At 40.9% G+C, this 72,089-nt stretch overlaps 4 protein-coding genes and 2 pseudogenes across 5 annotated transcripts in view; 3 read left to right on the top strand and 3 right to left on the bottom strand.

Moving 5' to 3' along the window:
* Nucleotides 1-212, top strand: part of LOC130135963 (uncharacterized) — a 1,848-nt gene extending 1,636 nt beyond the window's left edge. Inside the window, exon 5 of the mRNA XM_056305879.1 lies at nucleotides 1-212. This exon is cut by the window's left edge and continues 54 nt beyond it. The gene's annotated coding sequence lies outside the window, so the exon portion shown is untranslated.
* A 461-nt stretch (nucleotides 213-673) lies between these two features.
* Nucleotides 674-1,956, bottom strand: LOC130135995 (clathrin interactor EPSIN 1-like). The gene is made up of 2 exons (XM_056305937.1): nucleotides 1,797-1,956; nucleotides 674-1,236 (listed from the first exon to the last, which is right to left on the bottom strand). The coding sequence occupies exons 1-2, from the start codon at nucleotides 1,924-1,926 to the stop codon at nucleotides 1,016-1,018; spliced, it is 351 nt and encodes a 116-aa protein (XP_056161912.1). The 5' UTR covers nucleotides 1,927-1,956; the 3' UTR covers nucleotides 674-1,015.
* Nucleotides 1,957-18,703: 16,747 nt separating this feature from the next.
* On the top strand, nucleotides 18,704-20,814 carry LOC115684161 (pentatricopeptide repeat-containing protein At4g21065). The gene has a single exon (XM_030608860.2). The coding sequence runs from the start codon at nucleotides 18,867-18,869 to the stop codon at nucleotides 20,739-20,741; it is 1,875 nt and encodes a 624-aa protein (XP_030464720.2). The 5' UTR covers nucleotides 18,704-18,866; the 3' UTR covers nucleotides 20,742-20,814.
* A 4,481-nt stretch (nucleotides 20,815-25,295) lies between these two features.
* LOC130135946 (tyrosine/DOPA decarboxylase 2-like) lies at nucleotides 25,296-27,048 on the bottom strand (annotated as a pseudogene).
* A 9,976-nt stretch (nucleotides 27,049-37,024) lies between these two features.
* On the bottom strand, nucleotides 37,025-37,743 carry LOC130135962 (tyrosine/DOPA decarboxylase 5-like; annotated as a pseudogene).
* Nucleotides 37,744-40,349: 2,606 nt separating this feature from the next.
* LOC115668003 (zinc finger CCCH domain-containing protein 48-like) lies at nucleotides 40,350-56,134 on the top strand. 2 transcript variants are annotated; one of them, XM_056305859.1, is made up of 7 exons: nucleotides 40,350-41,366; nucleotides 53,921-54,106; nucleotides 54,215-54,316; nucleotides 54,571-54,717; nucleotides 54,919-55,101; nucleotides 55,524-55,621; nucleotides 55,721-56,134. In XM_056305859.1, exons 1-7 carry the CDS (start codon nucleotides 40,926-40,928, stop codon nucleotides 55,887-55,889), a joined length of 1,326 nt encoding a protein of 441 aa, XP_056161834.1. In that variant the 5' UTR covers nucleotides 40,350-40,925; the 3' UTR covers nucleotides 55,890-56,134. The 2 variants fall into 2 exon arrangements, with proteins under 2 accessions (XP_056161834.1, XP_056161833.1); XM_056305858.1 differs by lacking the exons at nucleotides 53,921-54,106; nucleotides 54,215-54,316; nucleotides 54,571-54,717; ... (1 more) ...; nucleotides 55,524-55,621; nucleotides 55,721-56,134 and adding exons at nucleotides 41,562-41,747; nucleotides 41,863-41,964; nucleotides 42,244-42,390; ... (1 more) ...; nucleotides 43,187-43,284; nucleotides 43,384-43,872 and having other exon boundaries at nucleotides 40,362-41,366.
* The last annotated feature ends 15,955 nt before the right edge of the window (nucleotides 56,135-72,089 follow it).

Here is a 72,089-nt window from a genome sequence, read left to right as displayed (position 1 = left end):
GGGAGAATGATGGATCTGTAACGAGAGACGGCAGTTGCATCGCTTCTCTCATGCATCATCTTCACTATTCATGACAATCATGGCTTTCGCGGATATTGGAATTGGCTGTTGAAAAAATTGTGCTTGTTCTCACTAACTGTATAGTGAAACGCTTCGGTTGCTTTTCTCTTAACACCTTCTCAATCAATATGCATACACAGATTGATTCCAAACTGCACTTCATTTGGCAGTTGCTCCACAATGAGCTAGCTTGTTAATAGAATTTGCCCTTCTATCCAGTTTTAAATCCTGTTGGCATTTTTATTGCTTCTCGAGGTAGTAAAACGACGCTATTCAACGCTACTCATAGATTCGTGACTCCATGCTTTAAAATACGGACACTTTCAGCTGTTTAAATGATGAAGGGCTGTTTTCGATCCGATGCCCTATACATCTAGACTGCCATCACTAGTTTCTTCTTGCTCGGTTGTCTTCTTGCATCTCTTGTTACGATTACAAAAACATGATGGACTCAACAATTGTCCATGGGATTACTACCTTGTCGATCAATGCCACTTTGCGACAGAGTATGGATATGTTTTTAGATTGCCATAGTGGCACTCGCGATTTTCCAAACTAAATATACTGAGAGAGAGAGAGAGAGAGAGAGAGAGAGAGAGAATTCTAACTCCGATATGAAATGTCCAGGCTTATATTCTCATTTTATTGCAAACCTCTAATTCGCTATCACATTCCTCTACTGGGTTGAAACTGAGCAGAGCATCATTAAACTCGGACACTATAGCTGCTCCATAAAACTAATGGCCCACAGAACTCAACAACCATCCAATTCACACAAGTTACCTTTCCACGGCATTCATCGACTCTTAATACTTACAACATCATACCAGAAATGCTGTTCGGTGTCCGCACAGAAGAAACCCCAAACCGTTTCTCTTGAGACAATATACTTTTGGTGAATACTCTCAAGACAAAAAATGAGAAGTCAAACAAGAAAAGGGAAAGAGTGGACGAATTATTTCTTGAAGCTACCATGCTGAGATTGGCTAGCAAAGCTTGAGAAGAAGTCGTCTCCACCGGTCGCTTGTGATGATGTAAAACATGACATACCAAGACCAGTCCCTGTACCCATGGCTCTTCCCATGTAAAATGAAGTTGGGGGACCCTTTTCCCTTTCATCCGAACCATCACTTAGCCCACCAACTACACCCACATCTGCAAGTGAAACCTTCTTGGCTGCAATTTTTTATGAGCAAACAGAACATAGCCATAGTAGTAGGCTTGCAGACACTTCCCAACCACAGTGTGAGTTTGTGTTATAGTACAATAGGCATAAGTTGCGATGTGCCATGGGTGCACGTGTGCGAGCACAAGAGAGGGAAACATCCATTCTACATTCCAAAAACCAAGTACATCATCATTTGGCTGAGCCAAGAAGGTACAACGAGCGAGACATATTTAAAGGAAAAACGTGTGAGGTGACACAAACAATCACAATATGAGAATGAGCCAGGTGACTAATTTTGCTAGAAACAACTTCAAGGTGTTCTTGCTCCCCCAACAGGACACAATGACTTGAAAGAATTCACAGAACTTCAGCATTTGCACAATTTGTATTCCATGACACATAAATTGCTTCTGTAAACGAACCCTGATAATTCGAAGAGATTGCTAATTAGACCAGATACATCTATACCACACATTTATTTTTGTATTTAAGTTGAACGCGGAAGAGTTATAAGATATAAGGCCAGGGAACAACTACAATGCCACAAGACAAGCTTAGATATACTTACGAGCAGATATATTAAGATCAATCAGTCCACGGCTGAGGGAATCTTCCCAAATTCCAGACTTGACATGGAATGCATCCTTCTTTGGTTGTGGATTCGAGATAGCTGAAGCCTTCTTACTTGAGTCACTCATGTTGGAATCATCGACGGGGTTTTGGGAAGGTCCCGCGATGTTGAATCGAACCGAAAGTGAATGAGCCAAAAGGATCGGAGCTGTCAAAATTGTTCGATGGAACAATGACAAATGGATCCACTATAGGGTTAGTGGGACAGATTGTATGGGCTTGGTTTCGGGTTGAGTAACCTGAGGTGGCGCGCAAAGAAGAGGTCAACTGGTGCGAACCGCGAAGAGACGGGTGCGAAGCAAATAGATCCACCTCGATCCGCAAAAGAATTCATATAATCAACACATGCGCAAAATCATCGATGTTAGCTTGTGACCGAAAAAAAAGAGTAGCTGCCCCTAAGAGATCAAATTCTTCCTTGCAGTGAAAGGATAGCAAGAGTGAGTTACAGAGCCAGTAGTAAGCAGCATCAGATAGTCCACAATTTAAAAACTCAAGAGTATTTCACCTTCTTCTCAGATGATTCTACCGAAGGAGGTGCCGAAACAAAACTCGCATCAGAAAAAGGTCAACCTCAGATGAATTTTTATGGAACGAAGAAGCATTAGTCGAAACAGATATTGGTGCATCCAACACATCTCCAATCAAGTCCTGCCCAAAAAGATTCACTTGGTTTGCATTTCCAGCACTGGACTCTGCAAAAATTTAAGCTGACTGTTAGAAGATAGCAAACAGCCTCCAGTAAATTTGGTATAATGTTTCATTCTTTGATGCCATATGCAAAAGATGTCTTACCTTCACAATATTGTTTGCGTACTTCATCACCATAGACACAGCGATGCCACTGTTTACACCCAAAAACAGATTGTTCTATTGATCAATGGTAGTGGTCGAATTCACCAAAAATAATTCCTACTCTCTAAATCACAAATAAATTGTACTTAGGGTGAGCAGAGTCAATCCACAAAGACTGACAAATTGTTAATCCATTGAAAACCAAGTAAACAATAAAAGCGAAATTAAAAAGGGAGGTTTATGCAGAATATACTTAAATAAAATAAGTAAACAGAAATTAAAGAAAATTAGATTATGCAACATCTAGCAAAGGTAATCTCATTCAAGTTCGGAAGTTGATCATTAAGTCAAACGAATAATCTCAAACACTGCAATAGACTGGTTATGGTCGTTGAAACGCTTCTAACAACCTAATCTTTCCTTAATATTAGATTAACCGGACACGCGCCTATGATTAATCCCTTATTAACGAATAATTCTGACATGCGCAAAGGATTCAATTCGCTAATAGCATGAAAAACGAGAAAAACCTAACCCTAGCCAATAAATCACACACGTAACTTATTCAAGCTAGACCATATATTCTCATAATACAACCTGAAAATCTGGTTTTAATCAAGTCATACTATTTGCCATTATTATTAAAACACCTAAACAATTACGGGTTTGGGTATTTCAATTGGCAAACTATCACCCTGTTAATTGCACAACGAGTTCTTATTGTAACAACCAACAAAGCAATGGTAAATAATAAAATAGAGAACATATAAATACTGCAGAAATTAAGAAAGAGAATTAAGTTTAGATCTCACAACTTGAATGAACTTGAACTTTGATAATCCTTTGCTAGATTAAAGAGGAGTTAGCCACACATGGCTACAAAATGCGCAAAAGAGAAAAAAAATATGTTTCTGAATTTTTTGGAGTCCAGTCTCCCCTCCCCTCTTGCATTCAACCTCTTAAATAAAAAAAAAGAAAGTCTAGAAAAAGAAATTCAATCCAACATGGAAAGAGAAAAAAAAAGGTAAAAACTTCTCCATAATGTCCCTAATTAAGAGTCCTATTTAAGTACAAAAATCCTCCGCAATCAGATCTATAAAAAAAAGGAAATTAATGGCCAAATTGTCACGCCCCGAACCCCATCGAGCGCGCGACACACTTCCCTGGTTGATTAATGCGACATCCCAAGGTATCGCCGACCTCACTTATCATTATCAGAGACTTAAAACGACCAGCGGAAACCACAAATACCCGGACAATTAAAACTGGGGTAATCAGGGAGAATACACATATTCCTTTCTCATTATCAACTTATATAATATTCACAATTTACAACCGCCATATACATATGCACACCGTACTATAAACCACCGATATTCAAAAGGATCGATGACCTGGATATCCTATCCTCAAAAATGGTACTCCTCAAAAAGTCTCTTATCAACCCCTAAACCTAACTCCTACGCCCTCTGCTAGGTGTCCACTCTGAGTCTGATTCTTCGTCCTCTGAATCTGAATCCCCCTGGACTGTCTGCTCCTCCGAGGACTCCGGTTCGGCTCCGATCTCAATCGGGTTATTGATGTCACCCGACTCCGCTGGGACTTCTATCTGCTCCTCTGAGTCGGACTCCTCATCAGACCCGTACTCTGGCACGAAATCGGGGTCAATCCACTGCTCATAAGAGGGAATGTACACCAGTTCTTCTTCAGGCACAGCAGGCTCATTCTCAGGTTCTGCCTCGGGTTCCTCCTCTTCTGGTTCTTCCTCTGGGATCGGCTCAAGATCCACATCCATTGGATCGTACCCCGCTTGCGATCCTTCGGGCTCTGGTTCTTGCTCGGCCCCCGAAGACTCCGGCGCTGCTGACGCAAGATGAAGTCCTGACTACGTTAGACTAGTCTCCAAGCTAGTCAACTCGCCGGAGGAGGTATAGCAGACGGGTCCCAGTCCCCAAATCCATCAAAGGGGACGTCAAACCCACGGACGGGTCCAAACTCGTCTACTCCGTCTCGGAAGAACCACGCAGTATATGTGTGGGCCTGCAAAAGGGGTAATCCTATATCTACCCAAACTACAGAGGTATGCTTTATCCAGGTCATATTTTCATCGATCGGAAACTCTACGACGTTGTGGTCGGTGTGCACTGGTACTCCAAAATGCTCTGGTGGCAACGGCGGCGACGGATTCATTGCTCGGGCCGAGGTTCTGAAATTGTTAGTTGAGACAACCATGAGAATACATCTCGGCAAGCACACACCCTAAACCACACCTAGGCTATCACGTACCTCCGGACAATCACGACAAACAACCACACTCAGCTATTACATCGCAGGCACACAATCAATACTTACCTGGGCCTTTCCAGCGTGCAACCTGCACGTTAGCCATAATAACACCATTCCACTCACATGCATGTTCTAGTTTCGTTTCATGCATTCATTCCGATCTCATCATATCTTTTCCACACCACTCGCCAGTGACCCGCGTAATGATACCGCCTCAGGTTCACTGCGACCAACTCATCACAACACTCCAGGGCCCGCGTAATGGTACCGCCTCAGGCCATGTATCTTGCCCGCGTAGTGGTACCGCCTCAGGCTCAACACCTACCACCTATGACACAACCTGCGTAATGGTACCGCCTCAGGTTGGCCGTCCTCCAGTAATACCGGGCATCGTCCCGCGTATTCATACCGCCTCAGGATGGATCAACATCCCCGCGTAATGGTACCGCCTCAGGGATTTCCCTTTTCACACGTATTGCACCACACGCACTTTCTCACTCGTTCACATGCTCAACAATTGGCCATTCACACTTGGCCCGTGCACGCATCAAACCACACATTTCTCATGCTCAATCGATACTCAAACACAGCCAATTGACAATCAATTCAATTCGGCCCATGCGTGCACATAATCAAGCATATTTCAGTCAATCAATTGCACATCAATGCACCCAATTTCATCACCACAATTCAGCCACATCACAAACACACAATTGACATACAGATTCTCATTTTTCCACCTCCAAACTACGGCGAATCAATTCCAGCCCTTCACGACATTTTCTCACAATTAATCGCCGAATCCAAATATCCAATTTACGTATCGATCGACACATCACAGCACACCTATCAGCCAATCACAGCCCACCTTTGGTCTCCAATTTTCCACCAAAATTTCCCAAATTCATTTCTAAGGCCCGCTAATATAATTCTCCCCTAAAACTGTACTAATCCGCGACTAAATAAACCCGATTACACCTCAAATTGTCCGTCGATACCCGACGTCCTAAATAACGTTTAGGGCGCGACTTACCAAAGTCTAGACTAACGCGGCTAGAGTGGAAAGCGGCGGCGATCGGCGGGGACGGCGGCGAGCGGCGGCGCGACTCGGCGGTGGCGCGGCTCGGCGGTGGCGCGGACGGCGACGGCCTCCTTGCCGTGAGTCACGGCCACGGGAGAGGGAAGAGAGAGAGTGAGCTGAGAGGGTGAAAGGGGGACGGCAGTGGTACGGCGGTGGCGCGGTGACGGCACGGCGGACGGGCGGTGGCCGACAACGGTGCGGCAAGCGGCCAAGGGGGAGAGCTCACGGTGAGGGAGGGGGAGAGAGATATGGCCGAGAATTTGAGAGAGAGAGAGTGAGGAGAAAGAGAGGAATTTTGGACTAAAATAGTCTAATTTTGACCAACTTGGCAAATTACCATCTTGCCCCTCTCTAATCTTTTTAATTAACGGTCGAGATTTGATCTTATCTTGGAATCGACGGCCCGGATCGAATCTTTTCCAAAATATCCAAGGGCAATTTGGGGATTTCTCAAAAAGTCCAAGGGTAAAATTGTCATTTTCCAAAGCTAGGGCAAAATGACCAAAATGCCCTTCCCTCTTAAAACTTGCCCTTAACAAATTCCTAGGGGTAAAACGGTCACTTTCCTCATTTCTTGCCGAAATTGAATTTTTCTGAAGGATTCGAGAAAATCCAAAGCTGCACGGTCCAACTACAACGTCGTCCTAACGTCCCGTTGTGACTTCCTAATTTTCCGATGTCCAATTTGGGCTCTAATTAATAATCAAATTTTATTTAACGTAACTCGAGCGTTTCTCAAACTAACGGGCGGCTTTTGGGGAAATTCGTATATTCGACTCGTGACTGATAATAAATCGAGTCACGTACAAGCTCATTCGGTTCGTGACGACCTCGATTGTCACTTGATTGCGAGGATCGATCGCTAGATTCGAGAGGCACGATCGTTTGGTATAGGTTCAGGATCATTCGTCAATTCATTTCGTGGTCTAGTGGAATCACCCGCGATCCACTACTATGACAGTGGCGAACTGACCCTTGGCTATCCTTGGATCGGCCTACAGTGGCTCAAAATGTCACCTCGACGATTTTATGGTCGAAAATCAATTCATGATCGAATTTTCTTTAGTCGCATGAATTTAAATCCCTAATTAACCTTTCCCTAATGGTTAGTATCCCAGGAATGATCAGTTCCGGGCGAGAACTGACCATGAGTATGTTCATAAAATCAAGCATTTCATCAATCCCAAATGTGCAAATTTCAGGATGTCACACAAATCACGTCCCCAAATTCTGCACCAGCTTTGCATCCGAGTGACCTTAAGCCGTGAGCACAGCTCTCTGGAAAATGGATCTTTTACATGCAGAATCCCAACCATCAGCTCAAAAAACACATCAAAAACGTCCAAAATCTTCACGATTATATCATTCACCATCACCTAACCACAATGCATAAAAACAAATAAATTCCACTCTATTTATTCGAATATTTGCCCAAAATACCACCAAATATAATCAAAATATAAGTCAAATATACACATCATCAAACTCCCCCACACTTATCCAATGCTTGTCCTCAAGCATAACCCAAATCTGTCAACCAACAACATCCAGCCATCACTCGCACAAATCCCAACATAATAAACTCAACATAACCAACAAGTTTCAATTTCTCAAGCAATAAATAACTGATTTTAATAATTCTTATCATCATAAAACACAAGGCTTGAACATTTTTAGAATATTCACACAAATGAGTTCCATATAAGTTAAGTTAATGCATAAAGAATCATCCCTCAACTTGCCAAGTCACAAATCTCACATAAATTCAAGCAATAAACAAGAAATTGAGGTGCTTTTAAATTATTGCAACACTTTTAGGCTTGCCTAGGGTGTCATAGACCTTTTTGACGCGAAAGTAGACCAGTTATGGTGGTTACCCCCAGTTACTCAACCCATCACAACCCTAAGTGGCTACTAGCACTGCTCATATTTTGCTAGCTTTTTTTTCTTTTTTGGCCTGAGTGTCAACATGGGGCGCATGAAGACCCCTGGTTACTTAAATAGAGCAGAATAGCGGAGCAAACATAATCAAACATAATACTTTTCTACTTTTTTTTTTTGCAGCAACCTCATTTCCATCACACATTCACATGTGAATAATTATGTGACTAGGCAAGTTTAGTGAAAATTCCATATGCATATGACGTAGATTTAAATCAAGCAAGTTAAGCATATTTCACCTCATTAATTCAAGCCTCATATTTTATGATAAGAAGAACGACCAAAATCAACCATTTATTCCACGAAAAATTAAGAATAAATCTGGTTATATTAAGTTTATTACATAATCTAGCATATTTTATCAATTCAAGACAAGAAGAGTTGCACAAATTCAAACTAGAAGTTAATGATTTAACTAGATAAAAGCTACGGTCAAGGACAAACAAAGTGATAAGCAAGTTCCTCCCCCACACTTAATAGACACATTGTCCTCGACGTGTGGGAAAAAGAAAAGCACAAATGGAAAAGAAAGAGGAGTTTAACTTCCCTGAATGGTGGAAGATATAGAATCACGACAGTCTAAGATGGGCAGCTGAAGTGGATGAGGAAACTGTGCCCGCGTCGGGAGCTCGAGTAGTGCACTGTTCCTGTGGGAAAATCGGACAAGACACGATGGGCTATTTTTGAAGAGCTTTATACCTGGCCTGGTGGGCTGCATCTTCAAATCGCAGGGTACTTTGAGGCGCTTCTGCTTGTTGAGACAGGCTCTGGTTTTGCGTTGGGGGGGCAGTAGGTGGTGGTGTTGATGGAGAAACATGAGTAGACATGTATGAGGGTAAATAAAAGAATAGAAAATTAGGGTAAATTATTGGAGAAGATGACGGTAAATAAAATGAACTGAAAATGAACTAGAAATAAGGCGTGGGCACACCTTAAACTTGGGTTGCCTCCCCAAAGCGCCCATGTTTAATGTCTTAGGCTAGACGACCTGCATTTTCATTCTCCCTCATTAACCCTATCCAGGGTTATTTCCTTTTTCCTATAAGCCTGAAACCCTTCATAAAATGCTTGAGACGATGTCCATTCACTTTAAAAACCTTATTTGTCTCTAGGCTCTGTATCTCCACTGCACCATGAGAAAATACATTAGTAACAATAAAAGGACCAATCCACTTGGACCTTAGTTTTCTAGGAAATAGTTTTAAATGGGAATGATAAAGTAGAACTTTTTGTCCAATTGAAAATTGTTTCCTAGAAATTATTTGGTCATGCAAATTCTTTATCTTTTCCTTGTAAATTCTGGAGCTCTCATATGCATCAATTCTAATCTCCTCCAGCTCCTGCAATTGTAATTTCCTATGTTCACCAGCCTGATCTATCTTCATGTTCCATTGCTTGATAACCCAATAAGCGCGGTGCTCTAACTCCACAGGGAGGTGGCAAGGCTTACCAAAAACAAGACGATATGGAGACATGCCTATAAGGGTCTTGTAGGCTGTATGATAAGCCCAGAGTGCGTCATCCAACCATAAACTCCAGTCTTTTCTATTTGGATTGATTGTCTTTTCAAGTATAGGCTTAATTTCTCTGTTCGACACTTCGGCTTGTCCATTTGTCTGTGGATGGTAGGCAGTGGAGGTGTGATGAGTTATGGCATATTTAGTGAAGAGCGCTTCCATGATGTGATTGCAGAAATGAGTCCCTCTATCACTGATAATTGCCCTTGGCATTCCGAACCTAGCAAAGATGTGAGTTTTGACCAAATCTGCTACAGTCTTAGCATTGTCGGTTCGTGTAGTCTTGGCTTCCACCCATTTAGAAACATAATCTACAGCAAGCAGAATATACGTATGACCAAATGAAGGTGGAAAAGGACCCATAAAATCAATAACCCATACATCAAATATTTCCCAAACAAGTACATGAGTGAGTGGCATTTGATCTCCGTGTCCTAAATTACCAATTCTTTGACAATTAGCACAAGACTTACAGAATATATAAGCATCACGAAATAAAGAAGGCCAATACAGCCCACCCTCTAATACTTTACGTGTTGTTCTCTTGGGTCCAAAATGACCTCCACAAGCATAAGAATGACAAAATTTCAGAATTGACTTGACCTCTACCTCATAAACACATCTCCTAATAACTTGGTCAGAACAATGTTTCCACAAATAAGGATCATCCCATACATAATACTTGGCATCCCTTTTTATCCTATCTTTTCAGACCTAGTTAATTCATTAGGGAAGGTACCAGCTACTAGGTAATTTACAATATCAGCATACCAGGGAGCTGTACTTTGCATAGAAAATAAATACTCATCGGGAAAGTCATCTTGCAAAGGCTGTGCTTCTTCAGCGATAGGTAATCGACAAAGATGGTTAGTAATCAGATTTTCGGATCCCTTTTTGTCTCTTATCTCCAAATCGAATTCTTGTAACAAGAGAATCCATCTAATCAGCCTCGGTTTTGCCTCCTTCTTCTTGAGTAAGAATTTCAACGCTGCATGATCAGAATAAACAATCACTTTAGTGCCCAATAAATAAGAACGGAATTTTTCTAAAGCAAATACAATAGCTAAAAGTTCTTTTTCTGTCATGGAGTAATTGTACTGAGCACTATCCAGGGTCCTTGAGGCATAGTATATGACATGTGGATTCTTCTCAATTCATTGTCCTAGAATCGCGCCCACGGCTCTGTTGCTTGCGTCACACATGATCTCGAAAGGGTAATTCCAGTTTGGCGGCTGGATAATTGGTTCAGAATGTCTTTGATTTAACCGCATGATGAGAGCTTTGTGCAACATCTTCACAATAAGTCCCTTGTTTTGCTACTTTTTTCCACCTCTTCGAAATGTATTGTGATGGATGCTTGTAACATTTACAACACGGGTCAAGATGCATAAAGTATGCCTACACAACCATCCTCGCATTTCAAATAACTTGCAGCTACATGTAATGGTAGAATCACTTGGACTAAAATGGACAATATGCTTCCGTTCACTACTTCTGGTTCCCACGATGTAAGTGTGCAACGGCCCATCAGTTTCTGATCTAAGAACATGTACAGACAAAACATGCATGAACTCGGCTTGGAAATTCCTATAAATGACATGAGTATATATGCTTGTAGCATGTTCCAAAATTGCATTGTCAACCATAATTCGTGGCTTTCCTCGAGCACACTCAAAATCATCAACAACTTCAGCATTGCACATTTTTTCAGCTTGCTTTTCATAATGTTTGACAAATTCAGTCAAAGTCATGGTCTTACATGCCATATCTTGAAAGACACTATTTGTGCTATCACTTCTTTGTGTAGATCTAATTCCTACAGAAAAGAAATCACGGCCAAATGCAGGACACCATTTATGACGCAGTTGATACAAACTATCCAACCGTTTGTTGTCACCCAAGCCCCACTCCTGACACATTGCTTTCCAAATGTTCTCCATTTCTAGTTCAGATTCAGAATCATATAGAAGCTTTTGCCAATATTTATCACAAATACCCGGCTTTCCAAGAAGATGTGTAATATGATGCATAGCATTTTTCGCAATATGCCATACACATGAGCGATGATCAAAATTCGGAAAAACAGTTCTAATAGCATTTGCCATGGCATGATCTTGATCGGTGAAAATAGTCTTGGGTGCTTTATTACCCATCACCTCTAAAAAAGATCGAAATGCCCAAACAAAAGAACCGATAGTTTCATTTGACAGAAAAGCACAACCAAATATCACATTTTTCCAATGATGATTCAAGCCAACAAATGGTGCACATATCATATTGTACTTATTTATATGGTAAGTGGTATCAAATACCAACACATCTCCAAAACTTTCATAGTCCAACTTGGATACACCATCGGACCAAAGGAAATTGGTCAGTCTCTTTTCCTTATCCAATTGAAATGTATAAGAAAAATTGCTTCCATTTGATTGTAAGGAATTAAAATGGTTAATAAGACTTTGACAATCCCCCGCACTAATCAAGTTCCTTCTTTTGGATTGTAAGAAATTTTGACAATCACGTAATGTGAAGCCAACATTTTCCGGTCCCCCCGCTTCACCACTAAGGTAGGTATATGCTTTCATAGCCCTTATACCAGCCCCTGCCATGGAAGTCAATATACCCTTACTAGTATCCGCGATGCGTCGATATGATCGTATAAGATGTTTTTGTTTGTCTTCAATGAAGGGATGATTATGGACATCCTCAAACTTGGAAACTACCCAAACTCCATCTTCAATTACGAATTTAATGCAAGCTTGACATCCAGTTCTCTTCATTGTCCTATAACATCTCTTTGTTCATGAGGTGGGATTGGTGGAGACTGTCCTTCACAATTACAAACAAATTTGCATCGTTGCAATATTCCTTTGCTATTACTTGCTTTTTGTCCTTTTCGCACTCCAAATCTCTTGCAAATTGCATATGCGTAGTATGTATTATAAGCTTCGTCCTCATTAGCAAACAACATGCCAATTCTAAATTCAAATTCTTCATCAACATTATGCACTATGATATTATCTTTTGGAGCCTCCACAATTTAAAAAAATATCTAATTATTTAGAGAAGAAAGATAAAGCGGAAACAAATTTAATTCTAAAAAGATGAAGTCATACCCATTTATCCTGAGAACAAGTCAATTTAGCTACGGGGGATTGGAATATGCTTCCACTTCTTCAAATCAACATCTACCGCAAAACAGACATTTACAACTTAAAAGAAGAGAAGAGAAAATGTCTGATGTTGCAAACCAAAAAAGAAATAGCAGCACACCATGACATAAAAATCACCCTGTCGACCCTTGTAGTGTACTCTTAGTACACCATGACTACCACCGAGAGTGCTGTGTATAAATTGTAGAAAAAAAATGTGTTAATGACATAATGTGACAAAAAGGAGTAATAATATAATAGGACAAGAATACTTACTTGGTTGTGCTCAGGATTCGGTGTGGTGATTTCTTTTAATTTATGTTCCTACTGCAAATTGAACAAGCAAATGTTCTATCTAAACCAACCCTTAGAGATAAGGGCAGTGCAAAGTCATAATCATGCCTCCCCTTCTTATGCAGCATATGTATACCACCAAAAGCAGAACATGGAACACAACAAGACACGATATGGCTATGGCAAGTTTACCACCAATGGACAAGCCATCATTTTATACAAAATAGAGGACAGGCGAAGAAGGTACACCACACAAGCCTTTGTTATGAAACAAAATGCTCATGAAAATGCTTCAAGGTGGAAAAACATATCAAGCACACTACTATAATGCAACCTAACCTAAAAAGAAAGTGACAGGCAAGTTATCAGACAAACTCAAAGACCCTTCTTTTTGCGCTAAAAAAAAGAATTGAAATGACCAACATGTCATTAGTTTGTATGATGCTAGCAAGAATTGACGTAAAGCTTCAAGCATGATGATGAGAAGCGAAGATGACTGACTCGAGCCTAATAGGACATAGATCCGGAAGCCAATTTCAGGGTAGGAATCAATATGAGATCAATGAACCAAACGACTTGTTAGCAAAACATTTAGAAAATTTCAGCAAACTATCCACGACTTGATGATTGAGCAACTTGCACAGACGTTACTTTCATGAAGCAGTCTGTATCAAGATATTGAATTAATTACCAAAGAAAACACACAGAACACTGCTGCTAGCAGATTTGGCATTTCCAAAAATGAGGACTGGGATGTTCCAACTTGAAAAGATCTTATCTTTCTTATGTACATATCTCTAATCAGAACAGGTAGCATATTCATGGATATCAACCACACGAAAAGACTTGTAGCATTAAGGAGGATTAAAAAGTTAAAAGACATCTTATTGGACAACGTACATATGCCAAGTCGCGTAATGTCCGCCACGTATCCCAAGCAAGACTTTCTTCTTAGCAACATCCCTGATACAGTATCAGAGGCAAATATATAATTCCATGGTCTTGAGCAATAAAGGACTAATATTTACAGTCATGAGCACATGTGCTGTCTCAGTTTCTTGTACTCAGCATTTCACATCTACGACGAAGGTAAATATCTTTTGTAAAGAAACATAGAAGTTATATTGCTTCCCCAATAGTCTTTCAAATGGGAGAAAACACATCTACAAAGTGTTGAATTCAATCACAAAGTCATACAAATAGCCTAGAAATGATATTGCCAAAGAAAGGCTAATTTCTTATAATATCAGTTAAAGCATGAGTGAATACTTGCTCCAGCTCCCAACTGCAAGCTCTCCTCCAAGCCGAAGACCTTCCCAAACCAACTTCATCGGAACAAGTCATATGTCAAACTAAGGAATTAAAAAAATCTAAAAAAAGGATTAGATTCAAGAGTAAGAAGATCAGTACTTTTACACAACTACAGAAGGAATTAATAATAACACCCCCTGAAATGCCGTTGTACACTTATTCATCCTAAAGTTTGAAATGATGCACCAATTGTTTTTCCAGTGTTATAGGATCAACACAGAATTTTGCCTCACCAAGAAGAACTGATTTTGTGTAAGAGTTACAAAAGGAGGGGTTGTCGTAGGATTTGTTCATACAAATCCACAAACAATATATGAGTTAGTATAATATCAGTATGATGAAGGCAGTTGTCGTCGTGATTTACTCTAGAATTGCATATAGTCAAACCACTATTGCACCATATCCACCATGATAACTGCAAATGACATATCGGAATGCGCAAACTAATCACTACAAGAGGCAAATTAAAAGCAGGGACATGCCACTAAATAGTACTCTATATATAAAAAGCTGTGAACAAAACTTGAGCAATGACTTTAGCAGCATCCAGCCTCATCCAGTATTGTTCGGTACTCCCTAAATCAAGCACAAGAATGCCACTGTATGGATAATTACTATGTATTGATAATTTCTCCACCTTCATACATCTATGGAAATGCAGACTCCTAGTGGCCCAAAGTATTATGGAACGAGTTGCTTTTACACAGACAAGTGAAAATGAATTAAATTCCACTTGCTTGCTTAAAAGATAATCGAAACAAGATGAAGATTTACTTTCTATTACAAATACCTCACTTCGAGACAATCTACAATCTGTATATTCACATAATTTCTTTTTTTTTTCTTTTACATCAAGCAGCCTTCAAGGTAGTGTAAATTTAGTTGAAATCCTTTCGCGATGCATTGACAGAACAATACATAGTTAGAATAATGGCAAATCCCAATGCACCGCCACCTTAGCCGACTTCTTGAATAACTTTTCCCATCCCCCGTCTACAAGCACAGTTCCACAAGACTCAACACAAAACCACCAAGCCAAAGGCAGTGAGAATTAGCCAACCGGATTAAAAGCAAGCAGCTTCAGCGCTCAACAAATTAGGTTTTTCACACACTCAAGAGCTCCGTCACGAGCAAATTTTCTCCCAATCTGACACTATTACGTCACATCATGTCACGTCACATCGCATCACATTTTCCTTCCGTCCGGCATTTCACTGGAATCAACACAGGCGAGGAAGATGAAGAAACATCAACCTTGCCACCCTACAAATGAAGGGCTCGACTCGAGAGAACGATCGACTCTCGAAATTGACAAGGAGTGTTCAGCCAGACAGACACTTTCGCGAGAACGGCGGAATTCGAAGGATGATCAGAAGGCAGGCTTATCGGGGTCCGGCGACAGAGGGACCTGTGTTTGGGCCGACGAAGGAGGAGGAGGTGCGGAAGACCCTAGCTCTCTCTCTCTCTCTCTCTCTCTCTCTCTCTCTCTCTCTCTCTCTCTCTCTCTCTCTCTCTCTCAGCTGATCAAATCTCTTGCTTCAAAGTGAGAAATGAGTTGGTGACAGCGCAACTGTTTTGGAAGCTCGTTTTCGAAGCTCGGCTGGCTACTTGCTCCAGTTGGGCGACGGGTCCTAAAGGGGCAAGTAGCCAGCCCTGAAGGTGTAAAGCAGGTTGGGTCTGGGTCTTGGCAAGGGCCAGCCGAGGCGTCAAGGATGGCGACGACGTCGACAGGGAGTTCGACTTCACCTCTCTTCTGGGTCATTCGGCTAAAACCACGACTCGCGTCTGTCTCTCTCTCCGACGACCTTTTCTTCAAAGGGAAGCTCGTGCCATCAGCCCTCCCACCCCGACTCTGCTCCACCAAGCCTCCGTCGTTTACTAGCGGCGCGTTCGGCGATGGTCATCCAGAGATGATCCTTAGATTTTGCGAGACGGAGAGAGGGAGGTGTGAAGCGTGAGGCCTGAAATTTTGAAATAAAGAAAGAGAGAGGGTGGGGGAGAAGACGCTGGAAAGGAAAAGAGAAAGAGAGCGCACGCATATGAAAACTTCCAAGTTTTCATTTTTTTTCCGCGTCACTTGACATGTGTTACTTTTTTAATGGAACAGATACACCACGTAAGACAATGACGTGGCAGTATGATACTAGTGAATATTTTTTCCACAGGATGGGTGATCCTTTGGTTTGTAATTTCTTCTTTTCTATTCTATGTTGAAATTTAGCCTAGTTAGCATTGATGGAATGCCACATTAACATTTCTCACCCAACTGTTTGACAAAATCACCGATTTGAACAAAAAAGCTTATAAATTCGATAGCTAATAAATGACGAGCCAAATACCAAAATAGAAAGAAACAAGAAAATCAAAATAGATTGGTAAGGAAGAAGACATATCTTTTAAGACAAAATAGAGCCCAATTGTAAGATCCACATCGACTGATGGGAGTTTCATATAGTTTGTGGGTTATTATAGCATATTCGGGGGTGTTTGTTAAAAAAGAGAAAAATTAAAGTGTTGAACAATACCGGTTTGGTGTAGTTCCACCTTAGAATCATGAACCGGACCAAATAATGTCGGTTCCCTAAACTTTGGAACTAGGAGTTAGACCGGTTCTTACGGGAGCTGCCCAAAACCAGACCGAACCTAACTGGACATGGCAAGAGACAACAAATAAAATAATAAATTCTAACATCTCTATAATGCACGTAATATATAGATATATATATATATATATATAAACACGTGTGAATATATGTTTATATAATGGATAAACAATGAAGGACCATATTGTTTTTTCTTGTTAAGCTCAGCATTAGTTATTTTACTCAATACAATATCACTCTGAAATAATTTGAAAATCAACCAAAATAAAGCAATTGTAAATGGATATGCTTGGACCACTTGAACACATCTTCATCACTTGTATCATTTCACAATTGAGAGAATTAGGTATACAATTGATTGAATTTTTCCTTATCAACTGTTTTTTTTAGGGATTTTTAAGATATGAGTATTGGAGAGCAATGGCGTTTCATGAACTCCCGTCATTCAAATTATCAAAGATAATTCTAATATTTTACTAGGTAAGATTAGATATATCCAGAAGAGTCCACATCTTTAATCTACAATAGATTCACTGACTATAAGCGTAGATAAGGATTAAATTGGTCGTTACTTGATTGACCACGATGCTCGTAGTAAGGGAGTAATTCCTTTTCTTTCAGAATAATGAATGATTTATCAAACCTTTAATTTCGAACTTCCTATCCAAAAAATAAAATTTCCCGTGAAATGTTTTTCTTTTATTTTTGAATGACAAAACTTTACATCGATTTAAAAGAATCATTTTTTTTGTATTATAATCATATATCACGTATATACTGTCATTTTTGGTTAAATTAAATCAATTCTAAGATGTCATACATGAATTTATCCAAATAAGAAATGAGAGTGCCACACAATTATGTTTTTCAAATTATGTTGAAAACAAATCACGACCAATTATTTGAGCATTTGGGTGCAAAGACATTCAAGGATACATTAGTCTTGAAGAATGTTTGTTAGAATCAACTTTTGATCGAAATTGACAAAAGAAAAAAGCTTCAAAAATCACTCACTATCTCTCATATCAAAAAGAAAAGACTAGACTGAAACTATAAAAAGAACTCACCTACGAGCTCTCAACCAAAATATAAAAAAAAAAAACATGAAAAAAATAGCGTACTAAGCCACATCACCCAAACAATATTGCTCGCCTATTTACTTTAATATATATAGATATAGGATATTCATTTAAAATTACACATAAATCTAGAGTTACCATCTTATGTTCTACAAAATAAATTTTAAAATAATCTTGGAATGCACTCAAGATGTCATGGAAACTTTGGAATGACAGAAATATAACAATCATTTATTTTATGAGAAATTTAACAAGAAATGTATATTTGGATTCAGTGAATCGCTTTTGTCATAACCTCCGAGGAAAATGTCTCAAATGGTCCTGAACTTTGACATAATGTGCAATATTATTCATAAACTTTTAATTTTTTCAACGTATTCTCTAAACTTTAACCAAATGTGCAATATTGTCCCTCAACTGTTAATTTGTTTGATGTGGCCTATGAACTTTTAGTACATGTTCAATCTAGTTCTTGAGCTATATGAAAATGGTCAATATTGTCCAATTCTATTAATTCAAGTTCAAAGACAACATTGAACATTTTCATTTAGTTAAGAGATTAGATTGAAAATATACCAAAAATTCAGGGACCATATTGAACAAATTAAAAATTTAAAGACGATATAGTTTAGGGACCATATTGAACAAATTCAAAGTTCATGGACAACATTATACATTAAGTCAAAGTTCATGGACCATTTTTATAACTATCCCTAATTATTAATCATGGGCCGTGAAAACTTATATGGAGTTGCACATAACCATCGGTTGTGATGGATCGGTCATGCATTCGGGCAAGAATTTCCCATGATAAAGAGCTTGCAACAAAACGGAAGATCCCGTGCATGCCACGGGCCTTTGGCAAGTCATCGACGAGAGCTCAGACAGAAACTAAAGAGCGTACAGTAGCAACTTGCTCGGTCGTCGCCGATGCGACGAGCATGATCTCATGCTCTCTAAGCGTCCCTCGTCCTCGAGCCTCTTCTCTTCTGCATTCTCTTCATCGCCAGCGGCACGTTCCCACCCACCAACCAGGCCCCACTGTTCCTCGACGACCACCTCGCCGCCGTGTCCGGAGACTCCCAAGCCTTCCATCACGGACCAATGCATCGCGCTGTTTCAGTCCCGCGCCCCCTCCCTACGCGAGGTGAAGCAGATACACGCGTTCTGCGTCCGACAGGGTGCTCCGCTCGCCGACCCAGACCTCGGGAAGCACCTCGTCCTCAAGATCGTGTGCGCCTCTGGGCCCATGGGCTATGCCCACCAGGTGTTTGATCAAATTCGGTGCCCAAGTATCTTCGCTTGGAACACCATGATCAGAGGCTTCGCTGAGAGCGAGGATCCGAGGCCGGCGACCCAGTTGTACCGCAGGATGCGCGCGTCTGGTGTCCAACCAGACACGCACACTTACCCGTTTCTTCTGAAAGCCATTGCTAAGTCAACGGACGTGAAGGAAGGCGAGCAGGTACATTCTCATTGCATAAAAGATGGGTTCCAGTCGTTGATCTATGTCCAGAACACTTTGGTTCATATGTATGCTTCGTGTGGTGATTCGGAGAGCGCGTACAGGCTGTTTGTATTAATGCCTGAAAGAGATCTTGTGGCTTGGAATACTGTGATTAAAGGGTTTGCGCTAAATGGGAGACCTAATGAGGCTTTGACACTTTTCAGAGATATGGAGCTGGAGTTCATTGAGCCGGATGGTTTTACCATGGTTGGCTTGATCACTGCTTGTGCTGAGCTTGGGGCTTTGGCATTGGGCCAGAGGATACATGTGTATATGACAAAGGTAGGTCTGACTAAGAATTTGCATGTTAATAACACCCTTTTGGACCTCTATGCAAAGTGTGGCAGCATAAGGGAGGCCCAGAGATTGTTCAATGAGATGTGCGAGAAGAATGTGGTATCATGGACATGTTTAATTGTTGGGTTGGCAGTTAATGGATTTGGTAAAGAAGCACTTGAGCTTTTCAGTGAAGTGGAAAGAGAGGGATTGGTTCCGACAGAGATTACTTTTGTCGGAGTTTTGTATGCTTGTAGCCACTGTGGGTTGGTTGACAAGGGTTTTCAATACTTCCGTCGGATGAAAGAGGAGTTCCATATTGTGCCTCGGATTGAACACTATGGTTGCATGGTTGATTTATTGGGTCGGGCAGGTTTGGTGGAGCGAGCACGCAAATTCATACGGGATATGGAGTTGCGACCCAATGCAGTAATTTGGAGGATCTTATTGGCTGCATGCACAATACATGGGCATTTGGCTTTGGCAGAGGCTGCAAGAGCCGAAATCTTGCAGTTAGAGCCTAAACATAGTGGGGACTATGTGCTGCTCTCAAACCTTTATGCTTTGGAGCGTCGTTGGTCGGATGTGCAAAAAGTGAGGAAGGAAATGTCAAATGAAGGAGTTAGGAAAGCTCCTGGGCATAGCCTTGTTGAGTTGGGCAATAACGTTCATGAATTTACTATGGGCGATAAATCTCATCCTCAGAGTGAGGCAATATATTTGAAGCTAGCAGAAATCACAAAGTTGTTAAAATTGGAAGGTTACGTCCCTCACACTGTAAACGTGTTTGCAGATATAGAGGAGGAGGAAAAGGAGAATGCTTTGTCTTATCACAGCGAGAAGATTGCAGTGGCATTCATGCTCATCAACACTGGACCAGGTACTCCTATTAGGGTTGTGAAGAATTTGAGGATATGTGCAGATTGTCATTTGGCAATCAAACTGGTTTCGAAGATTTACGATAGGGAGATTGTTGTGAGGGATCGTAGTCGATTTCATCATTTTAGGGGTGGGGCTTGTTCTTGTAAGGAGTATTGGTAAATTTCAGAATCATCATTTGGACAAGTCTTACCTATTCAACAAAACTAATATGATCCTCACTTGATGAACTAAATTTGATGCACAAAAAGCAAGTTGCAGTTAGCTTTATCTTATCTCCCTTTTTACTCATTTAACAAGTTGTGGTAAAGAAACACTGCAGCAAATCTGAAATAAACTCGGTACATAGCTTCTGTAGTACCAGCAGGGTTATATTGAGGAAATGATGCTTGACCTGGCAATATACATTCCATAATTGAGTTTTTGATTGGTTAATATACAACAGAGCTGTTCACGCTCTTTTCTGTCCCAATCAAATTGATACTTATCGTATTTGGCTAGAACATTTTTTCTCTGAATATGTTCTAGGTTCATTATGTTGGTCATTCATAAGACTTCTGACTTTTTCTTTTTAGTGAAACTTGAGGGGATTATATTTCTTTCTATTTCTTGTTTGATATTTGGTGTTACAAATGTTTTGTTCTTTCACATAGTTGTTGCTTAGTCTTAGAGTTAATAGGTGTAAATTTAGAACCGAAATGTTTTGTTTAGGTCTTCAAAATATCTTTGTTTTCATAAGAATGCCTCAACATTTCTTTAATAACAGCGATAGTGGATTATATTTTCCCCTGCCAAGGATAAATGACTAGGTTACAATGCTAAAAAGAGACGCAAACATCACACAGACAAAATGGAATAATGGGATCTAAGCAATATTTCTCATACCTTCGCATGCTTCACCGACGCTAGCACAGAGTTTGCATGTTCTTGCAGCACCTTCCACACCATGACTACGTGCCTCTCTCTAGCCAGCGCACCCCCGACACATCGCATAGACGCCTCCGACCACTGCATGAGTCACGAAGGCCCAACCTGAAGCATTAATAGCTTGAAGCAACAGTGCATCAATCCTGTTCACCTCTTCTGCTTTCCACACTTCACCGTGTCCATTTTCGAGTGCATGACCATTTGTCATGTCATGGATTACTGCAGAAGGACGAATCCTGAAACAGATCATTGCGAAATATATTGGGAAAGCAATTTCAAATCGGCCATCTTCCTCCACGAGCTCCCCGAAAGACTTTGCCAATCCACAGTGGTTCCTTATGTGATTTCTCAGGTAGTGTTCTCCATGGCTTCTTAGCACAACCCCACAACTTCAATGCCCCGAACCTCCTGCTGCGAGAAAGTTGCCAATCTTTGTAGTCCACCACTTGTTTATTGAGAGAATAACACAAATAGTCCCTAAACTTTAGCCAAATATGCAATGTGATCTTTGAACTTTCAATTTGTTCAATGTGATCCCTAAACTTTAGTCCAATGTGCAATGTGATCCTTGAACTTTTAATTTGTTTAATGTGGTCCATAAACTTTTAGTACATATTCAATTTAGTCTCTGAACAATATGAAAAAATTTCAATATTGTCCTTCCATTAATTCAAGTTCAACGACCATATTGAACTTAATCATATAGAACAAAATTAAAAGTTTAGGGACGACATTGAACATTGGGTTAAAATTTAGGGATCATATTGAATAAATTAAAAGTTCATGGACCACGTCGCACATTAAGCCATAATTTAGAGACCATTTGTGTCATTTTCCCCTTAAAATTGGGCATCCTCCATTAGGCCTTATACCTTGTGGGCTCTGTATAGCACAATAATCATGAGATACAATAATAATTCGTGAAATAGACTTAGTTTGAAGTTGGGTCGTGGAGGTTGATCGGCCATAGCTTGGTGAATTCATCATCGATGACGATGGGACAATAGGCAATGTAGATTGTTTATACGATAGTGATAAGGAAGAGACCATTCAAACAAGATTTGATTGATAGAACGGGCTTTCCCAATAAAAGGCATCTAGATAATTATAGTCCAAACTTTCGCGAGGGACAAAGAACGCACCGCCTTTGTCGTTGGGACAAATATGACCATCTTTTTTTTTAACCTTTTTACCCTTCGCAGCCTCAAGCATTTGTAGGAATCCCATCAGGGTAGTATCTTCTTTAAAAAACCTAATTCATCCTTCCTTCTTATAAAAAAATAAAATAGAGAATTCTAATAAATAACCTCATATATCATCAACTTAATCTGAATTCTTACAATTGATAATGCATCTACTATTTATAGACTTACTAGGAAGCATTAAAGTAGACAACCTCTCTGAGGAAACCAACTCAAACTAAAAACCTTCTCAAATTAAGAAATTTACTGAAACTAAGAACATATTCAAATTAGGAAATCTGCTTAAACTAGGAAACAAACATCTTTCATTGACCGAGTCGAATCAATCATTATTCTTTAACTTCTAGAAATTCCATCTTGGACCGCTTCTCCTCATTGGACCCATTGGAACAAATTATGGCCGAAATCTCCCTTTGTTTGCACAAATATCAAATGGACTTGTTGATTGAGGTTTGAGGTGAGCTTGTGAGTTGATTATCTTTAATGAAATTTAATGTTCTCGTATTATTGTAATAGGAATCCAAAGGACTTTAATAGGCCTAAAGTCTATTGCTAATGGCTTTCTAAATAAATATTTTTACGTTTTGTCAATTGAATTCATCCGGCTAATTTTGGCTGAAGATTGGCGAGAGCCTCGACGCCTTTGCCCGGGGCCGGTGAAGGCATCGTAGCCCACTCTAGATCTAGGCGAGGGGTTGCGCACCCTCCCTTTGGCCGGTGAGGGAGTAAAGAAAAAAAAATTCAAAAAATTGAAAAAATTATTATTAAAAAATGTTCATGTCAGCACAGGCCGTGCAACGTAAGACAGTCGATGTCCATGTTAGCGATTTCTGGCCAAAATTAGCCAAATAGACTCAATTGGCAAAACGTGAATAAGTTTAAGACTCAATTGGTACAATTAAAATATTTATGACTGAATTGACATAAGTGCAATAGGTTTAGATCTTAATTCTCCCATTGGTTGGGTGTATGTCCAATTAATCATCTCCAACCTAGCTAGGGGCTTTCAATTTTGGTTAATGAGCGCAACTCATGATAACAACCTACTAATAGAGATAACAAATAAAATATTGTGCCATCCTTAAATCATTTAAACCGATTCTATCTAGACCGTTAGTACCTGAATCCTATGGTGGCACTCACATGGCTTGTTTTTCAAACAAGCCATGGATCCTCTGTCTCGTACGGTATTCCTCATGGTGTCTTGTCACAACCCTCTTGAGGCGAATTTTGAGAGAGTTTAACAGAGTGCTAAGGGAGCCCATGTAATCCTCTTGCAAGGCAGCGATTACACTTAGCACAAACTCCCTCAACCCTACCAACTGCGACTTGATTTCTCATTCATTATGTATCGAGTTTAAATTTTAATCGCCACTAACACATTATAGGCCAGTCGAGAGCCGAGTAAGGTGTGAGAGCCCACCTTACTTATGCAAGCAAAAGATTTTGAGTTTGGTGATTTTTAGTTTTGCTTAATGCCTACTACTAGTGCCTTTTCTCTTTTAATAGAATGTTATTTCATCTAATCTTTTTCTAGCTTTATTCCTAAACATGTAATTATATATTGCCATGCTTAAGAGCTCAAACAATAAATGAAACAATCAATAATAAAAATAGATAAAGAAAACACACACAAAAAATAAATAAATAGCCCAAGCCATATTGGACCAAGTTAATCCAAGGCCTTGTTGTTATAATGGTATGACATGAACCCCGTGAGCTATACATAAAAATTAACGTTCACTAGTCTAATAAATGACAATCTCCTAATCTATATGGTCAAAGATGCAATATAAATTAAACTAATCTTATCATGAAATGGGAGAAAACACCTAATCGCATTGAAATGATTTTTTTTACTTTTTGATTTATTTGTTTATGCAATATGATAATCTAATTACGTATAAGATAAATAAAGCTGAACTTAAATGTTGGAAGAATATAAAAAAATGTAATAAGAAAAAGACGACGTCTAAACTCTGCATAGGAAAAATGTATCAACGGTCGATGTCTCCGTTTGAAGCATTTTATAATGACTTTGGGCATAATTTTTTTGAAAGCGTTATTTCTAGATTGATTTTTGGCAAGTGACAAAAATATTGTTTTATAGCCTGTAACAAAAGAAAAGAAGAACATGTGAATAAAATTGTTTCGAAAAAAGATTCAAATCATTAATTTGTTAATGCTAAGTGCCCTGTGTCTTTCTGTTTTTACATACAAATTAATAACTGTAAGACTAGATAAAAATAAAAATAAAAGGAACGGCATTGTGGTAAGTCGTGCTTAGTTGTTCCTTCTCCAGTTGATTGAAGGCCATAAACTTTTGGCAATGGACGATACCATGCCACACTAAAATTTGTTACATGTGTTGCTTATTATAATGATGAAAAGTGGTGAAAGAAAGTGACAAATGCCACCCATGCTGTTTTAGTGATCAATATTGCATGTCCAACTTTTTAGATAGTAGTTAACACAGTTGCATGCTTTAATGAAATAATATTATAGTGGTGTCTCATCAAGATCGGTTCATTGGATAATTATGTGTGACAATCTAACTTGCCAACAACAAACAAGCTTAAAGCTCATCTTAACCAACTTACATTTTCTTGGACTTTTCATCCTCAACAACAATACAAAGCAATTTATTCATTTAGTTGCCGACCATGACATCTTGGAAAGGCCACACTTCTCGACGGCCGCATAATCCCTTGAGAAGTGTTGCCTAAAGTTTTGAGCGACACACTTGTAAAGGATTGTGCAGCTTATTTTGGGCGTTGCAGGGGATCAATCATGAGGAGTGTTGCACCCCGACATGCTTAAGAGAGAATTCGCATGTTCTTGCACCACCTTCCAAGCCATGATCACGTGCCTCTCTCTCACCAAAGTCGCCCCGCCGGCGAACCGTAAGACATAAACTCCTCCGACCACGGCATGAGTCACGAAGACCCGACCTGAAGCATTAATGGAGCGAAGCAACTGTGCATTGAGTTTGTTTACCTCGTTTAATTTCCATGCTTCACCATGTTCGCTTTTTAGTGCATGGCCATTTGCCATGCCGGCGATTACCGACGGACCAATCCTGAAACAAACGAAGGCAAAATTTCTCGGGAAAACGACTTCAAATCGACCATCCTCCTCCACGTGCTCCTCGAAGAGGTTGGCCAATCTGCAATCGTTCCTTATGTGACTCCTCAGATTCTGCACGCCATAGCTCCTGAGTACAAGCCACAACTTCAAGGCCCTGAACCTCCTGCTGAGAGAAAGTTGCCAATCTTTGTAGTCAACAACTTGTTTTGACTCTGTTGCCTCGTTCTTGAGGTACTCGGGGACTGTCGATAAGGACTTGACGAGGGCATTTGGGTCTTTTACCCAGAGGCAGCAGCAATCTAGAGAGGTCAAGAGCTACTTGTGGGTATTGAAGCTGAATGAATCTGCAAACTCGACCCTATTCAGGAATTTCCTGTACTCTGGGCATAAACACGATGATCCTGCGTACGCGGCATCGACATGAACCCACATGCCGAACTCGCTCTCCACTTCGCATAAAGGCGATAGCAGGTCAACAGCTGTGATTGAAGTTGTCTCGGCCGAGGCGCATAAGTACAAAGGAATTAGCCCCGCATCGATGTCCGAACGGATTGCCTTCCTTAGCAAGTCCAGGGACAAACCGAACAAGGTCGACTTCATCGTCTTTACGGCCCGGATGTTCCGCGGGTCTATTCCCACGGCCCGGGCAGCTTTCTGGAACGAGCAATGCGTTTCGTCTGACCCGTAGACAACAAGCTTTGCAATGGAATCATGTCCCGACCTCCTCAGGACCCTATCTCTCGCAGCAGTGAGAGTGCAAATGATGGCCTCGGTGGTATTCCCTTCAATGACTCCCCCACCATTCCCTGAGAAGAGGAATGGCGTCGGCAAGTCCAGCTTCTTCCTGAGCCAGTCCATGACTAGGCTCTCAACCTCAGTTGCAGCGGGGGACAAGACCCAGTTAAATCCTGCCACGCTGAAGCCCGCACAAAGCATCTCACCGAGGATTGCTGCAGTGCTAGTGTTGGTCTGGAAGTAGGCGAAGAAATTCGGGCTCTGCCAATGAGTCAAGCCCGGGACTATGTCCCGGTGCACGTCGTCAAGTATGGCCTCCAGGGGTTCTTCATGCTGTGGGGCAGAACTCGGGAGGCATTTGGAAAGATACCCGGGCTCAACTTGGCTTAGAACTGGGTATTTCTCATTGTTCTTGTAGTAATCAGCTAGGAAGTCGATGACCATGTGTCCTTGACGCCTGAACTCTCCAAGATCGAGAGGGTTCATCGCGATCTCATTGCCAATGGCATTATCGAGCAGGTGCCCGCAATCACATTGAAGGCTTCCCAAATGTAGTTGCAGTTGCAGGCTGGAGATGGGAACGCGATGAAAGGGGTCTTTGCCAATGCTTTTATTTTAGCTAGGTTTGAGATGATACTTTTTAGAGTTGGGGGTATTTATAGATTTTACAAGATGCATGCACAATCAATAGGGCATGTTCACAGTAAGAGAGATATATGCATGCAAAATCGTGAGACAAGAATAATTAAAAGAAGGGTTAATACCATGAAAAATCCTAAATTGGTACTTACCCCAAACTAATTTTTTGATCACAAAAAACTCTAAACTAGTACAACTATGACAAATTTATCCTAAATTAATATTTTAATCACTAAAAACCCCAAACTGGTACATTTGTGACAAATTTACCCTCCGTTAGTTTCCATTAAATTAGATTAATATCACAAAAAATCACAAACTAGTACACCTATGACAAACGGATAGTAAAACATAAAATTGGCACATCAGTCAACTGTCGCGTGTCAGTTAACAAAGCAATTTGACAATAAAATTTAACGGAAACAAACTAAAGGTAAATTTATCACAGGCGTACCAATTTGGGGTTTTTTGTGGTCAAAAAATTAGTTTGAAATAAAATTATCACAGGTGCACCGGTTTAGGGTTTTTCGTTGTATTAACCCTTAAAAGAAATATGGAGAATCAAGGATATATGAAACTAATGCAGATCAGAAGACAGCAAGGAGACGTCTTCAACAAAAGTAATGCAGATCAGAAGACAGCGAGGAGCCGTCTCTAACAAAAGTAATGCAGATCAGAAGACAGCAAGGAGGAGTGGGCGTCATCAGAAAAGTGATGTCCACCTCCAAGAGAGCAACTTGACGGGAAGAATGCCTCAGAAAGATGATCATACTGCACAGACCATTTAGATTCATAAATATCGTGCACCTTCTATGTCACATACCGGCAAGTTGGTCCATATGTACCGATGAAGAAAATAGAAAAACGGGGAAAAGTGTCAAAGAAGTCATAAACCTTTAGTATTTATGTCAATTTAGTCATAAACCTTTTTTTGGTGCCAATTTAGTCCTAAATATTTGGCATTGGTGCCAATTTAATCATAAACCTTTTTTTGGTATCAATTCAATCTTAAACTTTTTGCAGTAGTGTCAATTCAGTCCTAAATCTTTTGTCTTTGTGCCAATTAAGTACTTCGGGTCAATTTTGGCCGGATTTTGCTGACGTAGACGCCGGCCGGCCGGCGGTCAGTCACCGGCACTAACATGAAAAACTTTTAATAATATTTTAATATTTTTTTGAATTTTTATTTATTTCTATTTTTTCCCCTCCCCTCCCTCCTTTCTCCGGCCAGTTGCCGGACTGACGACTGGCCAGAGGCCTCGTCAGGCGAGGCCCGACCTCGCCGAATCTGGCGAGGTTGGGCCTCGCCCCAGCTACTGGGGAGGCTCGAGCCTCGCCCACCCAGCGCGAGGCCGCCCTCGCGGCCATCCGGCGAGGGCGAGCCTCGCCAGTGGCCGGCGAGGCGACCTGGCCGGCCTCTGAACCGGCGACCGGTCAGAGGAAGGAGGGAGGGGAGGAAAAAAAAGAGAAAAAGAAATAAATAAATAAAAATTTAGAAAATATTAAAATATTATTAAAGTTGTCCACGTCAACGCCGGTGGCCGATCGACATCCACGTCAACAAAATCTCGCCAAAATTGGCCGGAATGACTAAAATGGTATAAAAACAAAATGTTTAGGACTGAATTGGCACCAATACAAAAGGTTTAAGACTGAATTGTCATCAAAAAAAGGTTTATGACTAAATTGGCACAAATTCAAAAGGTTTAGAACTGAATTGGCACAAAAAAAAGATTTAGGACTAAATTGGCACCAATGCAAAATGTTTATGGCTTTTTTGAGGCTTTTCCCTAGAAAAACGTATCTGAATTTTTACTTCACTGGCATACCTACCTCTATTTTTTAATGCAAATTTGCACCCTCATGCACCCATTCACAATTTTGCCATTTTCTTTTCCGAACATAACTCATCACGCCTACCAAAACATAACCCGAAACACCACAAAACATAAAGTGGAACGACCCGAATCCGAAATTTGCTACACCAAACCCAGGGAAGCAAGTATAAGTAAATGTTTAAACATAGCAAGCAATCTTCCAGGTGCAATTGCTGTGTGTGTCTATATCGATATAAAGCTCGGGTAACACATAGACCTTGTAATGTGATGCACTCAAAATTCGATGCGATTAAATTTGTAAAGACCATCTATTCTTAAGCAAACATGAGGCTAACTTTTTTTTTTCATAATGGAATATCCTAAGAAATTACAGCAGAAGACAAAAATAGGGAAAATTACCAAAAAAAGTCATAAACCTATTACAATTATGTCAATTTGATTCTCAACCTTTTTTGCCAATTCAGTCATAAACTTTTTGTATTTGTATCAATTCAGTCTATCCGGCCAATTTTAGCCGGCCATCGCTGACGTGAATACCAACGGACACGGACGTGGACAATTTCAAATAATATTTTATTTCAAGTTATTTATTTATTTATTCGTTTTCTTTTTCATTTTTCTTTTCTTCCTTCATTTCTTTTTTTTTTTTGTTCCCCCAAAGTGGCCAGCGAATTGGGCGAGGCTAGCCTTGCTATGGCCTTGCCTGCCGCAGGCAAGGCCAACTTCGCCTGCAACCAGCAAGGCAATGGCGAGGCCGCCTCGTACGCGGCCCTCAAGGCTCACGCCCAAATTGCAAGGCGCGGTCGCGAGCAAGGCCAACCTCGCTAGGCCTAGGGGCTACCTGCGAGGCGGCTTGGGGGTTGCGTGCGAGGCAACCTTGCCAGCTGCAAGTGTAGCGAGGCCTTGGTGACACGGGCGAAGGTGGCCATGGCCTCGCCAGCGACGGGCGAGGCCGGCCGGTGTCCACGTTATTCCCGGCTAGCCAAAATTGGCTGGATGTACTTAGTTGACCAAAATGAAAAAAGTTTAGGACTGATTTATAAAATAAAAAAAGGCTTATGATTAAATTGACACAATTGCAATAAATTTATGACTTTTTTGGTAATTTTTCCAACAAAAATAAGGAATGGAATAGAAATGATTTGTAAATCATATCCCAGTCAAAACAACCCCTAACAACTTTACTCAGAGAAATCCTTGGTAGTAGCAAACATGTCAAACATTAAGAGAAAAATTAAATAAGCAACTACCAAAAGCTTTATGTCCCAAAGAAGAATCTACGAAAGATCCACTTGAGCCTAATAGGACTCAAAATCTATTTGAACTCCGCCCATTGTTTCAACTTCGATTTCCGCTTCCAATTGGAAAGACAAGCCACTATAATAATATCCATAAGAATCTCGTAACCCAGTATAGTTTGAGACTCCGGTAATTGCCACCTAAGAATCATCAACTTGAAATGGTTTATGCCAAAAGAAACGATAGTGTGAATGATTCATTCAGTAAATTAATCATTACCCCTTAGGGATTGGGAATCCCTCCTAATATTAAGCCGAGTTGAAGTCAAAATTCAATATTATTGTATCTAATCCCCAACATATATCTAAAAGATCCTTGAAGGGATAGTTCTTTATTAGTATACAAAGAAATCCGATGCCTCAAAGATCAAGAACATGTTAGTTCAATATAGAAACCAATGACCAAATGAGAGTTACAAACTTTCAATGAACAGTTGAAAGTATGAGATCGTCAATTTCTTAGTTTCAATTATGTGGATATCCATGCTCACTTTTCAAAAGATTCACCGATCAAAGTTCACAATCACAAGTTCATAACTTTACTAACTCGGAGGTGTAGTAAGCCCCCGTAAGTACTTGGCCAAGAATTAGACCCATAAAAAGTAACACCGCTGCAGAGCGTCTGGTGATACCCATGTGACAAGTCGATAGTCCACATAATACGGTTGTGCACAAGAAACCGGGCTCACATGGGGGACTATGATTCCTGCATGAAAGTTCAATAGGTGTTGCCCCTTCAAGAACATTATCTCGGGCCCCAACCTCATGTCTCGGTCGTCTATAGAGTTCTTGCACATAAACATTGGGGAACTAAAAACTCAAATTCCCCAATGTATAAACAACGAGGAAATCTCAACTCATATAAGTTAAATTAAAGAAAGTTGTTCAAGTCGATACGCCTGATGATTCAAGTAATCACAAGTGTTTAGGGCTTATAGTGATGCAGCCCATATTCAAGACCAACTCATTCAAGGGAAAAAACCACCAAAAACCCCAAACTTTGCCATCTGTGACACATTTACCCCGAACTTTTTTTTGTGACACCAAAAACTTCGAACTTTACTTTTTGTGACACATTTACCCAATGTATTTAGTCCATGGGCATTTTCGTCTTTTTTGCTTTTTCTTTTTTTTTCTTTTTTTTTCCTTTCCGGCGAGAGGGGCCCTCGCCGGCGTCGAGCGAGGGCGGCCCTCGCCAGATCCGGCGAGGGCGGCCCTCGCCGGCGTCGGGCGAGGTTCGCCCTCGCACAGGCGAGCGAGGGCGGCCCTCGCCCGACTCGAGCGAGGTCGACCCTCGCCGCGTCGGGCGAGGTCGACCTCGCTGAGCCGGGCGAGGGCCGCCCTCGCTCGCCCAGCGAGCGACCACTCAGGTGTAGGGCGAGTCCGCCCTCGCTGGGCGAGCGAGGGCGGCCCTCGCCCCGTCTTAGGCGAGGTCGACTCACGCCGGCGTCGAGCGAGGCCGCTGGGCGAGGGTCGACCTCGCTCGAGTCGGGCGAGGGCGGTCCTCGCTCGCCCGGGCGAGGGCGGCCCTCGCCCGATCTGCGAGGTCGACCCTCGCCGGCGTCGGCGAGGTCGCCCTCGCCCGGGCGAGCGAGGGCGGTCCTCTCCCGACGCCGGCGAGGGCGACCCTCGCTCGACGCCGGCGAGGGTCGACCTCGCCAGATCGGGCGAGGGCCGCCTCGCTCGCCCGGGCGAGGGCGGACCTCGCCGACGCCGGCGAGGGTCGCCTCGCTCGGGCGAGCGAGGCGGCCCTCGCCGGCGCCGGCGAGGCGGCCCTCGCCGGATCGGGCGAGGGCGACCCTCGCTTGACGCCAACGAGGGTCGCCCTCGCCCGACTCAGGCGAGGTCGACCCTCGCCCGACGCCGGCGAGGGTCGACCTCGCCCGAGTCGGGCGAGGGCCGCCTCGCTCGCCCAGGCAATGGCGAACCTCGCCGACGCCGGCGAGGGCCGCCCTCGCCGGATCTGGGCGAGGGCCGCCCTCGCTCGGCGCCGGCGATGGGCAGCCCTCACCCGGCCCGGCGAGGCCCCCTCGCCGAAAAGGAAAAAAAAAGAAAAAAAAAAGAAAAAGCAAAAAAGACGAAAATGCCCATGGACTAAATACATTAGGGTAAATGTGTCACAAAAAGTAAAGTTCGGGGTTTTTGGTGTCACAAAAAAAAGTTTGGGGTAAATGTGTCACAAATGATAAAATTTGGGGTTTTTGGTGGTTTTTTCCCCTCATTCAAACAAGAAGGTTAACTACACATTCGAGCTTGACAACACTCTCATCGATAAGCTTAGCATTGATAAGCAAGTGAAGAGTCTTATCGATAAGTCAAGGGCCTCATCTTTGACTTTGTCATAAAGATTTTGTCATTCCCATGCATTGAAGCTTGAATCAAGACACTTTGGGATGGCCACAATCATTGTAATAGTGTATATTTAATAGCTCCTAGTTTCTAAGTGCTTCTAGTTTCTATGCGCTTTAATAGCTTATGGTTTATAGGTTTGACTTTAGTCTTTTGCTCTTCTTAAACTAGTATAATTTGAGTATAGTGTACATTTAATAGCTCCTAGTTTCTAAGGGCTTCTAGTTTTTATATGCTTTAATAGCTTATAGTTTATAGGTTTGACTTTAGTCTTTTGCTCTTCTTAACCTAGTATAGTTTGAGACTCCAGTAACCTCAGAATCATCAACTTGAAATGGTTTATGCCTTCAGTAAATTAATCATGCCCCTTAGGGATTGGGAATCCCTCCTAATATTAAGCCGAGTTGAAGTTAAGACTAACATATATCTAAAAGATCCTTGAAGGGATAGTTCTTTATTAGTAAACCAAGAAATCCGATGCCTCAAAGATCAATAACATGTTGGCTCAAAATAGAAACTAACGACCAAATGAGAGTTACAAACTTTCAATGAACAGTTGATAGTTTGAGAGAGTCAATTTCTTAGTTTCGATTACGTGGATATCCATGCTCACTTTTCAAAAGATTCACAGATCAAAGTTCACAATCACAAGTTCATAACTTTACTAACTCGGAGGTGTAGTAAGTCCACATAAGTACTTCGTCAAGAATTAGACCCACAAAAAGTAACACCATTACAGAGCGTCTAGTGATACCCATGTGACGAGTCGATAGTCCACATGATACGGTTGTGCACACTGCACAAGAGACCGGGCTCACATAGGGGATCACCCTGCATGAAAGTTCAATGGGTATCGCCCCTTCAAGAACATTATCTCGGGCCCCTACCTTATGCCGCGGTCGCCTATAGAGTTCTTGCAAATAAACGTTAGGGAATTTAAATTTATTTAAAAACCCAATGTATAATCAACGAGGAAATCTTAACTCATATAAATCAAATTAAAGAGAGTTGTTCAAGTCGATACCTCTAACGATTCAAGTAATCGCAAGTGTTTAGGGCTTATAGGTTCACATGAATTCAGTTAATCACAATCTAGATAAGTGTTGGGTGGTCTTGAGCCTCTCTCACTCCTAAAGCTAGCTCAAAGGGTGAGGGTTTTCCTCATATTTATAAACTGACCACCAACCCCTTCTACAACTAATGTGGGACAACCTTAACAATCTCCCTATCACACATCGGGCCTGGGTCGAAGATGCAACAGCCCGTAACTCTCCCGTGTGACTATTGGGTCTAGACTTGTTGGCAACCTGAGCTCTCATACCAGTGTTGGGTGGTCTTTGACCTCTCTTACCCCAAAAGTTAGCTCAAAGGGTGAGGTTTTTCCTCACACTTATAAACTGACCACCAGCTTCTTCCACAACCGATGTGGGACAACTTCAACAATTTCCCCCTCACACATCGGGCCTATGTCAAAGACGCAACAACCCGTAACTCTCCCGTATGACTATTGGGTCTAGACTTGTTGGCAACATGAGCTTTGATAATAGTGTTGGGTGGTCTTAGGCTTCTCTCACCCCAAAAGCTAACTCAAAGGGTGAGGCTTTCCCTCACACTTATAAACTGACCACCAGTCCCTTCTACAACCAATGTGGGACAACCTCAACAATAAGGCCCTAAATGGTTATAATCCAGAGCTGTCCAAATTTTTTTTTCCATTCGAAAGTCAATCTCATTGAATATCCGAATAGGCCAAATTCACTTAAAACCTATCAAAGGCTCTTGATGATCAAAAGAGATAATTAAAACAAGATAAAGCCCCTTTAAAATCTCGAACTCACACAAGGGAATGCTGAGTTGCTGAAATCACATTAAGGAATGCCGAGTTGTGCATGAATCACAGTTGCTAACGGAGGTTTCTAGTCCTAGATATGCCAAGTTTAATCCCAAACCCAATTAGGCCCTAACCGAGCCTATTGTTATGAGTGGCCCACTCACTAATCTTTGGAACAAAAGATGTACGCTGAGATATATATATTCAAATTTCATTGGTTTTAATTGGGGTTAATTCCAAAAAAAAGCACCAACTTTAGGTCGAGGGACAATTCTGGCCCGAACTTTTTTTTGTTCCATAAAAAAGCACCAACTTTAGGTCGAGGGACAATTCTGGCCCGAACTTTTTTTTGTCCCATAAAAAAACACCAACTTTAGGTCGAGGGACAATTCTGGCCCGAACTTTTTTTTGTCTCGTAAAAAAGCACCAACTTTCATTTAAATCCCAAATTTGGCCCCCCATTGACTTTCTGTCTGAAGTTACCCTTGTTTGAGAAAAAAAGTTATGGTGGTGAGCCTGGCGAATCTCTTCCATGGCGTCTATCGACGGGCGGTGGTCTATAGCTTTAGATTACGACAAAACGACGAAGTTTGGCTAGAAAGATTCAATCTGGAGATATTTTTGACTTGCCGGTGAAGTGAAGGAGACGAACAGTTTCACCGTTATTCTTCAAGTTGTGGTTCAGAGAATAAGACAATGAATAATACTTTAAATCCAGTCAGCAAGTCACATGGATTTATTGCTAAGGTGGAATAGTCAAGTTGGAAAATCAATTGTTTTAAGTCAATAAGGGCCAGATTTGGGATTTAAGTGAAAGTTGATGCTTTTTTACGAGACAAAAAAAAGTTCGGGCCAGAATTGTCCCTCGACCTAAAGTTGGTGCTTTTTTACGGGACAAAAAAAAGTTCGGGCCATAATTGTCCCTCGACCTAAAGTTGATGCTTTTTTATGGAACAAAAAAAAGTTCGGGCCAAAATTGTCCCTTGACCTAAAGTTGGTGTTTTTTTTTGGAATTAACCCGTTTTAATTGTTGTAAAAGGTTTTTGAATTCAACCTGAATTTTTAGCTTGTTTTGGGAAAGTTGTGATTAAAAGAACCTTTTTTGAGTCCATATCATTCTATAAAGAATATAATGGACATGTACCAACACCCACCAAATGGCTTGAAGGGTATAGAATTGCTTTTGAAATTATTATTTTTTCTATCAAGAGTGAAGTGGATTAAACAAATACTCGATTATGTTGCATGGATACATGAAGAGGAGAGAAAATCTCTCGGTGCAGATTTTCCACTTACTATAATGCATGTCTAAATAAACAGTCACCACGTGAATTTACTCTTTTCAGGTCTATTTGAATTGATTATCATTTCTTCGGGTACCCTCCTTCATACATTATGATTCTTTACGTAAGTTTAATTAGGCTCCGTTTGTTTCGCGAAAAGTATGACATTTCTAAAAAACATTTTCCAAAAAGTCATTTTTCCAGGATAATGACAATATTTTGTAATGTCTAGTTGAAACCTAAAAATGAATTGGAAAATATTATACGTCGTTTGATATGAGAGATTAGTTTGATTTTTCAAAATAGACATACACTATACGAGCGTTAGTAATATGGGTATGGGCAGCCAGGGAACTGGGTATGGGCACTAGAGTCCTAGGTCTGGCCACAATAGACCTCGACCCAAGTGCCGAGGATCGAGGCATGGGCACCTAGGTCTTGGGCCCAACTTCAGTGGACTCGGGCACGGCCTTTATGGACCCACGTCTGAGTGTTGGGGATCCGAGCTCAAACATTGGGATCCTGTGCTTGGCCTCTGTGGACCCAGGCCTTGGTGCTGGGGCATTGGCATGGACACTGGGGCTTCGGACTCAGCCTTAATGGACCCGAATGCGAGTGCTCGGGGCCTGAGCACGGGTATGAGCACCAAGGTCTCGGGATTGGCCTCGATGGACCCAAGCAAGGATGCAAGGGATCTAGACACGAACATCGGGGTCTCGGGCACGGGCACCAAGGTCATAGGCCCAGCCTCGATGGCTTGGGCGTCAAAGACCTAGTCCTGGACGCCGAGGGCCTAGGAACTAGCGCTGGGGTTCCTTCCTTAGACCTGATGAAATAGCAACTGTTTCTGTGCCATAGTGTAAAGTTTCAGGTCCAAGCGTCAATATCTAATTATATTTTGGAAAATGATTTTCGATTTTTTTAAAAACAAATCATTTTCTTGAATTTAATATAGGTTTTCCGTTTACTCATTTTTCTAAGCGAACAAAACGCTAGAAAATGAGGAAACTATTTTCCTGAAAAAACATTTTTCATGAAACAAACAGAGCCTTAATTAAAACCGATGTAGTTGTGGTCTAAACACGAAATTACAATGATTATCCACCAACGAAGCTAGTGGATACATATTTTGGGAAGTGGTTAATAATTTGACATATTTTGGGAAGTACTTAATAATTTTGACTCAGTGGTCACATAAAATTTTATAGATAATTACTAATTCAGTCCAAAACATTTTTTATACAAAACCAATTCAATCATAAATTCAGATTCTGCACGCCATAGCTCCTGACTACAAGCCACAGCTTCAATGCCCTGCTGAGAGAGTTGCCAATCAGCGGAGTCAATAACTTGTTTTGACTGAGTTGCCTCATTCTTGAGGTACTCAGGGTCTGTGGATAAGGACTTCACGAGGGCGTTTGCCAGAGGCAGCAACAATCGAGAGGGGTCAAGAACCACTTGAGTGCATTGAAGCTGAATGAATCTGCAAACTCGACCCCATTGATGAATTTCCTGTACTCCGGGCATGTACAGGCATACGCAGCATCAACATGGACCCGACATGCCAAGCTCACCCGCGACTTTGCATAGAGGTTCCAGCGGGTGGACCGCTGCAATCAAAGTTGTCCCAACTGTGGTGCATAAGTACAGCGGGATGAGCCCCGCATTGATGTCCGAATGGATTGCCTTCACTAGTGAGTCGGGGGACAAACCCAACAAGGTCGACCTCGTCGTCTTTAAGGCCCGGAAGTCCAGTCCGTGGGTTGATTCCCGCGTTCCGGGCATCTTTCTGGATGGAGCAATTCGTTTGGTCTGACTCGTGGATAACGAGTTTCGTCTTGGAATCATGTCCCGACCTTCTCAGCACCCTATCTCTCGCAGCATTGAGAGTGCAAATGATGGCCTCGATGGTATTCCCTTCAATGAATCCCCCACCATTCCCCGAAAAGAGAAATGGCCTCGGCAAGTCCAGCATCTTTTTGCACGAAGGCCTTAAATTCTCGAGTTAATGATGATGAATGCGTCGTTTATTTGAACTTCTAGCATCTGAAACGGCACATGTACTGTGTTCCTGGACACTTTTATTCAATCTTTCTACAGGTTTTTGAGGAAGAAAAACATTATAGAATCTCCCTCCTATTTGCATGTGGACTAACTTTAGAATGCGTGAGGCAAAAGGAGAGGAGTACCAGGAAACTATGGAAGTGGTACCTCGAAACCCATCTCTTCCACGGATACCAAAAATGGCAATTTGAATTACATGCCAAGGTTTCTTATCCTCATACTTAACATAGTTCGTAACCTTATCGGTCAATGTCGTGAACTACCAACGTCTCAGAAAACTGCGACGTAGATGCATGAAATGGTTTTGCAAAATAGATCGTAAAATGATGCTTCTTGACCTTAGTCTGCAATGTGATTTCTTAGTAATTTGTGAATTGAGTTACGGATAGACACCGTTGTCGGCTCGGAAGACCGATCATAACAAATGCGGGCTTCGACAATATTAAAGGGTTTTTTGGTAGGTAGATGCGTTTAAATAAACAGAATCACAAAATAACAAGTTTTATTTGTAATGGATAACTTTTCACTACATTTAGTACTTTACATAGACAACTAAGTTAAACCATTTCATGAAATCAATGACCTCCCATTATGGTTCGTACTTTTTAATCGCATCCAAAAGTTGTTTCAACTTCCAAATTTCACAACCCAAATTCCATAGCAATGCAAATATATTAAGACAATCAAATGTCACAATATCCCAATCCAAAAGTAGTCAAGATAAGAACAAAGAAAACCTAAAAGAAAGATTTTTCATCTCCTTGTTTGGGAAGCCATGAAGCATGATGGGTTGGGGATTGAGAAATCAGGGGAAAAGATCTCTATGAGCCCCCCACTCATTCATCTTGTTCTTCACCAAATGATGGAGAAAACCTAAGATATTGGAGTGGAGCAACTCGGTTTACTAACCATTTTGAAAATGGATGCAACGCATGACTTGAAGGTCCATAATTTGCAGAGTGAAAGGCGAGAAAGTTGGTTTCGCGAAAAATCAATAATTTGAAAAAAAAATGTTTGCCGACTTTGATCTTTATGTTGTTCAGAAAATTGATTTAACGGAAAATATTTTGATTACCAACAAAAATTGCTTGGCATAGGTTTTATTGATAATGAAAATAATTTTCATCTAACTTATTTTTCTAAGCGAAGCGATGAGATCAATCAAAATTAGGAAAGCATTTCCTGAATTGTTCATTTTTCGCGATTCTGATTAATTTACGAAAAATAAACAATACTCGAAAATATTTTTGAGGGAAAATGATTCATTTTCCTATGTTGATTTCAAACATGTTTTGTTTTGTTTTTTTTTTTTTTTCATGAAGGGATCTATCGTTTATTCATTTTCCTTAAATGACGGCCGAAAATAATTCCCTCCTTCCTTCCTCTATCAGCCTATCAAATTTGCTTTCTCCTTCACTCTCTGCAACGAAAGATTTAAAACATGGTGGTGCGTTCTAAGGAAATTAATATGAGTTTAGCATTTTGACGATCGCGGTCACACGCTTTTGATTTTTCACCATTTTCGAGAAAAATTCCAATTTTCGTTTTAATTACTTACAAAAATGTCATGAATAATTAACTCATCCATGATTGTACTGATTTTTTGGTCTCTTATCAAAATGTTTGCTCGTGTCTGAATATTTCCCATCATAATGCAATTTATTATTAGTTTGTTTTTCCCAAATTTTGCATCGTTACTTTTGGACTTTTTCATTATCGACCTGATATGATAGAGCCCCGTCTCGCCCAAGACATATAACATTGTAAAACAAGCATGACAAAAACATCATTCTGTATTAGCACAATGTTTACGAGAAATATACAAGCAAAAGTAATCTCCACCCTTTACATATTTTCCACCTCGTACTCTTACATTTGCATTTTAATTACGAGAAATATACAAGTAAAAAGTAATTTCCACCTTTTTTAAATAAGGATTTAAATATGAATAACGAAGATAATTTTTCTCTCTTGCTCTTTTTCTACCTTGCTTTTCTCGACATTTATATTTTCTCCGCCCTCCACAGCTTTTCCAAAAAGACATATCGTAAAATCTCACAAACACCTTCGAATTGAAATTTAATAAACGTTTCTGATGTACATCGGTATTTTTCCCTAAATCGAATAAATCTTCGAGAAATTTATCTTTGTATACCTTATTTAATAAACGTTTCTGATGTATATCGGTTTCTTTTTTTAACATTCACCCCGCGTGAGGTGAACGCGCTTTGGCTTTCCTCATATATTCTTTAGAAGAAGAAGAAGGAGGCCAGGCAAACTTCCCTTCCAAGTAACAAAGCAAAGCTTCGTCTCCTTCGATCGATCATCGCTTCGGTTCTTCTCGGTCGCCGCCGCCGACGATCTTCGCAACTTCGATTCGGGAGGCGTTCGTCGGTTCGTCGCTTTGCGGGTTTCCTCAGGTTTGCTTTGCTTCTCTCTCTTCGACGCCTCTCTCCGTTGCAGTTTCTACCCAAGCATATAGCGATGAAGTTACCGCTAGGGTTTTGTCTTCTTCTTTCGACGACGACGACGATCTCCCGCTTGCCTTCGGAGGGTTTTCTAGAAGGTGGGTGTCCGCCGGTGACGACGACGATGGCCGTTGGGCCCGCGTTTGGTAGTCGTTTGCCGGGATTGTCAGGTTTCTTAATCCCGAGGGAATCGAGGGTTTTCTTTCGCCTGAAAGGATCTGGGGTTTGTTGCCTTGATTTGAGTTTGGACTTTAGGTTTGATGACTGGAATTTTTGGTGAAGAGGCTCGGACGATGCGACATTGCTATCCAAATTTAGTGTCTAGTTCGTGTTCTGGGTTTTCGGTTATTCTGCTTCCGGGTGCGTTTGATTTGGTTGGAACCGAAAGAGATGGGAATCATGGTGGATCGAGATGGTTATGCATTCTCTTATAGGTCGTGGATTGTTCTTTATTCCCTCCGTATTGTTGGTTGGTGCTAAGAGGAACTGAAAGTCTTGGGATTGCTCAGTGGACCTTGGTTTTCTGCAAAGGATCTTCTTGCAAGAACAAGTTCTGATGCTTTGAGTTAACTTTGGATAGGATATTCAGTTCAGTGATTGATTGTCCGTCTTTCTGTATAATAGAATGGGTATTAAGACAGCAAGGACTACTGCGGGTTGGCCACAAAAATCAGGTGCTCGATATAATCAGCTTCCAACAGCATCGACAAGCCGCAAAGTTTGCATTTACTGGTTAGAAGGGAGGTGCAACCGGAATCCCTGCCGGTTTTTGCACGACGCATCTCTTCCACGCAATGTTTACCATCGAGCTGCAAAGCAGTCGAGTTATATGCCTGAGGATCGCCCTGGGAAGGGCCCGGAATCTAGCCCAGTGAATTCAGCGAGTTCAACTTCTGGAGAGAGAGGTGATTCGTCAAAAGATAAAAACCCTCAAAAGCCCCAGGGAAAAGTATGCCACTACTGGATGTCGGGCAACTGTGTGAAAGGCGATGCATGTCCTTTCTTGCATTCGTGGTTTCACAGTGTTGATTTTGCCCTCTTGGCAAAGCTCGACGGGCATAAAAAGGTACTATTTAGAGATTAGTTTTTGCCTTTTGTGTTCTCTCTCGTATCCAAGACTATAGCTGGATAAAATTTAGTTGCATCGCTTGATTTATTAAACTCCAATTTGTTTCCGTCCTGTAATAATTAAGATGTGGAAATATCATCGCCTTTATGGCATAAAAGTAGGTCTGGACTCACCTGATGCTTTTTATGATAGGGTGTTTTTGGAATAGCACTTCCTTCTGGATCTACTAAGCTCTACTCTGGAAGCAAAGATGGAACAGCACGAATCTGGGACTGTCACACTGGTAAATGTGATCAAGTGATCAACCTTGGAGGAGAAGTTGGGTGTTTTACTTGTGAAGGTCCTTGGGTGTTTATTGGCATGCCTAATACTATTAAGGTGAGCGGTTGGCTGGGTCTCCTTTGTCCTTTGTTATTATTATTATTATTATTATTTTGGCAATTCTTGAATTAGGGAGTTGCTGATTCATTGCTTTCTCTTGTATCTCTTTTAGGCATGGAATATCCAGAATGGTGCTAGCTACGATATCAATGGACCAGTTGGACAGGTCCATGCTATGGAAGTTGCTAAGAACATGCTTTTTGCCGGAGCCCAGGTAATTTATTATTAGAAGGAATAATATGTCGATTTAGGTGATTTGTCTGCTGGAATTTTGTCTAGTCTGTTTCTTTAGAATCTCGTTCCTTCGTGAATTAGCAGAATAAGTGATATAAAAGTTTATGCTGAGTGTGAGAGTGGATTTTTGGTTTAGACCTGAAATTCTTCTCTGCTTCTTTAAGTGTGGCCTGCCTAAGTCAACATTCATATGATCACTGATACTTGTGATGAATTATATTGGCTTTCGATGATTAGACTAAACGACCTTTGCTTCTAGGATGGCGCTATCTTGGTGTGGAAAGGAGGTAGTGAGGCTGAGCCTTTTCAGATGGCTGCGCCTCTCATGGGTCACACTCAGGGCATTGTATCATTAACTATTGGGCGAAACCGGTTGTATTCAGGTTCCATCGACCGGACCATAAGGGTAAGCTGGTTTATCTTAGATGTCTCTCCTGCTGATTATATCTAGTCGTGTGTTCTTGGGAAGGCATGACCTGGCCCTTGTGGTTTATGTTTTCTTTTGCATCACTGCTATCGGTTTGCTATGTTTCTGACCCGCTCCACTGTAGTATCGTCCTGACCCCTGACATCTTTCTTTTTCTCTCCTCCGCAGGTGTGGGACTTGCACACTCTGGAGTGTGTTCAGGAACTTGTTGGACACACTGATGTGGTGATGTCACTTCTTTGCTGGGACGAATACTTGATATCCTGTTCACTGGATCAGACAGTTAAGGTCTGGGGGGTTGCCACTGAAGAAGGCAGCTTGGAAGTTGCCTATACACATCATGAGGATCATGTATGTTGCTTGCTAAATTTTTTTTTTCGCACTTGTGTGGATTATGTTATTTTGTGGTCGATGATGGTACTATAGGAAAAAGTATAGACAATAAGGGTGAAATTGTGTTTTCTTTTATTGACTTCGTATGTGCAAAAGTGCATGGACGACCTGTTTTGCAATCTTAGATCTTAAAAGATGCTGTCTTAATTCTTTTTGGTTTCATTTCCGTGGCTAAAAATAACAATATGAATAATGTGGATTGAAACTTTGTAATATAGCCATATGGTCAAGTACCTTCCATGTGCTTGCTCTATTTGGAGAAGACATGAATTTTCATCTTTCACCCGTCAGTGCTTTGTCAGTTTCTTACCATGCTCCTAGTCTCACGGAAGTGACGTAATATCATATGTTGATGTTGCAAATATCATTTTGTCCTGCACAGGGTATTCTTGCACTGTCAGGGCTGATGGATGCATGTGGTAAGCCGGTCCTTCTCTGTGCATGCAATGACAACACCGTTCGCTTGTATGAGCTCCCATCGTAAGTCCCAATAATTTCTCTAATTGGTTTTACATCCTTGTCTCTCAGTGAAGACTGTTCTCTTCTTCTGCTTGGCTAACTTTGTGCATCGTACTCTAGGTTCACTGAAAGGGGCAACATATTCTCAAGACGAGAAGTGAGGACTCTTCAGACAGCTCCCGGTGGCCTATTCTTCACGGGAGACGCTGCGGGGATGCTGACCATTTGGAAATGGCTGGATTCTCCGAAGAGCCAAAAAGAGCAGCTTCCTCATTCGATGGAGTCATGCTAAGTAGAAGTGAGAATCAATCTATTGACATTGGAGTTCAAATTTCGCAAGGAAGACGATGTCATCTATGCACCGACACAACTGGGAATTGTGACTTGGAGCAAGAAACGGGATGGCTGTAACTACTACTGTCTGTGCCGCAATCCCAAGTTTTGGGCTCTATCGTTTTTGTACAGACATTATTTTTTTGACAGCAACGGTTGGACTTGTATATGATTCATCATTAGTAATTGATATGCCTTTTGCTATTCAAGTTGGGCAAATCCATCTGCTTAGTAGTAGACCATAGAAGTTGTCGAATGGAAACCTTTCTTCTTTTTTGAGAGATTTAACAGTGGGATTCTGATCATCATTTTCTCTGTACGATTTGTTTAAGTTTTATTACACTGAAAAAGCAAAATAAAATAGAAGCGCTGATAATAAATGATGAATAAATGGCACTTCAAAAGTGTTGCATATTCTTCTCACTCTGATGAAAACAAATCCACATTGCATTGGCTGACCACTGTATGGATAAAAACTGTTCAATGTGAAATTGATTGATGAACTTCATAAGCTTATGACACTCCATGTACTTTTAAACGTGCAATAAAAACTGATACATTACATACTACAATTCAAATGAATAGATCTTATAAATCAAAACTGATATGAAACTAATAAGAAGCTCCATCTTCAAAGGTATAAATCCAAACTAGGTTTGAGAGTCTCCCTATCCTGCTCACTGAGCAATTATGAGAGTAGATAAGCTCTGCAAAGTGATTTCAAAGGAATGCAGAAATGTGAAAATTTTGTAGAATTTACATAAGGAAAATAACTAGTCAACATATATCGATAGCATACTTATACATGCAATTTCGTGTATGTATTGGTATTATTTGGGCTTGTAACCCATTGAAGATAGAACAAATCAGACAAAAAAGATTATAAATTGGACACAAGCGGCTTGAAAGTTTAATTTCAAAAATTTGCTAAACGTATGTATCGGGAAAAAAATAGAAAACAAAATTTTAATCATTAATTTCTTCTTCACAAATTTAATTGTTTTATAGTTTAGAGTATGTCGATTTCTTTATTTAAGTGTCGTATTGTTTAAATGTCATTTTTGTTCAGTCTTTTGAATTGTTAAATTAAAACTTGAGATCATCTCTTGTGCATTACGGAAATTTTGCTTGAGTTGTTGTATTTAAAGTATATCTCGAACAACAAACTAATACAAATTAAACCTTATTAAGTTCTCTCTTATTTTGTTGAATAAATTTCAAATTACGTGGACTTTATATGAACTTACATACACTTTTATTTTTTACTGTATAGATTTGATTTAAAGGATGTTAAATATATTTAAATCAAGTGGATTTCAAGAGGACCTAAAATCGAATGAAATGTCAATATGCGTGTTTCAAGTTAAAATTTTGAACTTCTTTGTCTGATAAATTATTATTATTTTAATTTTTATAGTTAGAGAATATTCAATAAAATTTTCACAACATAAGCTATCCTTTAAATTACATCAATATTATTTTAAATTGTGTATTTATACACATGTTAAAATATGTTATACTTCGAAATATGCATCTTATTTATCCAACAAGATATACTTCTCCTTCTAACTTAATCTATGATTACTAGAACAAATTATGTATGATAATATACTTATATGCCATATTGTCAAATTTAAAATTGATTAGAGATTAAAAAAATTGAAAAAGATAAACCTCTCGAAAGGATAATGACAGTAATTTTCAAAATACCTTGTCTCTTTCTCTCTCTTTTTTCAAGTTTAAAAACAATGAGAGAAAAAAGTTGAAAGAGATAAATATGGGAGAATATATTTTAGATGCTTACTTTTAACAATTTTGTTATTTGAAAATCAAACTCAATCAAAGAAAAAAGTCAAGAGAAAACGAATCAATAAACCAAAGTTTATTAGTCAAGCTTGAGACACTTGGCAAAACTATGCTCTTTGCTCTTGCCACGCGATAATCATAGAAGTCAAGTGAAGTATCAACAAACTATTTTATTGATAGAGATAGGTATTGGAGAATACATATGAAATACTTTCTCTTTATTCGTTTTATCCTTCGAAATTCAACTCAATAAGAAGATAAAAGCATGGAGATAATAATCAATAAACCAATGTTTATTGGATGGCAAGGCACAGAGACAAAGTAAATTGCCGCATGGCGAGCACAGGAGCAAATACTTTTCCAGCTTTAACCTAATGTTTATTAGAGACCTTATGAAGGATGAAAATATGAGAAGATGAGCGAACTCATGAATTCTTCCTCCTATTGTGCCTTCATGCAAGTGGATGACTTCTGCAAACAAATTGCTATTTAGCGTCTTACTTCTCATTTTATAAATGTTACCGAATTCATATTTTGGTTTTTTATTTAATACGAAACACTTGGAACCTTTCAAAATAAAAAAATATTGATATTTGAAAATTTTATATGATATTTTTACTCTTAAATAATTGTTTTCATTTTCAAAATTTGATGAATAATTCGTAATAAAAATTATAAGTAGCCTTTTTATATGCTTTGTGTTGCAAGTCAACTAGAAAAATCATTTTGGATTTTAATTGTCAAAATATGAATATCATTTCAAATTAAAAACCTATTGAAATTTGAGATAAACTCCCATGTTACAAAACAGTTTAATCGTCAAAATAAACAAGTGCCCCTTCAAACTCATCAACAAATTTTAAATATAAATCAATAATTCAAATAGAAATCAATGATGAGTAAACAATACTTCAAAATTCTATTTGTATCCCATTAAAAGAAATGCGATTGGATATTCTTCATACTCGCTATGATGAAAACAGGTTCACGTTGCATAGCCCGACTAATGTCAAATCCATTACATAAATAAAGGATGAAAAGGAAAAGGAAAAGGAAACTGCCCAACCACGAGCATTTCAACAGAATGAGGCCATAACACACCATAGAAAATCCAAAAACTGGTCATCTTCATGTATGGAAATGAGCTAGCAAGAAGAAACGGAGACATGGACTTCATATCATTTAATGTTAAATAATGCCAATGAAAAAAGTTATAAATTGGGCATATATCACTTGAAAGTGTTGCTATATAGATGTATCGAGAAAAAATTTGAAAAGAAGGCGATTCTGAATGTTACTAGCTTCTTCACAAATTTAATTTTGTTTTATTTTAGAGTATGTGGAAATTCCATATTTTTGTGTCATATTCTTCAAATGTCACTTTCGTATCTTTGAGTGGCTAAGTTAAGCTAGAGATTATCTCTTTTTCATTGATTAAATCTTTGAACAGTTGATGCCGTCTCCGATCATCATGAGATATTTCTTGTTCTCAACAATTAACACATACTCATAAACACCGGTGGTCACATGTATCTAGAAGTTTTGACCCGAACAAAAAACCTATAGCATGAAGTACCCCTTCGTGCTGTTAGTATTGTTCAGAGCCTCCACTACCGCGTTGGCTCATGTCTTGGCTCACCACTAGGGGTAATCAGTTCTAGGGTGAGCGGTTCCCATCTTGGAATTGAGAACCGCTCACTAACTGGCGGTCTGATTCACGGGTAGGTCCACAGAACTGGTCCCTCCAAGCTTCACACGATCAGTGGCTTGTTTTCCAAAAAGCCCTAAACCGGTCCCACCAAGCTTCTTCTTTTTCCAGCAAAAAAGATTGCCTTGTTGTTTGTAAAAAAAACTTCCCTGTTTTTTATTGCCCTGCCTTCAAACCAAACACAAGTACATGGAACACACTCATCCAGCACGGTATATTAGACAACTTTTTTTCATATCAATTAGACAACTTTATAATTATAAGATTCTAGTATCCATTCAGCCCGAAGAGTTTCCTCTCAAACACATGCAAAGAATACTTCACTTTCCTCTCAGTATTTCGAATAGTGAGTAGATTAAAGAAACTAAAAAAGGGCAAATGGCAGCAATTAGGGTTTCCAACTTACGCAAATGGAGGCGATCGAGAGCAAGAGAGGGATGTGAGGCCGTGAGTTGTATCTACAAGGAACGACCGGAGGCGCGGCTATGAGTCAATGGAATTAAAAGTCAAGGCTGTCAGTCGATGGGAGTTGAGAGTCTAAAGATGAAGAGACTAAGAGAGTTGAGACGAGAGAGACCTAGATGAGACAAGATGACTGGCGAGCGAGATTAGGGATTTAGGGTTTTAATTTTTCTTAAAAATTAAAATGTTATTATCGATCCGAATCGGGTGGGCAGGTGGGCACACATGAAATCGGGAACCGGACTGATACCTACTGGTTCCAATTTAAAGAGTAACATAGAGCCATTTTTCTTCTTGTACTTAAAGGCCACAAATCCCAAACAAAGAAAAAAGGAAATTGAAATCAGTACAAATATCAAATTGGTCCAAGAAGTAGTCTCTTCACCTAAAATTTTTATGGGCTGGTAATGCAGTAAATCATAGATCATACAAGGTTGCATGGCAAGTAGTCTGTTCACCTAAATGGGAAGGTGGATTGGGTTTATCTAATCTGAACAAAACAAAGTGTTGTTAGGCCGCATGCCGTGGAACCTCATCAATCGTCCGTCGTCTTCCCTTTGAAGTATATGGATCCACAACACCAAATGTAGAGATACTCCAATTATGCAACTCGGTATTAGAGGCCGAATGGCGTGGAGTTGGTGATGCATCCTAGAACTACGACCTATTCTAACCCCGTTTATTCATAGCTCGAGTTACTGCTGTCGTGATATATATGATGAACTCAGATATGTGGGACTGATTGTGGAGTGGTATAACCTAATTTGATCCAGCGGCATTACCAAACACAACTTTATTGGCTGGCTAGTTTGCAGAGACAAATTACCGATAGCAACGATTATCGCCCAATAGATAACTGCAGTTGACACCCAATGTAATTTCTGTAGAACATGAATCGAAGATAGAACACATATGTTCTTCCAGTGTGAGTGGATAGGCAGTATATGGCGTAGTATCTTTACACAATTTGGGATTGGGCATCCTATAGGAGGATAGCATGAGGAGCTTTAATGGATGATTAGAGCAACAAAAGGCAAAAACTTAGCGGCAAGACTCATTAAAGTGGCTTTCCTAGCAACCATATGTTGTATTTGGATGGAGCACAATAGAAGACGGTTCCTGAACAAGTCCAATGCCGTCCATATTATTTTGGCAAAAGTGCGTAAAAAATGTAAGAGGTCAAAAAACTAGACCTTCCCAAACCAATGGTGTATTGGCTACTACATGGAGGCTTCCTAAGTCCATATTTTCGAACCATTAGCTCTATTTGTTTAGCTTTATTTGTAATGCTAGGGAATGCTCCTATGTTGTTGTACTTCATTTGATTTATAATACTTACATTTACACCAAAAAAAAAATTGGTCCAAGAAGTAAGTCCCCATTTATCACTACATTGGGGTGAATTGATATTCATAACTCTCGTTAGAGACGATCTATATCACAAATATTATTTGATCAAAGTTGGAACAAGAGAAATAAGAGTGTTCGCTCCTTTTTTAGAGGCTAAACAAGTAAAAAACACGAGAAGAATTGATTTCTGGTGAATATAAAGAGTATTTAAGACTTGTTGTCAAGTGATGTAGGACAATATTTCAATATCTCTCTCACATGCAAGTCGCGTATAAGCGCATAAGGTTTTAGATACCTCACAAGCTTGTATATTATAGATGTAATATTTTTACGTTGACTAAACATGGGTGTCCAAAAAATTTATTTATCACATGAATTAAGCATTTTGGTGAATAAATTAATCTTTTATTTAGAAACAATGGAAGTATAATTAATCCTCCACAAAGCAGTCTCAAAATGAAAATTCTTGATATCACTAAAACGAATGTGAATGCAATCCCAAAATGAATATGAATGCTTAAAAAATAAAATCATTTTTTTGCAAGCTAACCCGTGAAAGATCTAGATAAATGACATTGACTAAGGATGAAGGCTTTCTCTCTCTTTCTGTTTCAAATTTGAGCTTGATGGTCTTGAATGATTCCGTTCAACATTTCTGACTAAGTACAAGACCAGTTGTCTGTGTGCTTTACAATGACAAGTGCCGTTTCTTTACCTCCTCATGCTCTATATATCCGATTTACTTGAAAAAAGACCCATAATCGTTGCTTAGCGTCTCTATATTCTTTACCATTTCAATAAATCAATCACCATTTCTAATTTATAGGCTAGGAAATGAACCAAATCTAGCAAAACGTTTTAATATCTATTATCATAGTCATCTTAAAAGGAATGCAAGCGAGTTAGGTCATTACAGTGTATCTTTTATTGCCAGAAGACTTGATCTTCTTCGCATATGCTTCTGTACCATGGATTTCAAGCCTCATTGCATGGGGGCATCTTTAAAGGCAGGACATGTTAACGTTTTAATATGCATTATCATGTTCATCTTTAAAGGGATGCAATGCAATCCCAAAATGAATAGCATGCATTAAAAGTAAAGTTGAACTTGTATTATCATGGTCATATTTGTATAGATTGATAATTATGATAAATTAGAACGTGCCTCTTTTTTTGTCCTGCCATTTATTAAACACAAAAGAATCTTTTATATTCATATCGTCAGGTTCGCATTGCATCAACATAACCAACACATTCTAAAGCAATATAGGCATTTATCGCATCCCTCAATTGAGAAAAACACCTGCGTAAGGGGAAGTTCGGGTAAGGAGCTGATACATTTTTTCTTTTCAAATTCTTGTTTATTTGATTTTCCACGTTAGGGATCAGCTTCCGATTCATCTATCAAAGTTTTTCTTTGAACCACCAATCTCATATGAAGATCATTATGGACGTGCTCTGATAGAGCGTCTGTCCCAAGTCACGTAACACTGTAACAAGCATGATAAAAACATCGTTTAGTATTAGCACGATATTGACGAGAAATATATAATCAAAAGTAATCTCCACTCTTTACAAATAACAATGACGGAAAATAATTTCCCTTGCCTCCTTCTTTTTATACCTCGTTTTCCTACATTTATATGTAATGCGCCATGATATATACAAGAAATATACAAGTAAAAGTAATTTCCACCCCCTTTTTAGTTAACGATAACGTAAAATAATTTTTCTCGCCTTCTTTTTTTCTACCTCGTTTTCTCCACGCTTTAAATTTTCTCTACCCTCTAAAGCTTTTCCAAAAAAACATATTGTAAAATCTCTCTAACACCTTCGAATTGAAATTTAATATTTTTTTTTTTAAATTATTGCATGTCTGATTTGAAGAATTGATCATTCCATGGAATAATGATATATTATGAATTAGGTTTAAAAAGTGCCGATTAGCATACTATTCAATTATAAATAACATTATTTGGTTTGTACATGTTTTAATATCGTAGAATTATAATAAATACAACTTCAATGTAAATTAAATCTATTAGAAATTTCTTATTCAATTCCATTCCGACAACATTTTTTTTACTAGCAAACAAAGTAATTTCCATTCCATTTCATTCCCATGGATTCACCAAACAAATATATTAGAACCATCATTCCATTTTATTGCATTCCATCGTACCAAACACGACATCACTCCGAGGCTTGAGTTTCCTTTTTGGTCATACCAGGATGTCATTCATATCTTAAAGCTTAGCATGTTCTATGGCATTTCCATTCATCATATATAAAAAAATATGTATACAATTTGTAGAAAAGTGCCCTATACACCAATTAAGCAATCATATAAGAAAATAATTTATGGTCTTCAATGCCCTGGCTATTCTCGTGATATGCATAATCAACGGTTGAAAATCGAATTTTTTCCTATAAGGTATATTAAAAGAGCTAACTTGTTGATGACTCATATACACGCATAATCAATCAAAGTTGAGTCCGATTAAGAAACATAGGGCTAAAAGGAGAAGGGGCCAAAACTATAGGGGCAAAATGAACAATTACTCGAAAAATAATTTTCATCCCATTTTAAATAAGGATAACGAATATAATTTCCCTCTCTTCTTCTTTTTTCACCTCATTTTTCTCAACGCTTATATTTTCTCTGCCCTCGAAAGCTTTTCTAAAAAAGTATTGTAAAACCTCTCTAAAACATTTGAATTGAAATTTTAATAAACATCTCTGATATTTATCGCTTTTTTCTTAAATCGACTAAAATCTTCGAGAAATTTATGTTTATACCATAATTAATGTTCCCTTTTTCTTTTTCTTTTTCTTTTTTTAATTTAATGAAATTTCTGATATTTATCGGATGTTCACTTTTTTTTTTCCTCTCTTTTCCACCCCGCGTGAGGTGAACACGCTTTGGCTTTCCTTATATATACTCTTAGGGTACGCATGAATACCATTCTGTGCCCGGGCGCTATTTCTGAACAGAAATGATTTTTTTTTATTCTGTGCCCGAAAACAATTTCTGAGTATTTGAAGGCATTTGATAAACTATCCAAAATTTCTATTCCTAGAGTAGAAAAGAACAGAAATGCGTTTGGTAACTACACAAAATTTCTGTTCCCAAATAATATTTTAATAATATTTTGAATTGTTTAATTTTTTTTTTCTACTTTCTTCTTTGGCCATGGCCGGTCGCCGGCGACCGGCCCAGCCGAGGGAAGAACAACACAAAAATAAGAAAAGAAAAAGAAAAAAAAAACTGATTCTCAAAATTGTGCCGAGAAACAAGAAGCAACTTTTTTTTACTTCTTGTTTCTCTTCCAAAACTGTTTCTCGGCACAAATTTTTGCAAAAATGTGCCAAGGAACAAAAAATTTACCAAATGCATTTCTGTTTCCAAATTATTTCTGAGAATAAAAGAACAGAAATTTTTACTATTTGACACGTTACCAAACATGCCCTTAGAAGAAGAAGAAGAAGAAGGCCAGGCAAACTTCCCTTCCAAGTAACAAAGACAAAAAGCTTCGTCTCCTTCGACATCTCTCTCGATCAGCGATCATCGCTTCCGTTCTTCTCGATAGCCGACGCCGACGATCTTCGTAACTTCGATTCGAGGGCGATCGTCGGTTTGCGGGTTTCCTCAGGTTTGCTTTGCTTTGTTTCTCTTCTCGACGCCCTCTCTCCGTTGCAGTTTCTACCCAAGTATATAGCGATGAAGTTTCCGTTAGGGTTTTCTCTTCTTCTTTCGACGATGACGATCTCCCGCTCGCCTTCGGGGGGTTTTCTAGAAGTTGGGTGTCCGCCTTTGACGACGAGGGACGTCGGGCCTACGTTTGGTAGTCATTCGCCGGGGATTGTCAGGTTTCTTCATCCCGAAGGAATCGAGGGTTTTCCTTCGCCTGAAAGGATCTGCGGTTTGTTGCCTTGATTTGAGGGGGTGTCATTACGGTGATGGCGAGTTTGGAAATTAGGTTTGATGACTGGAATCATTTTCGTGAAGGAGCTCGGACAATGCGATATCAATGTTGTTCGAATTTAGTCTCCAGTTCGTGTTGTAGGTTGTGGGTTATTCTGCTTCTGGGTGCGTTTGATTTGGTTGGAACCCAAAGGGATGGGAATCATGAAGGATCGAGATGGTTATGCATTCTCTTATATGTCGTGGATTGTTCTTTATCCTGTCCGTATCGTTGGTTGGTGCTAAGAGGAACTGAAACCCTTGGGATTGCTTTACTACAGTGGACCTTTGGTTTTTCTGCAACGGATCTTCTTGCAAGAACGAATTCTGATGCTTTGAGTTAACTTTGGATAGGTTATTCAGTTCAGTGATTGATTGTCCATATTTCTGTATAATAGCATGGGTATTAAGACAGCAAGGAGTACTGTGGGTTGGCCACAAAAATCAGCTGCTCACTATAATCAGCGTCCGACAGCACCAACAAGCCGCAAAGTTTGCAGTTACTGGTTAGAAGGGAGGTGCAACCGGAATCCCTGCCGGTTTTTGCACGATGCATCTCTTCCACGCAATGTTTACCATCGAGCTGCAAAGCAGTCGAGTTATATGCCTGAGGATCACCCTGGGAAGGGCCCTGAATCTAGCCCGGTGAATTCAGCGAGTTCAACTTCTAGAGAGAGAGGTGATTCGTCAAAAGATAAAAACCCTCAAAAGCCTCACGGAAAAGTATGCCACTACTGGATGTCGGGCAACTGTGTGAAAGGCAATGCATGTCCTTTCTTGCATTCGTGGTTTCACGGTGTTGATTTTGCCCTCTTGGCTAAGCTTGAGGGCATAAAAAGGTACTATTTACAGATTAGTTTTTTCCTTTTGTGTTCTCTCTCATATCCAAGACTATAGCTGGATAAAATTTAGTTGCATGACTTATTTTTTTAAACTCCAATTTGTTTCCATGCTATAATAATTAAGATGTCGAAATATCATTGCCTGTCTGGCATAAAAATAGGTCTGGACTCACCTGATGCTTTTTATGACAGGGTGTTTCTGGAATAGCACTTCCTTCTGGATCTACTAAGCTCTACTCTGGAAGCAAAGATGGAACAGCACGAATCTGGGACTGTCACACTGGTAAATGCGATCAAGTGATCAACCTTGGAGGAGAAGTTGGGTGTTTTACTTGTGAAGGTCCTTGGGTGTTTATTGGCATGCCTAATACTATTAAGGTGAGCGGTTGGCTGGGTCTCCTTGGTACTTCGTTATTATTTCTTTTTGGCAATTCTTGAACTAGTGAGCTGGCAAGCAATCATTACTTTCTCTTGTATCTCTTTTAGGCATGGCATATCCAGAATGGTGCTAGCTATGATATCAGTGGACCAGTTGGACAGGTGCATGCTTTGGAAGTTGCTAAGAACATGCTTTTTGCCGGAGCCCTGGTAATTTATTTTTAGAAAGAATTTAATGTCAATTTAGGTGATTTATCTGCTGGAATTTTGTCTAGTCTGTTTGTTTTGAATCTCATTCCTCCATGAATTAGCAGCACAAGTGACTGAAATTCTTCACTTCTTCTTCTTTAAGCATGGCCCACCTAAGTTAACATTCATTTCATCACTGACTGCCTCATTCTGTTGATACTTGTGATGAATAGCATTGGCTTTTGATGATTAGACTGAACAAATCTTGCTTCTAGGATGGTGCTATCTTGGTGTGGAAAGGAGGTAGTGAGGCTGACCCTTTTCAGATGGCTGCGCCTCTCATGGGTCACACTCGGGGCGTGGTATCATTAACTATTGGGCGCGACCGGTTGTATTCAGGTTCCATTGACCGGACCATAAGGGTAAGCTGGTTTATCTTAGATGTCTCTCTCCCTGATTATATCTAGTCGTGTGTCCTTGGAAGGCATGACTTGGCCCCTGTAGTTTATGTTTTCTTATGCATCACTTATATTGGTTTGCTATGTCCTCTCTGTATTTTTCTGCCCTGCTCCACTGTGGTATCGTCCTGACCCGTCACATCTTTCTTTTTTTCTCCTCCGCAGGTGTGGGACTTGAACACTCTGGAGTGTGTTCAGGAACTTGTTGGACACACTGATGTGGTGATGTCGCTTCTTTGCTGGGACCAGTACTCGATATCCTGTTCGTTGGATCAGACAGTTAAGGTCTGGGGGGTTGCCACTGAAGGAGGCAGCTTGGAAGTCGCCTATACACATCATGAGGACCATGTATGTTGCTCGCTAAATTTTTTTTTTCGCACTTGTGTGGATTATGTTATTTTGTGGTCGATGATGGTACTATAGGAAAAAGTATAGACAACATGGGTGAAATTGTGTTTTCTTTTATTGACTTCGTTTGTGCGAAGTGCATGGACGACCTGTTTTCAAATCTTAGATCTTAAAAATGCTGTCTTGATTCTTTTCGGTTTTATTTCCATGGCTAAAAATAACAATATGAATAATGTGGATTGAAACTTTGTAGTATAGCCATATGGTCAAGTACTTTCCATGTGCTTGCTCTACGTGGAGAAGACATGAATTTTCATCTTTCACCTGTCGGTGCTTTGTCAGTTTCTTACCATGCTCCTAGTCTCATGGAAGTGACGTAATATCTTATGTTGATGTTGCAAATATCATTTTGTCCTGCACAGGGTATTCTTGCACTGTCAGGGCTGATGGATGCATGTGGTAAGCCGGTCCTTCTCTGTGCATGCAATGACAACACCGTTCGCTTGTATGAGCCCCCATCGTAAGTCCAAATAATTTCTCTAATTGGTTTGACATCCTTGTCTCTCAGTGAAGACTGTTCTCTTCTTCTGCTTGGCTGACTTCGTGCATTGTACTCCAGGTTCACTGAAAGGGGCAAGATATTCTCAAGACGAGAAGTGAGGACTCTTCAGACGGCTCCCGGAGGCCTATTCTTCACTGGAGACGCCGTGGGGATGCTGACCGTCTGGAAATGGTTGGATTTTCCGAAGAGCCAGAGAGAGCAGCTTCCTCATTCGATGGAGTCATGATAAGTAGAAGAGAGAATCAGAGCTATTCACCAATTTTTGCGAGGAAGACGATGTCATTTATGCCCCGACCGCAACTGGGATTGTGATTTAGAGCAAGAAACAGGATGGCTGTAACTACTAATGTCTGTACCGCAATCCCGGTTTTTGGGCTGTTTCATTTTTGCATAGACATGAATTTTTTGATAGCAACGGTTGGACTTGTATATGATTCATCATTAGTAAATGATAAGCCTTTTGCTATTCAACTTGGGCAAATCCATCTTCCTAGTAGTAGACCATGGAAGTTGTCGAATGGAAACCCTTCTTTTTGACAGATTTTACAGTGGAATTATGTTCATTATTTTCTCTGTACGTTTGTTTAAGTCTTATTACTGAAAAAGTGAAATAAAATGGAAGCGCTAATAATAATTCATGAATTAACGGCACTTCAAAATTGTCGCATATTCCTCTCACACTGATGAAAGCAAATTCACATTGCACAGGCTGACCACTGTATGGATAAAAATTGTTCAATGAGAGATTGATAAATGGACTTCATAAGCTTATGACACTCCATGTTGTTGACACCTATTTTTAATTTGCCCAAAATTAATTGCACAAAATTTAGGAGTTAATTTTCTTTAATTCCTAAAACAAAAATATTTCAATCTAAATGCATTGCATATAGGCATTAGGGATATTTGCATTAATAGGGTCTATTAGAATTTTAAAATTTTTTTTTTTTTAAAAAAAAAAGAAATCGAGTCGGGCCGGGCCGACCCGGCCCGTTTCTCTTTTCCCCCCGCGCGGGCCCCCGGCCCGCTCCCTTTCCTTTTCTTTTCTTTCTTTTTCTCCCCCACGCGGGCCCAGCCCACTTCCTTTTCTTTTTTTCTCTCCCCGCGCGGACTGGGCCTGGCCCGGCCCAGCCCCTTCCTTTCTTCTTCCCCCTCGCCGGTCGCTCTCTCGCCCCTGTTCTCCCCTGTTCGCGACGTCACGCCGACGCACGGCGGCGCCGCTCCTCATCGTCGCTATCCGGCCAGAGTAGGGCCGGATGAGCACGCCAACGGGACTGGCATTAATGGCCAGTCCCGTCTTCCCCGTCTTCCCGGCTCGCCCTTATCCCCTCCTCTCTCCCGGTTCTCTGTTCTCTCCTCCTGCATCCCGGGCCCGGCACCCCCTGCACATCGGCCTATGGCCGCAGGGTCGCGAGTCTAGGCCGGTGCAGGCCATCGTCACGCGGACGCCACTGAGAGGGAAGCCATCGTCCGTCGTCCGGCTATAAATAGCCAGAGAGAGAGAGAAGCCCCGGTCGGCCGTTTGACGAAAGAAACAGAGCAGAGAGAAGCCGAGAGAGAAAGAGAGAGACTGAGCGAGACAGAGAGACTGAGAGCTCTTCCGGCGACCGCCGAGCTCGTACCGAGACCATAAAAGACCAGAGAAAGAGAGGAGAGAGGTCGGCCGGCGGTTTTAAAAAAAAAACAGAGCGAGAGGCCGAGAGAGAGAAAAGAGCACCGAGAGAAAACAGGGAGAGAGAGAGCAAACCGAGAGCTCGCCAGAGCAAGAAGGAGAACCAGCAGCGTCACCGTCGCCTACGGAGCAGCCGGAGACCCCCCAGAACACGCCGTCGACCGGTGAGTCTCTCTCGACCGAGAACCGCCTCTGTTTTCCCCTGTTTTCCGGCGTGGTTGGGCCGGAACTCGCGCCGGCCGTTTTGCGCGAATCCCGGCCCATACCGACGTCGGTCCCGGTCCTTGCTCACCGTCCGAAGCGAACCCAAGCCGCTGGAGTCGACCGGATCGCCGGAGGAGGTCGGTATCCCCTGTTTTTCTACGCGCCCGCCAGGCGTTCGACGAAATGCCTCAACCAGGCTGATTTTTGTTCCATCGCCGGCCGGCGAACGGTGGTCCGACGGCGGTTTAGGTGAGTGGTACAGCCCAGAGACGGTCCTAGTCGGGCGATTTGGGGACGGCGCTGGCCTGGGTCGGCCGGCGGTCGGCCAATTCTGGCTTTCATCGGCGCCCCCCTCCCCGCGGGTCTGTATGTTCGGGTCGGATTCGACCCGAATCAACGATCTGACCCGGGTCAACGCCGGGTCGGATCCGTTGACTCCGGGTCGGTTCCTAGGCCGACGACCAGAGTAACTGATCCGACCGGGTCAACGCCCGGGTCGGATCCGTTGACCCGGGTCGGTTCCGACCCGATCCGGATTGACCCATCCGACTCGGGTCAACGCCCGGGTCGGTTCCGACCCGATCCGGATTGACCCATCCGACTCGGGTCAACGCCCGGGTCGGATCCGTTGACCCGGGTCGGTTCCGACCCGATCCGGATCAACCGACCCGGGTCAACGCCTGGGTCGGGTCCGTTGACCCGGGTCGGACCTGACCGACCCGACCCGGTTATTATTATATTATATTATATTATTATTTTATTTTATATTTTTTTTAAAAAAAGTAATTTTAAAAATTTTAAAAAAATTTAATTTTTTTTTCTTTTTCTTCTTTTTCTTCCGTATTTATTTATATTTTTTTTAAAAAAATTTCAAATTTTTTTTTTTTTAAAATTATGTGATATTTCTAAGTGTTTTGTTTTATTGTGATATTATTATGCATGTTTTTATTACAATTGCATGAGTTGTTATGTTTTGAATGTCATCTAACTTAGTTAAGGTTAGAACCTTAGGCTGCATGAATTGTTGTGTTCTTGACTTCTGATCGTTTCTGATTATGCACTCGCTTGATCACCTCACATGTTAGGAGAAAGGTCCTAAAATCAATCTAAATTGCCTGACAAATGTTTTCATGAAATGAACAGGGTAAAAAGGTACCGAAAGGGCATTAGTTATCCAACTAGTGTAACCAAGTCCCTGAATTCAGTTAATCTCTGGTTCGCAGGAATAGGGTGATTCTCCCATCACCTTATTTGGGTTTCTAATTGACCCACCCCAAATCGATTAGTGGCGACTCCTTGGTATAAACCACTTGCATGTTAAATACTTAAACCCTAAGTCGCGATATGGTATGGGCTTGGGAGGGCCCGAGTTAAGTCCTGAACCTAGACTTAGCACGTACCAGGCGAATCCTCCCTTTTTGCATGTTCGATATAAAAGGGCTCGGGAGTTCGGTTGCGACAGACTGGCGACTCCACTGGGGACTTGCATTTTTTAAAGTGGACTTAGGCCAAAAATTTTATCCTGTTCAAAAATGATTTTTGTTTGGCAGCAAGGACTCCAGGTATGAACCTGACATTAATGTGTTATTTGTGCTTGCAGGTTCGAATTGATTGTTTATAATTTGTTGTGCATGCTTTAATGATTTAGCACTACACCATTGCACACACAACCACGCTGCTGGACCTGGGCCGCGATAGGGCATTTTAGGATGGTGTTAAGAAAGATACGACCTCGAACGCGAGCCCGCGATGTAGAGGTTGCCTTCTTTTCCCCGAAATTTATTTCTAAAAATCGTAAAGAAGTATCTTTAGCCGCTATTCGCGTGACTATAAGATATTCCTTTCGATTTGGCCGAGGTTAAAAGGACTTGACACCAACGCGAGACTGCGACGGTCAGGCACCCTTTTAATTTCATTTTGCTGAGCCAGTCTAGATAGAAATCGAACCTCACTCCACATGTGCATGTTATTGCGATTGCCATGGTTCAAGGAAAGGTATATATTCTATCCCTTCTCATTTTTTATATATACGGCCTACTTATTCAATTGATTTGTTACTGTTAGGCCACCCGTTGATTGCAGTCTATCTACCAGGGATACGCTTATTGCGGAGCTTGTCCGTAAAAATAAGCACCTCCGAGAGACCGTGATTTCCCCATCGTTTATAAAATGAGTATCCGGGAAGGGCACCCTTTTGTTAAAAGCCTGTCTTTTATATTTCCTAGTAATTATGTTCAGGGGTTTTTGTTATCTCCTGTAAAAATGTTTTTGGGTTGTACTAATGTTAATATAACTCGGACCGTTTTTTAATCTATAAATAAAATATTTTGCGCCTTAATGACACCACCGCGGCCTTCGGCCCAGTGGTATCCGAGGATGTAGCGCAAACGGTCCGAGGCGACCGGGGTTCGAACCTCGGGGACGCCACCTGTAATGTTGATATTAATAAAAACCCTTTTTTCTCATTTTTTCTTTGCAAATAAAGAAAATATGCAATAATAATATGACTAAGTCATAGAATGATTCTTTATTGGGTATTATACTCATTCATATCAGCGTTTTCGCAGGTAGCTACAAAAAAATGGCCGAAGAAAACGTCCGCCTCAATAACATGGAAGATGAGATGAAAATGGTCCTCAATGCGATCCAAAATCTCACAAAGCAGGTGGAATCCATTCAGGGCAAGCTCACACCCACGCCTGCATCAATTGAAGTGGTGTTACCACCACCGTCTACTGGAAAAGACGAGCCTCCGCCAGTGACAGTAAAATGCCCCTGCTGGAGGACGATCCGCTTCCCCTCGCTGTCAGGAAGCCTGAACTTGAAGCTGTACCAATGACAGAACAGGACAAATGCCTTGCAAAGTCGAGGAGATCTTTGAAACAGACTACAAAGCCCGCGAGAATCTTTGTCCCACTTGACTGTCTATATACAAACGGGTCAAAGTACCAGAAAAGTTCAAGATGCTGGAATTCGAGAAGTATGATGGCACCTCATGCCCCAGACATCATCTGCACATGTATCATGTGCGGATGACTCAGTACGTTGATAATGAACCCCTCATGATTCAGATCTTTCAAGCGAGTTTGACGGGACCAGTCTTGACATGGTATATGTCGAAGGATGTGGATACTTTTAAGTCTTGGGATGATGCCGCTGATGCATTCCTCAAGCATTATCAATTCAACCTCGACGTCACCTTTACTCGTGACGATCTAGAACGCGCTGAGAAGAAGAAGAGTGAGTCCTTCAAAGAGTATGCCACCAAATGGAGAAACTTGGCCGCCCAGGTTACCCCACAACTCACTGATCATGAACAAGTGAAGTTGTTCATAAAGTCTCTTCCATATGAATACAGACACCGCCTGGTTGGTGCCACTGCTGAATCCCTTAATCGTCTTGTTCCTGTGGGCGAACGAATCGAAATGGGATTGCGTGAGGGGTGGTTTACAGACCCCACTTCCACAAGCAAGAAACTCGGCATGAAGAAGGAGAAAGAACCCCTGACAGAGGCGGATGTTGCATACGCCCAAACTGTTCGTCCTTCCCCAATGATTCAGATGAGCAGTGAACAACAATCGGCCTCTGGCTGCAAGCCGCCCCAAAGGCGAACTAACAAAAAGCAGTTCACGCCACTCCCCTTGCCTATGTCTCAGATCCTGCCTATTCTCTTGGAAAAGAAGTTGCTTGCTAAAGAGCCGAAGCGTAAAAATCCTGAGCGTTTCCCCGACTACGATCCCTCCGAGGCATGTGACTATCATTTGGGTGAAACGGGACATTCCGTCAATGACTGCGTTGTCTTGAAAAATAAGGTCCAGAAATTATTGGATGCAAAGATGTTTTCATTCCGTAACGCACCACCCAATCAAGCAGGAGGCGCGGATGTCATCATTGAGTAAACCGAAGACTCAATTTTCCTCCCTTAGAATATAGGCATATTTAATAGTTTGAATCCTCCTATGTAGGAGCTTTTCTTGCTTTCTAAAGTCCCAGTTGTTTTCTAAGATTCCTAGTTTTCTGAATTTGTAATTATGCTTGGAATTTTAGTATTGCAATTTCCATTCCAACAAATGTAATTCGCCTGAATTATTCAAAAGAATTACAAATGTTTTGTTTTGAGGGCCTGAGGAAGTATCCCAAACCGGCCCGTTGATGATATCCAGCTATATAAAGGAAAGTGTTCTGAGGCCCGGGCTTCCTCATGCTTCCTCGTTTCTAAACTTTTGAAAATAAAACAAACGTTTTATCATCTTTCAAAAGGGCCGAAAAAAGAACGGTGGTGGAAAAGCGTGCATGCTCTTAGCCCTGTTTATTTTTCTAACTCGCTCACTTCGTGTCTCAGAGCATACTCCTTTTTGATTTGTTATTACGAAGGGGACATTTGAAAATGACACAAGCTGAAGAGCACACCAGACCTTGATGATGCTAGCGGACCAACTCATCTGATAGGGGCAGTCCGAGCGAAGATCATCCAACCTTCAATGAAACATGGGGCAAATCTCACTACTACCAGTGGGTGATATCAACCCCAGAAAGTCAAAGAGAATGCTGACCATTCCTTGACCCCATGATGAGCGAAACATCATTTCGTACAAAAGTCGAGGGCAGATCAAGAAAAGATTGCCCCTTTTGAAAGAAAAATGTATGTCTTATTCCTTAACAAATTTTGGAAATGACATTCTATCCCTTTTCTTTTGCAGATAATGAATTGGGGAACATGCTAGACTCTGACGTGCTAGCGAGCCGGATAGAGCACCAATGTTGGGACATCTCGAATGAAACATGACAAAGAAATGCTTAATTGGGAGAGTAGACTAGGGGGCATGCGATCTCCCAGTCCATCAAAAAGGGTGTATTTCGTTCCTAAAGTTCATCCACTTTAGCATAGAAATGACATATCTTTTCCTTTTACATAGGACAAAATTGAGTAAAGAACACTCATGGTGGCAAGTCTAACCAGAAAGGATCTCGCACATGACAAAATGGCGTCAAGGCCGATCCTGACAACCACGGAAGTCTCGATGGTAGTCACGCCCATATCCGTCAAAGACCTTTAAAGCAGAAATTAGCTTTGCTGCGAAGATCCCCATGCAAGCAATTGCACATGCCTGTCAGGAATCGGAGCATCCACGAGAAACTCCTCAACATGCTGGAACTGCATTGACACAGCATGCGCTGACAATAGAACCCTCTATTTGGAAGCACCCCTAATTATAGAGGATTTCATTCAAGCTTCATGACCAAGAGTATGGAGGAGTAGACTGAGACAAAGAAGGCTGAACAAAAAGGGAATTATCAACATCCGAGAAAACTCAAGGAGTTGTCAGTTTAATCTCAAATGAAAGGAATCACGAAGGGTAATGTTGTATCGTTCCCAATTCCTGTCCCTCAAAGAGCCGTTCATTAACACGGTCTTTCTTTTTACCTTGCAGGTTTGCCCTACTGTTGCAGCATAGGTAAGTATCTCTTTCCCTAAAAACTCTTCTCATAAGAGTAGAAAGAAACAAAAAGGAGGAAACGCGTTAAAGCAAATAAATGCTCAACCTTTCTCCAAGTGCATCGCACGTTTTTTGAGAAGGAATTTTGCATGATCATTTTACCTGTTTAATTCACCAACTCCCCGTGAAAATTTTGACAATTCAACGGATGGTGTCGAACTGCTCCGATGTTTTGAACGAGGTGTGTCAAGATGATGAGAGGCAATCCTTAGCCTATACACATTCTCAAGTACCAAACCCTTGCAAGATGAGCGAAAAGGTTTCATTTCTACAAGGTAAAGGGATTTCTCGCATAAGGTACGTTAGCCAAAATGACGAGAGGCAGTTCATTTCTCTGCCCCACACACTACCATTGATTCTTTGCTTGACCATTTTTGAGCCCATACACTCAAAAATTCCTTTTAAATCACCCCTGTAAAGAACCACCCCACATTTGGGGCAGCTTGAGGTAGATTGTCATCACAGAGAGAATTCAAATTCAGAAGGAGCAAGAAGAGCATCCCTCCCTTTCGATCACCGCTCCCGTGGCTTCGGCCTCGTCGTCTTCACGGGTCCGGCGGTCCTCAACGGAGACTTCCAAGACAAGCACACCATCGACGGCCGGACAGTCGAGGCTAAGAGGGCTTTGTCAAGAGAGAAGCAGCAAACTAAAGCTTGTCCAAAATGCCAACATCTTATTGATAACAGTGATGAGCAAGACAAGAAGGATGAGGAGTTTGTAATATCTAAAATTTTCTATGATCATCAGCTGCAACAGCTCACACAAGGTGAAAAGATGAATAGAAATTTTCTTGCTCTCATTTGCATTAATCTTTGAGTGTTTTTATTGCAGATGAACTCTCACAATAATTTAAGTGCCCTAGGATGACGAAGAGCGGTTCTTCTTCTATCCCATACACTCATATCCCTTGCTAGCCCAATTGAGCCGGCGATTTCATTTCGTACCAACCCAGTTGGTGATCATCCCCTACACCGGGGCAAGGCAAAAGTCACCACAGCTTGAGCATCAGGGTCCAAAGTACCGAATCAAGATGAAGACTCCAAGAGCCTAATAACATTGTTCTGCTCAAACTTGTTTAGGCTAGTCCTGACAACACCAAAAGAGCAGCAAAAAAAATACTGAAAACTAGGGGCATGAAAAAGCAGTGTGCCTAGTAAAAGCAAGGCCAATGCCCATGAATAAAAAACAAAGAAAACGAAAAAGGAGAAGAAGAAAAACGATGAAAAGACGACCCCAAAGGGTTAAACTTGAGTTCTTCTTCGATACAAATTCCTACTTTAGGAACTCTGTCTTGACAAAGATCTGTCACATGATAGATGAAGACAAGCCTATTCTTGAGAAAACAACTGGAACGAGAGATAGAATGGTATCCGGGAAAATGCTTGACGCGAAGCTCCTCAAGAAAAAGTTGTCAAAGAAGCTAAAACACGGGATTACCCAGGGAGTTTTCCAAAAGAGTCCTGACGGTGGAGAAGAAGGCTGGTGACAACGCTAAGATGATCACCAATTTTCACCCTTACACACATTTTTGAGCCTAACGATCCTTTCGTTTCTCAACCTGTGAACTCAGCCCACGTTACATCCCTCATGAAGTCTCTTCTGATTAGGGCACTTGATTTAACGTGGAATTTCAAATGTTTATAAACAACGCTCGAGAGAGTGCGAGCAAGACTGTTTCTATCTCGTTTTGCAGGGTTCTTGACTTGTAAACCTGGAGATAATTGCAGAATATTTTCTTTCATGGCCTGGACTCGGACAGTCTCCTTCGTTAAGCCATTGACCAAGCCTACATTACGACCCTGAAGAAGACCTCTCAGATTGGCAGCGTCGTACTGTTTGCGAGAAAACTCAGACCCTTGCAGATGTGATAACGGTCAGATTGAGTGTTTTCGATGTTACCGCATTAATGGACGGGACAAATAGCCCTTTTCAATGAGAGCGAGTGGAAAGTCCTTTCTGACTGAGGATCCCTCGTTCAGCATCTTGAGAAGTCCACCTCCCAAGCGAAAATTGTCTTGATTGACCCTCGGTGGATGTTTGGTGATGCAAACATGGCAAAATCATCATGCATGAACTTTTAAATACACATTCTGGGATAGCCTAGCTTGTCTATCCTTGATGAATGCATGCATGTTTGCGCTAACCCTCTTTGACAGGTAAAATATCCTCAAAGACTCAAAGAACATATGACCTTTGGAGCATCTCCAAAGATGTCACAAAAAATTTCTTCTGTTCCCCAAGTGGAATTGACACAGCATGCTTTTGCAGCTCAAAGTTCTAATCCCCAGTGATAGAACATGAAAATTCAGGCATTGGAGAAGCCCTCATTATCATCACAAAAGAGATGCCCTGAAAAAGGTCGGGTATTCAGCAGATGATACATCAAACCTCCGGGTAAGAAATCCCAGGTATTTCATCAGATTTCTTTTCAAACTACCCAGAAGGTAAATAGGGTGTTTCTTTAAAAAAGAAAAGCATCTTGCCTAGCTGGTCAAGATATTTCATACGATATTCAAGAATAGCCTCAGTTGTCTATTTCTCCGATGAATACGTATGTCTTTGCACAAAAAACTTGTCTGACAGGAGACACGCCCTTAAGAGGCAGGAACGTGCCCAGGTAAGTACATTTTACCCATGCCTGATTCCAAAAATCCATGTACCTACGATTGTTATGGTACCCTCTGAACATTGGATTGACCCCTTTGTTCACCCTCTGAACATCGGATTGACCCCGTTGTTCACCAACTGAACATTGGACTGACCCATTTGTTCTCCCTCCTAAGCATGGGACTGACCCCCATGTTCCCATCAAATCCTCGGGCGAGGACCCCCAGGTGCTCATCGTTTGAGCCTTTTCAAAACCTGCTGGCGAGGACCCACCAGGCAAATCGTCAAATCTTCGGGCGAGGATCCCCAGGTACTTTGACAAACAAAATCCAATCAGTCAAGGCGACCGAAGAAAGGTTCGGGTCCTAGACAGACAAAATCCAGTCAGTCAAGGCGACCGAAGAAAGGTTCGGATCCTAAACAGACAAAATCCAGTCAGTCAAGGCGACCGAAGAAAGGTTCGGGTCCTAGACAAATGAAATCCAGTCAAGGCGACCGAAGATAGGTTCGAGTCCTGTGCGAGTGATTTCCCCAGTCGAGGCGACCGAAGAAAGGTTCGGGTCCTAGACAAATGAAATCCAGTCAAGGCGACCGAAGATAGGTTCGGGTCCTGTGCGAGTGATTTCCCCAGTCGAGGCAACTGAAGAAAGGTTCGGGTCCTAGACAAATGAAATCCAGTCAAGGCGACCGAAGAAAGGTTCGGGTCCTAAACAAGCGATTTCCCCCAGTCAAGGCGACCGAAGAAAGGTTCGGGTCCTAGACAAAAGCAATTTCCGTCAAGGCGACCGAAGATAGGTTTGTATCCTAGACAAACCATTTTTCCCGTCAAGGCGACCGAAGACAGGTTCGGGTCCTCGACACACAATATCAACTATCTGGAATTACTCTATCCTTCGGCAAGGTAAGTAGCCTCAGGTATGTTTTTATTTGCTTTAGCATGCATCATCTTATATCGCATCATAAAAATGGGACTCCGGTCTCGCCAAAAATAATATTCATTGAACATGCATGGGCCAAATTTAGGTGCCATTTTATCTTTGAACGTAACCTCTGCGAGCTCAATCTCTGCGAGCTCACCTTCAAAGAGGGGCAGCTGTTGACACCTATTTTTAATTTGCCCAAAATTAATTGCACAAAATTTAGGAGTTAATTTTCTTTAATTCCTAAAACAAAAATATTTCAATATAAATGCATTGCATATAGGCATTAGGGATATTTGCATTAATAGGGTCTATTAGAATTTTAAAAAAAAATTAAAAAAAATTAAAAAAAGAAATCGAGTCGGGCCGGGCCGACTCGGCCCTTTTCTCTTTTCCCCCCCGCGCGGGCCCCCGGCCCGCTCCCTTTCCTTTTCTTTTCTTTCTTTTTCTCCCCCACGCGGGCCCAGCCCACTTCCTTTTCTTTTTTTCTCTCTCCGCGCGGACTGGGCCTGGCCCGGCCCAGCCCCTTCCTTTCTTCTTTCCCCTCGCCGGTCGCTCTCTCGCCCCTGTTCTCCCCTGTTCGCGACATCACGCCGATGCACGGCGGCGCCGCTCCTCACCGTCGCTATCCGGCCAGAGCAGGGCCGAATGAGCACGCCAACGGGATTGGCATTAATGGCCAGTCCCGTCTTCCCCGTCTTCCCAGCTCACCCTTATCCCCTCCTCTCTCCCGGTTCTCTATTCTCTCCTCTGCATCCCAGAACTGACACCCCCTCTGCACCGGCCTATGGCCGCGGAATTCGCGGAGTCTAGGCCGGTGCAGGCCATCGTCACGCGGACGCCACGGAGAGGGAAGCCATCGTCCGTCGTCCGGCTATAAATAGCCAGAGAGAGAGAGAAGCCCCGGTCGGCCGTTTGACGAAAGAAACAGAGCAGAGAGAAGCCGAGAGAGAAAGAGAGAGACTGAGCGAGACTGAGAGACTGAGAGCTCTTCCGGCGACCGCCGAGCTCGTACCGAGACCATAAAAGACCAGAGAAAGAGAGGAGAGAGGTCGGCCGGCGGTTTTAAAAAAAACAGAGCGAGAGGCCGAGAGAGAGAAAAAGAGCACCGAGAGAAAACAGGGAGAGAGAGAGCAAACCGAGAGCTCGCCAGAGCAAGAAGGAGAACCAGCAGCGTCACCGTCGCCTACGGAGCAGCCGGAGACCCCCCAGAACGCGCCGTCGACCAGTGAGTCTCTCCCGGCCGAGAACCGCCTCTGTTTTCCCCTGTTTTGCAGCGTGGTTGGGCCGGGACTCGCGCCGGCCGTTTCGCGCGAATCCCGGCCCATACCGACGTCGGTCCCGGTCCCTGCTCACCGTCTGAAGCGAACCCAAGCCGCTGGAGTCGACCGGATCGCCGGAGGAGGTCGGAATCCCCCGTTTTTCTACGCGCCCGCCAGGCGTTCGACGAAATGCCTCAACCAGGCTGGTTTTTGTTCCATCGCCGGCCGGCGAACGGTGGTCCGACGGCGGTTCAGGTGAGTGGTACAGCCTAGAGACGGTCCTAGTCGGGCGATTTGGGGACGGCGCTGGCCTGGGTCGGCCGGCGGTCGGCCAATTCTGGCTTTCATCGGCGCCCCCCTCCCTGCGGGTCTGTATGTTCGGGTCGGATTCGACCCGAATCAACAGATCCGACCCGGGTCAACGCCCGGGTCGGATCCGTTGACTTGGGTCGGTTCCGACCGACCCGGATTAACAGATCCGACCCGGGTCAACGCCCGGGTCGGATCCGTTGACCCGAGTCGGTTCCGACCCGATCCGGATTGACCCATCCGATCCGGGTCGGTTCTGACCCGATCCGGATCAACCGACCCGGGTCAACGCCTGGGTCGGGTCCGTTGACCCAGGTCGGACCAGACCGACCCGACCCGGTTATTATTATATTTATATTTTTATATATATATATTTTTTAAAAAAATTAATTAAAAAAATTAATTTTTTTTCTTTTTCTTCTTTTTCTTCCGTATTTATTTATATTTTTTAAAAAAAAAATTTCAAAATTTTTTTTTTTTAAAATTATGTGATATTTCTAAGTGTTTTGTTTTATTGTGATATTATTATGCATGTTTTTAATACAATTGCATGAGTTGTTGTGTTTTGAATGTCATCTGACTTAGTTAAGGTTAGAACCTTAGGCTGCATGAATTGTTGTGTTCTTGACTGCTGATCGTTTCTGATTATGCACTCGCTTGATCACCTCACATGTTAGGAGAAAGGTCCTAAAATCAATCTAAATTGCCTGATAAATGTTTTCATGAAATGAACAGGGTAAAAAGGTACCGAAAGGGCATTAGTTATGCAACTAGTGTAACCAAGTTCCCGAATTCAGTTAATCTCTGGTTCGCAGGAATAGGGTGATTCTCCCATCACCTTATTTGGGTTTCTAATTGACCCACCCCAAATCGATTAGTGGCGACTCCTTGGTATAAACCACTTGCATGTTAAATACTTAAACCCTAAGTCGCGATATGGTATGGGCTTGGGAGGGCCCGAGTTAAGTCCTGAACCTAGACTTAACACGTACCAGGCGAATCCTTCCTTTTTGCATGTTCGATATAAAAGGGCTCGAGAGTTCGGTCGCGACACATGTACTTTTGAACGTGGATTTAATACTGATACATTGCATACAACTATTCCAAGTAGATATTATAAATTAAAACTGATATGGAACTAATAATAAGCTCCATCTTCAATGGTATAAATCCAAACTAGATCTGAGAGTCTCCCGTTCCTGCTCACTAAGCAATTATTGTTATTGAAATTTTATAGTTAGAAAATATTCAATAAAAATTTCACGACACAAGCTATCCTTCAAATTACATTAATATTATTTTAAATTGTGTATTTATTCACATTTTGAAATATGTTCTACTTCGAAATATGCATTTTATTTATCTAACAAGTTATACTTCTCCTTCTAACTTAATCTATAATTACATAAATAAATTATGTATGACAATATATTTATATACCAAAATTGTCAAATTTAAACTTAATTGGAGATAAAAGTCAAAAAGTTAAACCTCTCGAAAGGATAATGATAGTAATTTTCAAAATATGTTGTCTCTGTTTAATTTTCTTTTCAAGTTTAAAAACAACGAGAGAAAAAAGTTGAAAGAGATAAATATGAAAGAGTATATTTGAAATGCTTACCTTTTAACAATTTTGTTATTTGAAATTCAAACTCAATCAAAGAAAAAAGTTAGGAGAAAACAAATCAATAAACCAAAGTTTTTTGGCCGAGCGTGAGACACGTGGCAAAACTATGCCCTATGCTCTTGCCACGTGATAAGCATAAAAGTAAAGTGAAGTATCAACAAACTATTTTATTGAAAGAGATAGATATTGGAGAATAAATTTGAGATATTTTCTCTTCAGATAGCAAGGCATAGAGACAAAGTGAATTGCCGCATGGTGATAACAGGAGGAATTTTTCCCGGCTTTAACCTAATGTTTATTAGAGACCTTATGGAAGGATGAAAAGATGAGAAGATGAGCAAACTCATGAACTCTTCCTCCTGTTGTGCCTTCATGCAAATGGATGACTTCCGCACACAAATTGCTGTTTAAGTCTCTTACCTCTCATTTTTATAAATGTTAACGAAATTCATATTTTGGTTTTTTATTTAATATGAAACACTTAGCACCTTTCAAAATAGAAACCTATTGACATTTGAAATTTGTATTTGATTTTTTTACGCTTAAATAGTTGTTTTTAGTTTCAAAATTTGAAGAATAGTTCATAATAAAAATAATAAGTAGCTTTTTTATATGCTTTGTGATGCAATCAACTAAATTTTTTTTTTTTTGAGTTTTATTGTCAAAATACAAATAGCATTTCAAGTTAAAAACCTATTGAAATTTGAGATAAACTTCCATCTACAAAAGAGTTGTTTTTTCGGTCAGACATGTTACAAAAAAGTTTAATCGTCAAAATATACATGTGCCCCTTGACTCTCATTAACATATTTCAAATAGAAATCAATAATTCAAATAGAAATCAATGATGAGTAAACAATACTTCAAAATTCTATTTTTGTCCCATTAATAGAAATGCAATTGCATATTCTTCGTACTTGCTCCGATGAAAACAGATTCACGTCGCGTAGCCCGACTAATGTCAAATCCATTACATAAATAAAAGATGAACAGGAAAAGGAAACTACCCTACCACAAGCGCTTCTACAGAACGAGGCCATAACATGACATAGAAAATCCAGAAATTGGCCATCTTCATGTTTGGAAATCAACTAGCTAGAAAAAATAGAGACATGGACTTCATTAGAGCTTATGAAATTATGTCGAACATCATTTAATGTTGAATAATGCCAATGAAAAAATTTATAAACTGGGCATATGTAGCTTGAAAGTTTTAAACGCAAAGTTTTGCTATATAGATGTATCGAGAAAAAAATTAAAAAATATGGCGATTTTGAATGTTATTAGCTTCTTCACAAATTAAATTTTGCTTTATTTTAGAGTATGTGGAAATTCCGTATTTTGGTGTCATATTCTTCAAATGTTAATTTCGTTCAATTTTTGAATGGCTAAGTTAAGCTAGAGATTATCTCCTTTTTTTTTAATTAAATCTTTGAACGGCTGATGTTGTCTCCAATCATCATGAGATATTTCTTGTTCTTAGCAATCAACACTCACTGGTCGCAAAAACCAGTGGTCATATGTATCAGGAAGCTTTCACAAAAATTAAAAAAAAACATGTATTAGGTTTGTGCTGGCAATATTGTTCGGAGCTTTCATGATCGCGTCGTTAATGAATGAAAAGTTCCCGGTCCCGTCTTGGCTTACCACCACCATGGTGCCGAGCAAGACCAATGGCCCCCGCTTGAGGCAATGGATAGAAGAACAAGAAGGAGAAGTAAACCGGCCATTGTTGGGCTAGTGAGTTTAGAAATTGAAAGAGTAACACGGAGTCCTCTTGCTTCTTTGTATCTTAAGGCTACACAAATCACAAACAAAGAAAAAAAGGAGACTGAAATCAGTACAAATATCAAATTGGTCCAAGAAGTAAGTCCCTGTTTATTGCTACATTGGGGTGGATTGATATTCATAACTCTCGTGAGAGACAATCTACGTCACAAATATTATTTGATCGAAGTTGGAACAAGAGAAATAAGAGTGTCCACTCCTTTTTTAGAGGCTAAACAAGTAACTCACACAAGAATGAATTGATTTCTCATGAACATAAAGAACATATATGACCCATTGTCAAGTGATGTGGAACAATATTTTAACACCCCTCTCATGTGCAAGTCACGTGCAAGCGCATGAGGTTTTAGATAGCTCACAAGCTTGTACATTATCGATGTAATATTTTTACGTTAACTAAACACAAGTGTCAAGAGAATTTATTTATGACATAAATTAAGCATTTTGGTGAATAAATTAATCTTTTATTTAGAAACAATGGAAGTATAATTAATCCTCCATAAAGTAGTCTCAGAAAGAAAATTTTTGATATCATTAA

The sequence above is a fragment of the Syzygium oleosum genome, unplaced genomic scaffold (genome assembly GCF_021117445.2).
Source record: "Syzygium oleosum isolate NSW1041296 unplaced genomic scaffold, Sole_v2.1 Sole_v2.40, whole genome shotgun sequence".
Lineage (NCBI taxonomy): Eukaryota > Viridiplantae > Streptophyta > Magnoliopsida > Myrtales > Myrtaceae > Syzygium > Syzygium oleosum.
Note: the sequence above shows the minus strand (reverse complement) of the source record. Positions and strands in the feature narration are given on the sequence as shown.

Excerpts from the sequence above, each read along its gene's own strand:
- LOC130135995 (XM_056305937.1), bottom strand. The coding sequence starts at position 1,926 with ATGAGTGACTCAAGTAAGAAGGCTTCAGCTATCTCGAATCCACAACCA. Across the intron at positions 1,237-1,796 it reads TGATCTTAATATATCTGCTC|CCAAGAAGGTTTCACTTGCA; the intron begins GTAAGTATATCT and ends AAAAAATTGCAG.
- LOC115684161 (XM_030608860.2), top strand. The coding sequence starts at position 18,867 with ATGCTCTCTAAGCGTCCCTCGTCCTCGAGCCTCTTCTCTTCTGCATTC.
- LOC115668003 (XM_056305858.1), top strand. The coding sequence starts at position 40,926 with ATGGGTATTAAGACAGCAAGGACTACTGCGGGTTGGCCACAAAAATCA. Across the intron at positions 41,965-42,243 it reads TGCTTTTTGCCGGAGCCCAG|GATGGCGCTATCTTGGTGTG; the intron begins GTAATTTATTAT and ends CTTTGCTTCTAG. Across the intron at positions 42,763-43,186 it reads ATACACATCATGAGGATCAT|GGTATTCTTGCACTGTCAGG; the intron begins GTATGTTGCTTG and ends TGTCCTGCACAG.